The sequence below is a fragment of the Sylvia atricapilla genome, chromosome 6, assembly GCF_009819655.1.
Source record: "Sylvia atricapilla isolate bSylAtr1 chromosome 6, bSylAtr1.pri, whole genome shotgun sequence".
NCBI classification, from domain to species: Eukaryota; Metazoa; Chordata; class Aves; order Passeriformes; family Sylviidae; genus Sylvia; species Sylvia atricapilla.
In genome coordinates, this window is record NC_089145.1 from 52,051,129 (window position 1) to 52,123,217 (window position 72,089).

General features: G+C 39.0%; 1 protein-coding gene across 2 annotated transcripts; it reads left to right on the plus strand.

Annotated features, from left to right (window-relative positions):
• The first annotated feature begins 1,879 nt into the window (after positions 1 to 1,879).
• On the plus strand, positions 1,880 to 33,196 carry GALC (galactosylceramidase). Of its 2 annotated transcripts, none has more exons than XM_066321945.1 (17): positions 1,880 to 2,055; positions 2,943 to 3,011; positions 4,815 to 4,878; positions 6,840 to 6,953; positions 8,321 to 8,460; positions 10,639 to 10,677; positions 13,837 to 13,964; positions 18,254 to 18,409; positions 20,457 to 20,581; positions 21,740 to 21,867; positions 22,316 to 22,405; positions 23,686 to 23,775; positions 24,120 to 24,264; positions 24,652 to 24,832; positions 27,050 to 27,213; positions 28,753 to 28,829; positions 30,575 to 33,196. In XM_066321945.1, exons 1-17 carry the CDS (start codon positions 1,888 to 1,890, stop codon positions 30,716 to 30,718), a joined length of 2,022 nt encoding a protein of 673 aa, XP_066178042.1. In that variant the 5' UTR covers positions 1,880 to 1,887; the 3' UTR covers positions 30,719 to 33,196. The 2 variants fall into 2 exon arrangements, with proteins under 2 accessions (XP_066178042.1, XP_066178043.1); XM_066321946.1 differs by lacking the exon at positions 13,837 to 13,964 and adding an exon at positions 15,950 to 16,080 and having other exon boundaries at positions 1,882 to 2,055.
• Positions 33,197 to 72,089: the final 38,893 nt, after the last annotated feature.

Here is a 72,089-nt window from a genome sequence, read left to right on the forward strand (position 1 = left end):
TCTGTACCAACTGAAAAGGGCAGGCACTCAGCACATCACAGGATTGCAGATACAAGTTTTGAAATCTGACAATTTAAGGACCTTATGAGTGAATGAGACTGAATTTCACAGCTGAAGCCTTTTACATGAAATAAATTGATGCATGAATCAACGAAACTATCAAAATGAACCTATTAAAAACTCATAATGGTTTTGCAGACCTTCCAGGTGTGCAAAGCTGTACAGTCTGCTGGAATGAATGTGAAAACAATAAAATAGGAAAATAATAGGACCAGGAGCACAATGCTACTACCTTTGGCACTGACTCACAGTAGCCCTGAGGAAGTCACTCTGACCATCTGCACATAATAATGGTATCATATAGCTAATTTGGGTGTGAGCAGGTTCATTAGTTAATACTTGATATTGCTGTAAAGCGCAAAATGTTTTGTGAGTGCTTGGTATTGTTATTTAAAAAGAAATAAACAGGAAACGTCAGTCAGGCCATGTCATCACTGAGACATTAGATCCCTCAATGACAGTGGTAGAGACACAATGAGAGTGACCGAGGCCCGAGTAACAGCATTCTTTATGGTTGGAAACGTGCAAAACCAGGGCTTTTCCACAGCCCTTACACAACGCAGGGCTTTAACCACTGCCATCTCCTCATGCCTCTTTCCTCTTCTAGGCACACGAAGCATCTCTATGAAATACTGATGTCAACACCCAAGACAGCTCCCCATTACAAACTTTTATAGGATAATCAAGCTGATCGCCGATCTCCGGGTTACTTTTTCTCCGAGCCAAATGCTCTATGAGCTGCAGTCCGAGGGAACACCCCGGCAATGCAGACGGAAATTCCTGGCGTGCGGCTCAGCACCACCTCGGGGTGCTCTCATTTTGACGCGGCTGCTCTACAGCGCGCCCCTGAAGGCGTAAACACGCTCGTTCAGCCCATGGTAATATAAACCTTACTTTCCAGCATCCCTGTCTCGGGCCCTAACTGGATCTAACCGGGGCCAGCTGGGATTCCCCGGGAAGGACTGCCAGCAAGCTCCGCGGGCAGGGCCCCGCTCCCCGCACCTGCCCCTGCGGCGATAAAGCTCCTGCTCAGGGAGCGCTGGAATGTGCTCCTTCAAAGCGCCGCTTCCTGCCGCCTCTTCAGGGGATCGGGTGGCAGCCTGGGAGCGGCGCAAAACCAGGAAACTGGCCGCGAGGTGCTGGGAGGGCCTGGAAATAAATGAAAGACGCAGTAGGAAGCGCCGTTCTTCGCCCGGGAGAAGTATCGTGCCTTGCTAGAGGCCCCGAAAAGGGGAGTCAAAGGCCTCGAAAAAGACACTCAGCTTGACTCGGCCCCTACGCTGCCCTGAACGCCATTCCCGTCGCGCTCCCACACAAACCCCTCCTCGCCTCACAGCCGTGCGGCTTTCCCACTCTCGGGACGGCCCCGCAGCAGCTTCACTCTCCGCTCAGTGCCCAACCCCAGCATGGCCACACGCGCCTCAGCAGCCGGCCGTGCCCTTTCTCAAGATGGCAGCTGTTGACTTGGGCCGGGCGGGGCTGTCTGGGGCTGACTGAGCCGCCTCCTGCCCTCTGTCAGCCCGGGCTCAGTGAGCCGCCTCCTGCCCGCTGTCCGCCCGGGCTCACTAAGGCACCTCCCGCTCTCTGCCCGCCCGGGCTCAGTGCGGCGCCTCCCGCCCTCTCTGCCCCCCCCGGGCTCAGTGCGGCGCCTCCCGCCCTCTGCCCGCCCGGGCTCAGTGCGGCGCCTCCCGCGCTCTTTCCCCGCCCCGGGGCCGGCGGCCGCGGTCACGTGCGGCGTTGCCGGGCAGTGCCGAGGCGCCGCAGGAACGGGGCGGCCGCGGGACGCGGCGGGAGCGGAGCTGGACCGGGATCGGGACCGGGATCGGGATGGGCTGCGCGGCTCTGCTCTGGGGCACTGTCCTGCTTGCCTGCAGCTGCGGCCCGGGGCCCCTCAGGGTCGGTGCCGCTCCGCTCTTGGCGGCCACCTACGTGCTGGACGATGCCAACGGACTGGGCAGGGAGTTCGACGGGATCGGGGCTGTCAGCGGCGGCGGGGTGAGCGGCTCCTCCGGGGCTGCGGTGCTGATACCCTCCTCGGCGCGGCAGGGGCCTCCTGGGCTGGGCATCCCGTCAGTAGGAGCGTGTGGTGGCTCCGGCGGGGCCTGGGCCGGGGGTGTCCCTGAGGGGAGCCCTGAGGGGAGCCCTGAGGGCTGGCGCGGCGTGGGGGCACGGGCACGGTGTGAGCGGGGCGGGGAGGCCTGGGGGCGCTGCGGGGAGCGGGCGGGCAGTGCCGGGGGCACGGAGCCGGGCTCCGCTCTGCGCCACCCCGCCGGCCGCCTGCGCTGGGCTCCTCGGGCTGCCCGGGGCCAGCCTGTCCTGCGTGCTGGTGGAGCTAAGCCACGGGGGGGTTTACCTAGAGGGTCTTAATAGTCTCTGCGTTTTAAAATGCTGGACGAGCCAGAGCCGTTCATTGTGTTTCGTGTGGTCAGGCAGCAGAGCCGTGAGATTCCCAGAGCTTTTACCCCCTCTTCGACCTGCTGAGATGCTTTGGCCTCCTGCCTGTGTGCCCTGTGAGCTCCCCTTGTTTTGGCGTATGCAGAGCCAAAGCGGGGAGAATTGAATAGAGCAGAAGTGGTGCGAGGAGGCAGCTGTCTTTTGCTTGTCATAAAGCCGTGTGAGCTCTTTGTCTCTCTGTTCTCTGGACTCTGCAGTAAATTCCAGGTAACTGGAGGACAGGGCACTTGCAACCTGTGAAACGAGAAACGTACAGCTGAAGGTTTATAGAAACAAGTTACGTAGAGGCTTAGCTTATGAGTTCCTGGTGCTATAATTATTTTTGTAGGTTTATTAGCTCTATGAAAAGCATGGACTGAAAAGCTGGGATGTAGTTAAACGTTTGAAAGTTGTGTTTTACACATTTTCATATTTTCTTTCCATTTTAGGCTACATCTAGACTCCTAGTGAACTACCAAGAACCTTATCGTTCCCAGATTTTAGATTACCTGTTCAAGGTAAAGTTGGTCTCACTGCTACAATAACATTTAAATTCATGCAGAATTTCTTACTGTGTAATATTGGAACTTCTATAGTATATTCAATGCTGCTTAAAATTAGACAAAATCCCATCTTGCACAACATCTGCTTTAATGTTGATTGTTATCAGAACCTAAAATTTTAGGTGTTGTTTTTGTTCAGGAGACTGTTTCTTCATATTGTTACGAAAATTCCTTTTGTGTTTTAACAATGTGTTTTGAAGATATGTTTTCAAAGATGTGTTTAACCGTATATTTGATCATCTGCGTGGGCTAAAGCATAGGTCATTTCTGTAGCTAAAATAGGGGGTTTAGCTGTTTATAGTGATTGAAGCAAGGGGGTCTTAGAGGCAGTTTAGGTTTTTTTGGACTACAAATAGATTAGGAGTATAAAAATGACTGTGCAGACTGCAGGTTTGTAACAGCGTATCTGTTCCAAATTATTCTCGAGTACAACTGCAGTGACTCTAGAAGGTGTAGGAAGTTCATTGGTTTGTAAGCTGTGTTAGTGAACAAGTGTAACCCATGGAGTTACCCAACTTAATATATGGTAAGATTATAGCACTGGACATTAATGGCTTGTTTTGCTTTTGGCACTGTAAATTACTCTGCTGGAAGAGGATGTCATGTCACTTTCAAGTAATGCAATCCAGATGGCTGGAGGGGAGTAATTTACCATGCAGTTTAAAGAATTAATTTTCAAGGGTAGAGTAAGGTGTAATATGTGCCTGGAGACTAAAGCTGTTTGTTACTAATATGAATGTTCTGATTAGGCATGTGGTAAAAGAAAATCTCAAGAGCTCATGATTTTTGAAGAATTTTTGATCTGGGAGGGATGTACCTTGCCTTATTCTCCTTGTCTTTTAGTGTCAGTTAACTTTCATGATAGGAATGGGAGAACAAATGTGTCAGAAGTTTAAAACAAAAAATGTCAAAAAGAGAAATAGTAATTGGAAATGCTTACTTTGCTGTTAAAAGCAAACAAAAATCCCAGACTTGTAGGCCGAAAGATGTGTCATATATGTAACACTTTTTTAAAAATCAAATTGTGTTCTTATGTGTTAAAACATTTTTGAGTACCAAATTATACTTGGGTCATTCCATGGAGGAGGCCAGCTTATTAGTGGTTGTTAAAGTAATGATTAATTGTAACTTCTGACTTGAGCAACTCTTAAGCCACTAATGGCTGGAAGAACATATTGGCAGTAGAATCACCTGTAAGAGCTTGAGTTTTATATTTGGCTTCACCAGTCAGATGCCAGGGGAGGGGGATAGTGGACTAACCAAATGTTTTCCACTGTGGTTTTTTCCACTCTTGTCTATCTGTCTGTAGTTTCCAGATTATTCCTGACCTGTATGGATGCTCTTCCACATAAACACTTTACAAAAAAAGAATAAAAAATACTGACTTAAGAATAAAACAAGTTCAACTTCTAATAAATTAAAATACTGCTGTGTTCTTCATATATTCTGTGTTCTGCTTTAATAGTGCTTTAGTATTTTCTTGAGCATAACCTGTTTAAAATCTGCACGGTTATGGAGAGGTGGTGTTAATGGTGCAAGAGTCAAACTCTTAAAACTGCCTAAAGATCAATGTACTATTTATCCTGGTGGATTTTCTTTTGTAAAGCAGAAGTTTATGTAATCTCTCACTACTTTATAATGGGTGTTTAATAAAGTAAAATAAAAATTGCGTTTTCAGCATGCTCAAAATTGTACAATTACTTATTATTCTTGTTAACAGCAGATTTCTGTCTGTTTTTCTGTCACTTTTTTCCACAGCCAAATTTTGGTGCTTCTTTACATATGCTCAAGGTAGAGATTGGAGGTGATGCACAGTCAACAGGTATGGATTTTGCATGAGCAGCATTTAACTTCTCGTTTCAGTGACCTGTAGGTAAAATGTGCTGCACATGGAGCTCAGGCATGGAGATAGCTGAACTGAGTAATTGCAATAAACCTGCAATAAACTTGCAAGAATGGCTTGTACAAGAGTGATTAACACCAACATTCTGGAAGCAGTTTCACTATCGTATGGTTAATAGGTTGCATTCTACAGCAAATGAGTTCTTTTTTCCCCCCCCAATGTAGGTTTCTGAGTTGCAGAGCATTTCTCACACATGAGTTTTGTAATACAAGCTAGTTTATGTCTTAAAAGTATGAAATGCAAAGGCATCTGATCAGAAGCAGTTATGTTACTTTGGTTTAATTAGCTGCAATGTTTCACTGGAACGGCATTTGCTGGCAGTAGGCAGTATTTTTTTTTCCTGAGAAGAGTTGCGGATGAAAATGTCTTGATGTAATTTGCCTGCCCTACCAACTACATTTACATACATGAGAAACTGTTCAGTAACTGGTTTTGACCAAAATCTGAGAAGCAGAGACTGCAACTTTTTGTAAAAAATTATTATTTATTTATTTATTTTAAAATTAATTTTTCTCAAAATAAATCTGGCCGCATCAAGAGCAGACTTAGAACCAGACTCAGTTAATAAATAGAAGGCATAGAATCTGGTTTTGTGGTGTTAAAATGAGTGTGTGTATATATATATATTTGCATATATATGCTTTCTTCTGTAATGTCTTGTGTTTTGTATAATTAGACAATGTTTTTTATTCTTGCATTTACTTCACAAAAATTTAAATGCTGGAAAGTACTATACTGGATTTAAGAGCTCGGTAGTTAATTGCTGAGTGGGGGGAAAGGGAATCGTCTTCAGGCATGCACAGACCTTCTCTTCAAACACTTACTGCTGACTAAGAGAATGTCACATACTTGTCTGATGGTTTCCAGTTTTGAAAAGGGAAACAATAAGATGCATATTTCTCAGTGCTCAGTGCAGCTTTTCTTCTGGCCTCAGAGGTGTGATCAGGAGTTCATTTGAAATGTGATATGATGCCTAAATTTGGAACCGAATAGTTCTATGTGTTTGACAAACTTACATATAGCCAAGTGTTGTAAGGTAAAAAAATCAGTCCTATTTTCTGTGATGAAATGTACTGTTTCAGCAGACTTCATTTAAAACAAAGTCTCATTGGAGGAGGTCTCTGCATATGATTTAACATCATTTGCACAATTGTTGCAGTCATGTACGCGAGTTATTACTTTTGTATGTAATGACTTCCCATGCAACACTGATTCTTTTGCAGCTTTCTAGTTTGTTTGCTTTTGCCTGAGGAAATTCAGCACATAGCATTCAATTCCAAAAACTGTTCCTGCAGTCACAGATCACAATGAAAGTTACAAACTAGATATTTCACTGTAAAAATAAAAAACCCCACTGCCTATTTCCTGTAATTGAAAAAATTCATTATAGTTCTTTTCTTTTCTCTCCCTGAATTTGCCTGGTGCAGAAGAAATGAACTATAACCTTTTATTTGTTTTTTGGTTTAGAGATAACTTGCTTGTATAATGATCTTTTTCCTCTTAATCTTAATGCTGTAACATTCCTAGTGCTTGTTAATATCAAGATATGACACAACAGCAAATACAGATTTAGTGTTATCATAGCTAGGGATGGAAAATGCCCAATAGTTAACCACATCTGATGTTAAAAGCAGGCCAAAGCCCTTCAAAATAAAAATACTAAAATTATTCTAAGTTAACATGCTGAGAATGAAGGGTAGCAAATCTTGCACTTACTTCCCACTATTCCTTTGGCTTTGAAATACATACCAAGGAACTTGTGAGCCATGTTGGAGATATGTGCTTGCATACTATGTTAATGAGCAAAGCAGCAAACTTTGATGTGTAACAGCTTATGACACAGAAGATAATTGTGAACTACCTGTCTCTTTCCTTCCTAGATGGTACTGAACCCTCCCATATGCACTATGAAAATGATGAGAACTACTTCCGAGGCTATGAATGGTGGCTGATGAAAGAAGCTAAAAAGAGGAACCCCAAAATTAAACTGATTGGTAAATTGCTTTGAGCATTTAGATTTAAATGCCTTTTTATTCCTCTGACTAAAATATCTATCTGACACTTAATTAACATTTTAGTGGGGAGATGTTTTGATGTTGCTGTAGAAAAAGTAGAATCTCTAATATTTGTTAAGCTTGTCTTGATGCTTACAGTGTTTTACCTTGTTACAATAGCACAACATCCTGACAAGAAGCATAAAATTTCTAATAATTTGCTTGTATTAAGTAACTTAAGGCTTTTAGTGTATAGTAGCAATGAACATGATTAATTTATCATGAGGGATGAATCTCTGAATAATTGAGTAAAAAAAAATCAGGAGGGATAAAATAGAGTTACTGCAAGTATAAATATGTAAATCTTACACACACTGCATTTGACTGAATGTTCCTATTACAAACCAATCACACACCCCTTCTCCACTGTAGTGATTCTGGTCTTGATTTGACCTACATATGTAGTTGAGTTGCAAGAGGAGTTTTCTTTCTTCCTGTTTTGATTGTGTGTGTGCTGTGACAATACAAACATGGAATCCTAGGTTGTGTTTTTGTATTTGGGAAATACAAAATGTATTTCACATGAAACACGGGAAGAAATCTGTTGGTTAAAAGGTGTCCTAATTCCCCCACCTTCCGGGGGCTTTACCACATCCAGCTGTGAAGCAAGGCTTGGTGCAGTATTTACCAGATCAGCTTCTGTTATGCCTACTATTTATGACTAATTGTAATTATTAGTAATATCCCTCTTCCCTCACATCAAGCTCTCAACAAAGGAAGGTGGGTTTACTTTTAAATTAGCCTATGGTATCTTATACAAGTTGGCTGGACACTTAGCAGCATCTGGGTAGATTGATTTGTTTTTCTTGCTTACTGCAAGATCCAGTGAACAGATGAGACTTGGAAATGGTTTTTCATGTTCCTAATCTTCTTTCCTCTGTTTTGATCAGATCATCACGTCTTCGGAAATTCATGTTCAGGAGACAAACAATTTTTCATGTTCTGTATTGACCCTTTGTCTTTAGCTTTGTAAAATTTTATCCTATAATCTTTGGATTTTTAAACCTGTTAGAGCTAGTACCATAAAATTGCAGATTATATGTAGTCAGTTGTTCTCTACTAATGAATGCTTGCTAGCTCATTAAAAAAAACCCCAGCTATTAATTGCTTGATCATAATTTGTATTAGACTATGCTCTGCAGTTAGATAAATTACTTTTCATTGTCTTCACTGGAACCAAGCAAGTTTCAAGGGCATATCTCTTCCTTCATTTTAGGTAGAGGAAATTACAGCTTGCTCTTGAAGCTGATTGAGTAGTGCAGACCAACTACTTACCTTATTCATTTGTTTTTCTTCTCTCTTTCCAGGATTACCTTGGGCATTTCCAGGATGGATAGGGAAGGGTGAAAATTGGCCCTATGACTATCCAGATATCACTGCTTACTATATTGTTTCTTGGATATTGGGAGCAAAACAGTATCATGATTTGGACATTGATTATGTTGGGGTCAGTAAAGCAAAATCTCCTGTATATTTTATCTATTTTCACTTCTAAAATCTTGGTTCTGCCTCTCTTTTTTGATGACTGGAGGAGGAGGAGGATGGCAAGAGAAATTTTTTTTTTCTGTAATTGCAGTTTTGGCTTGTACTGTTGCCAGGGGAAAGGCAGTAGTTGTGTTAAAGTCTTCCTTGAAATGATGGCTGTTAAAGCAGAACAAGTGTCGAATGGTTCCTACCTTCCCAGTTCTAAAACAAAGTTACCAAAGGATTTGAGAGTTCCTTTTTCTTTTCTGCCTTGTTTGTTTCTGCTTGTGTTTCAGCAGTTACCAAAAAGCATCAGTTAACACAGTTTGAAAGTCAGCTAACATGACTTAGCATAAAATATGATTATTTTGCAGAGGAGCGATCCTCTACAACTTTTTCCATTTTTGCCTGCATTGTGTATAGTAGATAAATGTGCATGTTTTACAGTACAACTACTGTGTTGTCCTACCGTGCATTATATGGAACTAGTTAATGAATGTCTGAAAAAAAAAGTCATATATTGGAGATGAGAGAAGCAGACAATCTGAAAAAACCCTTCAGTTCACTATTTGAGCAAAAAAGTGTGTTTAGGATTCCTCTAAAATCAATCCTATACTTGCTGAACACTTATTTTGGACTTTTAAGTGTTTTGATATGAGAAGTTTACCTGCAGAAAAGCTGAAAATCACTTTAGCAGTCCAGAACAAAGCTAAATCTGTGGTTCCCATCCCTCAGAAGTCTGACCTTTCTGCTGCAATGTGGGAAGGTGTTAATCTCCTGCAAATTTCCTTGGGAATGAATCCCCCTTGATGTTGCTGGCTTATTTCAGTTGGGTCAGTTTTGCACTGTAGGTAACATAGTGATACTTCAGCAATTCATTTGAGGGGACAGGGAGAACCATTGCTGTTACGTTTTTCTCTGCTCTGTGTTCTTGGAGTAGAAAGTAAGTTCTGCACTTTATATATTTGAGTAATATTGATGTTTTTACTTCACAACCTTATAAATTCTCTCCTTCTATGAAAAGAAAAACTTTGGTGTTTTTACTTCACAGCCTTATAAATTCTTTCCTATGAAAAGAGAATTTCTGCTTACCCAGGCATTGTGGTGATGTTGCATTTTGTCTCATTTCTTTGTGGGTATAATCTGGAATACAGGGAATCAGTGAGAAGTCTGTGAAGGCTCAGAAACAATTTCAAAAATTGTCAAAAATTGTCAAAACAATTTCAGTGCTATTATGGTTGTACATGATTAGCCTTTACCACTCTTTTTATTGTAAGTACATGTTCTGTATCTTTATGTGCTTTATGCTGAGATGAGCCTTTCAGTAAGTAATGGCTTTGGTTGGCTCATTTCTGAAGTTTCATGTTAGCATTTCTAGAAAGATATAGAAACATCAAAATCAATTGTACTTACCCTGTCTGCAGGAATGTGCTTGTACATCTCTGGGTAATCTAAACCTTTACTGGTGAATGTCAGTCACAGTGTTCATTTTGTGGTTAGAAAAGGAAGAAACAAGGTTTCTGCCTATGTATTTTACAGGCCAGGGGGTTTGGTGGAAAGGAAGACCAATGTTCCTGCTTTTGAATTTTGAGCCATGTTTAGCTTAAACTCCCTTTCCATAAAAGATGGAAAATTTGGAAAATAGCTCATTTTGTGTCTATTCACTTAAAATAATGCTGGATCTCTTTTGTGTTGAAGCTTGGGTGTAGTCCTGTGTAAATTAGAACAGTAAGCTTCATTGATTTATTCAATATGTGAGTTATTCTTGCTCTCCTTTCTCCATGTATTGCGACAGGGGCCTATTCATTAGGCCACACCTTGAAGCCACAAGGTGTTTCTCAACTGTGATTCCTAACAAACTGTAGAGCCATTGGTACTGTAACACTGCTGCCATTGTAGAGCTCAAGCAGCTCTAGCATTCTTCTCAGTGAGAAGGCAATCAGGGGACCTTAGAGAAAGATAAACAAATGGCTTCTAGGAACTTTCATACAGAATTTTCATCAGAAAAGCTGATAACAAAACCAACCAGCACTTCCCTCTAGCACACGGAAGCCATGGAGTTGGTTAATGGATTCTATTATCTTACATATATAAATAAAATCTTTAATTCTCCATTGACATATCCTGATTTTTCTAAATGGGTTTTACTTTCTCTTTATAGATATGGAATGAAAGGGCATTTAGTAGCAAATACATTAAGGTATGTATTCTTTTCTTATTTCTGTGAAGTGCTTGTCATATTGTCATACATAAACAATTAGCTTTTCTGAATTCATGTAGGAAAAGGATCTTAAATTTGCAGCTATATCACTTACTGAACTCTGTTTCTTGTAGTTGCATGTGTGGAAAGATAACATGTTCAGATATCTAGATTATTTATTTTGTGTGTCTGAAACTGTTATTTTGAACTTTGGGCATGTCAGTGTGCATTCTAAATTTTAATGGAAGCTTCAGTTGATGCTACTTTCATACAAACTTAAATCATATTTATGCCAGCTTAGATATCGCTAGAAGTCTGAGATCTAAAATTGCTTGAAATTCTGTAGCTAAATTCTGTGACTACAGTACCCTTAAACATTGCTATTAAATCACAGTAAAGGCTCTGCATTTTTAACTTTGCAAAATTCAGTACCTTTTGTTCTAAAAAGCTGGAGGAACACAACCTTGAGAGAGCTCTAATATTTCTCACTATTGAATGCTCCTGCAGCCCCCCTGCTTTTAAAACTCTTCTGTTTGTTATATTGTCTTGCAATGAAATCTTAAGCGCAAGCTCCTGCTTTGTTCCTTTCCTTGTTGCTTTAAGGCTAAGACACAATGACATTACCTCTTCTTCAAAGCAAACAGGACTCAGAGAATCATAGAATGGCTTGAATTGGAAGGGACCTTAAAGATCATCCAGTTCCAGTCCTCCTGCCATGGTCAGGCACACCTTTGACTAGACCACGTTACTCAAAATCATCCAGCCTGGCTGTGAACACTTCCAGGGATGGGGCATTCCCATCCATTCCCCACTGTCCTATCACTACATGCTTTTGTAAAAAGTCCCTTCCCATCTTTTCTTGTAGGCTCCTTCCAGGTACTGGAAGGCAGCAATTAGGTCACCTCAAACCTTTCTCTATTTCAGGCTGGACAATCCCAAATCTGTGTCATGTCACCTTGAGGCTTTCTCATCTGCTTGTCCTGGCTTCCTCATGTGGGGAGAAAGAATATGGAGAACAAACTGTTGAGTCTAGGGGCAGTCTTTGTACTGTATAGCTTTTTGAATACTGTTGAGTTGGGACTGAGCATTTGGCTTCTAGAGCTGAATATTTAGCTTAAAATTTGACCTTAAAGTCACCCAGATATTTACTGAAAAGTTTTGTCCTTCCTTCTACTGCTGATAGGAGGTTTTTAATTAAACACCTATTTTACCATTCATTCTCTTACACTTGGCACCACTTTTCTCATCAGCATGATAGTTCTATTTGCAGTCTGCCATTTCACAAGAGGTCAAGATACTGAAATGTACTGCTGCACACCAAGCATTTTCTGTAATTGCTGTTAAATGCATCACAGATAAGGTCTTAGATATCTGGCTAAATTTTTACTTGTAAGATGTTATTCTAGATACTTCATCCACTAAGGCACTAGTTCTGTTTCTTAATAAGTGGGAAAAAAAAGAAGGAAGAAATGGAGACTCTAATGCTTTTAAATTCTTGTTCAAGAAGACCCTGTTCTTTCAGTTACATGAATACTGGGTGTGAAGTAGCTGCTCTGCAGATGTTATTGTGGAGTGCATTTTGGGTGCCTGCAGTTCTGTGCTTTTGGGTACTTCTCCTTCAGCATGGAAATTCTGCAATCATTCATTTTTGTTCTTCTGAGCTGTCTCGGTGGTCAGGCAATTTTTCTGAGTATCTAGGTAGCTAGAATGCTTGAAGTTCAAAGGACCTTCTAGTATTATTAAATTTTCTTTTGGTAGACTTTGTGTTTCAAAGATTTCAAACAGCTGAATAGAACTTCATTGCTACTTTTCTTCTTAGTAAGTTCTACGTCTTAATTAGTTTTGGATGTAGGCTTTGATTGTCATCAACACTTAGACTTTGATTTCTGTCCTTATTTGACTACATGAAAAGTAGAAATGCTCCCTGTTGTTTTTCACATTGCCAGAGGGCTATTACAAGCAGTTATTTAAGGGTTCATGCCTAATGATCTTTGAATCAAGTTGCAAAATCTTTCTTATGCATGCATGCACGCACACAGTACATCATTCTTTTATATCTAAAATGGAAGAAAGCATTTTAGAATGTGCACTGGGTTTTTTCAGATGGAGCTGTATGGCTGTATGTGCATGCTGCTGAAAATATGTTTTTAATTTTTTTTTTTTTTTTAAATTTCTGGTTTGATTTTCTGGATAGTACCAACCCTCTATAAGTATGGTTAATTCTTAATTATTAAGGCTGAGTATGTTTTATGTGGGTATATTTTACCTAAGAAGTTCCACAGACAAATATGAGCTGTTTATCATGTGAGCTGTTTATCATCTTTAACAGTGAAATAGTAAAGAGAAGCTGGAAAGACAGAATAGGAATTATTTTCTGTTGGCATGTTTGAATTCAAAGTTTGTTGCCCTCAGTTTTGTTGTAAATATGCAATTCTAGGTTTATTCATTGCTTTCCCTGAAAGTTAGTAAAACTAGTCAGAATCAAGTAGTGGGTAAACTTAGACATTATACACTTAAAACATCAAGGATTTTTTTTTTTTTTCAGTGAACTGAGCAATGAAAAAAATGTTTAGGTGCTCTTCACTTGAACAAGTGTTCAGCAGAAATTTCTGTTCTTGTAGAGAGCTGCATGGATAGGTCTTTTCTATTTAAAACTTCAATCCCTGTTATTTTAATACATTTTTTTGGGGGGGATCAGGTTAACTTTTGCTTCTGATCACTTGGGGAAGTACGTCCACTTCCACATTTCAGCCAACTGTCATTTTTAGATTAGCTTAACAAGACTTAGTTGTGATAAATCAATTACTTTCGTGTAATCAATGACATACATGACAGAGAGTCAGTAGGTTGAGAGTGTCCAGGTGGAGTATATGTGTGCCCGTGTGGTGTCAAAAGTTATCCAAGTGATGAGAAGCCCATTTTTATGTAATGACTATCTCAGTGTCAATGATGACCTTTCAGTTTTAAAAATACTTACCATTAACTTTGTCTTAGTTGCCACCATAGCTCTTTTTTGAGAAGTGAGAACTTCTCTTATCCATCCTGGTCTGTAAATAGAGGCTTCCACTGACTCCTTCGAAGTTTTTGTTTTCAGTCTTAAGTTTCATGTTGCCTCATTGATGAAGGCTGTACTTTTAAGTGGTGTTATCTGTTACTAAGGTGCTTCGACATTATTTGGACAGACTGGGTCTGTGGAACGTTGGTATCATCGCTGCGGATGGAGATTGGAACATCTCCAATGAGATGATAGTTGATCCCTATCTTAATGATGCTATTGAGGTAGTCGGGTAAGTGTGGGAGAAGGGAGGCATTTTAAACATTGCTATTGCTTCCTATCTGAAAGTCTTCATCTCCTTTTTCAAGAGTCATAAATCCTTATTTCATACTTCCTAGCTGTTTCCATTTTTCCCATCATTGTGTAGAGTGGTGATGGATTATTCTTTCTTGTCTTTCTCTCTTCTTTGAGTTTAGTACATACATAAAGCTGACCTTGTCATTCTTCCATCATTTCTTTCAAGTGTCCATTTAGGAGCTGTGTTTTAGGCTTATTAGCACTAGCAAGTCACAGGAAACTTCTAACTAATCTGCATGTGCATGTTCCAAGTCAAAAAAAAAAAAAGTAGGATTGAAGTCTTGCTCTGCAACTGCTTTTCATTTTGGGTAAACTTGAACTTTCAGAGTGAAACTTTGCACCCTGGGAATTTCTGTGGCTTCAGCTGAGATTTTTCTAGTCATATCCTAGAGGTAGAAGTTTCTGTTTCTTGCTTATATGTGATAACAGATAATATTAGAAATGCACGCACTGACAGTAACGTAGAAGTAAAAACAAGCACCCAAAGTTTGTCAACTAATACAGCCTATCTCAGTTTTGGCACCTTCTCTTGGTGTTTCAGCAAATGTCAACTTAACTGTTTGCCTTCGCTCTTTTCCATAAGACACTTCCTTACTTGCTTCTGGCAACTAATTCTGCTGCCCTTGCTCTCTTTGTAATCTCTGGTTTCTCAAAATTATACATAGTTTTTAAAAAAATCACATGTTCCTAGTGGAAATTACCTATACAGATACAAATTGCTCACTTGTGTTTACATTTGTTAACTTGTTTATCTCTGTTGTTAACCTTACTGTGATAAGAACATTCTTGTGGTCACTCATGTACCGTTTATCCTCTGTGTGTAAGGAAGTATGATATGCTCATCATAGTTTAAATGAATGCTTGGTTCAAGGGTTATAACAGGTCAGTTAAGCAGGGATTTTATAAAGAAACTGCTGTCGTATATGTTGAGCTTGTAAACACCAATCACCTGAAAGTGGCTGCCTGAGAAATACCAATTAATAGTGTCAGCATTGAGTAACTCATTTGGTTTAAAATAAACTTAAAAAAAACTTTCTTAGGTTAGGCAAGAGTTGCAGCTCAGCAGGTGCATTAGGAAATGTTTTAGTAATGATTTCCGTGACAATACAGCTTGAAGAATGAATGCACTGATCGTGTACAGCTCTTGTTTCTTTAAAAGCTTGGCAGAATCAAGGATAGGAGTACTTGTTTTTGTTTGTGCCTTTAGGACCACAGACATGTTTTAGTTGTTTGAAATGCAAGTTCTTTTTGTCAGAAGTTTCTCTTGAATGTCATACAGATTTTTCCCTAATTCCCCCACCACTGCTGATCACAAAAAATGAAGAGTTAGTTTTTCCTGTGCAGTGGTTTTGTTATCTGTCAAGAAATGAAGGTAAGTACAAAATGAGAACATGTTTCTCAACCAGTGCTGACTTTAAGGTGCTAAGTACCATAGATCGTTCTTGCTGACCTAGTGAAAGATAATAGTATTTAGGTGTCTGTCCTTCAAATGCTCAGTTTCAGAAAGTTCATACATATCTTGTAGTTTACCCATCAGCACTGTAACATCTGATCTGCAAATAGAGTATCTTGCATGAAATGTGATATTGTGATAAAGACAAAATGTGTTTTGTCTTTATCTGTCCTTTTGTGTCTGTAAAAACAAAAAAGCATTTTTAATTTTCCCTTCAATCATGGAAGGAATTCAGCATGGTAGAAGAGGAAGGTGTCCTTTGAAGTCACTTTGTGCTTGACAATCTTGTACATTTTGTTTGGTGTAATAGTTGTCCAAGTTGCAAAAACAGGAATTAAGTGTCATAGTTTTTTCAGCTAGTGCTGAAGAAGGTGCTGCCTTTCCCAGTATAAAGTACTGACAATTTGAAAACCAATTTTTTTATTTGTCCCTTCTCTCTGTTCTTTGCTCTCCTTCTTTTTTCCAAGCTGTTGAGGTACACATTGGATAAGCATGGTCTGGAGCAGGTGAGGATCATAGCCAGCGATAGACTGTGGGAGCCCATTTCCTTTGTCATGATGATTGACTCTGAGCTCCACGGAGTGGTCGATGTGATTGGGTAGGGGGTTCTCTCCGTTCTTCTTTCTTGGTGGTTTGTTTATGGTTTGTCTTCATCTTATTTATAACTAAGACAGCCAAAGCTTTACCTCTCTGTACTCCTACCTGCAAGGAAAGGATTGATACTATAAAACTTTCTTACTAACCCGCATCAAATCGCACAGCTCTTGTCCCAGTAAGAGCCTCAACCTTTGATTGAATCAGGAGCCTTCTATCATGTTGAAGATTCCTGTTGGGTGTGGTTGCACTTTGATGGATTGAAGGTTTTTTGGACAACACTGTTTATCCTGAGGATTTTGGTTACTTGAACTGGTATGCAAAAAGAGCTTTAGCTTTACAACTTAGTATACAGCCTTGTAATTTACACTGGTTTGTTACTGAAATGTTTGTAATCCAGAAATTAATATGGGCTGTGGTTCTTCTTTGAGTCACAATGGTTTGATTCTTTGTTCCTGTTTTGTTTTGATGACAAATTTATATTTGGAAATCATGTTTTACTAGTTCTGTCGTAATAATATTTTAGTACTAGATTAAATTTGAGATTGATTTCTGACTCGATGGCTGAATGGAAATGTGTGTACAAAATTTTAATTAATTTTTCATTTTACAGTAGCTCTAAACTTTACTTCCTAGGTGCCATAAACTTGCCTGACCCAATCACATGCTTCGAATGTGTCAGTTCCTTGCTTCGGTTTGATTTTTTTCCATCCATTTTTATATATCTGAACCACAGGAGGTGTAGAAATGAAGGCTTTTTCTGCAAATACAGATAGGCAGTGTCATCAGCCCTTGCCATCAGTCCCTCCCCCTGTTCTGAACATGAGCAGTATCCTGGCAGTTTTTCATAGGTGAAGCCTTGGATCATGTCTGAAAGAAGCTCAACAGTTTTTGCACTGTCTAAGTAAGCTGTATTTGCTTAACTCTTTATAAATGTAAGTTTTACATCCCTACCCTGGTTCAGTCTTATCAGGGAAATTAAATACTCTATTGTATATCTCAGCTTTTATTGGGCAGGGATATTGACACTTAAGAAAAACCTTTTCAGGGGTGTAGAAAGACAAATTATTCTTTCTTTGCTTTGTTTTTGCAAGCTATGCACTTTATGCCATTAGAAAACCCTTTTGCTTGGTACTAAGGCAATACTTAGGTTTCCAAGCCAAAGGGGAAATGCACAGTAATGTGTACAGCAGAATGTAGCTAAAATCCCTACTATCTGTCACATTACCATTAGTGAAGCTACATGTGAAGGACTACAACACTGGGAAATGGCTCATTGTCCACTAGAGGGAAAATAGTGAAAGAAACCCAACAGTCAACCTAGAAAAATTGGTGTTTCTTGTATTCTTGCCACAAATGTATCATTTTGTCAAGTTGCAGGCTAATAGTAAAGGAAATAGTTTCATTTTAGTATATATACTGTGCTCAATGAGTGTGCTAAGTGAGGAAAATCACAACCCTGTTTTCTGCAAGTAGTTTAAAAGGTTTTATTTCAGTCAGCAAATGTTGCATGGTGGGTCAGTGTTGTAATTAGTATAATCAAAGTCTCCATTGGTGATTTCTCCTTATACTAAGGAAGATCTTGAAAATTAGCTATCATTATATGTTTCAACTATTGTCAGTTTATACCTCTGTAATTTCTCTAGTCCAACTACCATGTGTTTTTTTTAAACCTGAGTTTATTAAAAAAGATGTAGAAAATCAATTAAGTTCATGTTTAGTTATAAGACATTCATGCAGCTAAATTCTTAGGATAATGCTTAGTGCTGTATCTTACTGTTGGTTTTACATTATTTATGGTTTTGTTTAAGGTAGTATGAGTTAGCATGTATTTTCTTTATTCATTACATTATGGTAATGACCATCTTCAAGCTCAATTTTCAGGACAGAGATTTGCTTTAGCAAGCTGTGAAAATTGCATGGTATCTGTAAATCTAAGTTTATCTATTTGCTATATCATATAGCAGAAGAAATAACCTACTGATGTAAATACAAAAAACTCTGGAACATTGCAGCTCCCCCTTGTTCAATTTTCTTGTATTCTACTTCTGGTATTCCAAAACAATTTTATTTTTAATTTTCAGCTTGAAGGAAGTGAATCATTGCTGCTATATGTTCTCCCAAACGCTGATTTTCTCTTTGTACTAAGTGCTCTTTCTTTTCAAAATACTGTGTAGGGCTCACTATCCCGGGACAAAAACAGTGCCAAATGCTGTATTAACTGGGAAGAAGCTGTGGTCCTCAGAAGATTACAGTACTTTCAATGATGATGTTGGTGCAGGCTGCTGGGCTCGGATCCTGAACCAAAACTACGTGAATGGGAACATGACCTCGTAAGTGTTGGGCCCTGCTGCTCACTTTGCAACCTGGGGTGTAAGAATTGTTTAAGGTGCTGTATAACACATCCACCTGCTCTGGTGACAAAACAGGTAAGCTGAAAGTCACCCCAGTGTGGTCTGAATTCACATATAGGAAGTCTGCTGCTCTGCTCTCTTTCTGAAGTAGAAGTCCCGTAAGTTTCAATGTATTCTTGTTCCCCAGCACTCAATGCTCTGTGCAGTTACTTTCAGATGCCTTTGAGACTGATGATAATTATTAAAAAGAGAATGTTCTTTAGAAGAGCAAACAGTCAAAAACATTGGGAGAAAATAATAATAAAACTAATTTATCATATTTTTCTTAAAAGGTCTTTGTCAGATTGTTTGTCTTCAGTTAAACAGATAATTACAGATGTAATTATCTAGTTCTTCTATACAATTTCTTCCTCGAAATCCATTCTTAAACATGCTGTAGTCTTTTGATAAATTTACTTTTCTCTGCACATTTTCTTTCTAAACTGAAAACTGTAAAAAGAATGTTCTCTTTACTGGGAAGTTACATAACTCAGTTTTAGAAAAGAATAGAAAATACGGTTTGATGTTTCTGGTGCAACAGCTGGTAATCTGAAAGAAAATGTTTGAGTGAAGAAAATGTAGGCATCAAGATGTAAGCAAAATTGTTCAAAGCTTTTAGATTCTTTGTAACTTCATTTTGGAAAAACAAAGGGAAATCTTCTTATCTGTTGCTTCAAGTGGAGTGCAGGAAAAAGTCACTGATACTTGTAAAGAGAAATTCCTTCAGTTATCTGGTTTCTACAAATCTTTTGTCTTCTCTGCAAGCTGAAATTTTTGAACAGATGAATATTTCCTACATGAATTCCTGATCATTCTGCTTATATCTTAATCCTCATATAATGTAATATCTTAATTTGGGGTCTTTCTCTTCCCATTATTTTTCTATTTTTCCAAGCCCTTTCAAATTATATATGCCCCATTTCTTTCACAGCCTAACAGCCAGGCATATGTGTTGCATTTACAAGTTATTGTAAAATAGTTCCAAGTCCAGATGTCCAGCAGTGAAGTTATATCTTGGCTTCTATACTGAAAACAAAATCTTTCTGACAAAAGGCAGCTTATCTTTCTGCTAAGTTTGTTTCTTTTGAAGTTGAGTTTCCTACTTTGCTTTCTAAGTTTGAAATCAACAGAACAAGTTTGATGTGAGCACGTTGAGTTTACAATTCAAGAGTTGTTTATTTTATGGTCACGTTTTTGTACAACTCCAGGATCTCTTCTGTATGTATGTATAGTGTGATAAGTCTGTGGCAGTGACTTTAGAATGAGGCCTTTGTACTCACCTGTATGCAGCAGCAAAACAGATTGACAATTTTTGCCTTCTGCTTAACTGCTCTGTTAAGCTGTATTTTCATACTTAAGGCCCAGAGGTATTAAGTTTAAAGTCCTTGCAAAACATTTTCAGTGAAGGCCAAATCAAAGTTTGTGAAGTTATTATCCTTGTCAGGATAGAGCAACAGCTCCTCGAGGATGTCTGGTTAAAATCGTTTTCTGTCTGTTACTTATATGGATAAAGATAAGATTTTTTTTAAATTATTTTTGTAGTACTTAACTGCTTCACTAAAAAACTCCATCCAAAACAACTACCACCATGCACAGAAATAATCAAGCTATCACAAAATCCTCAAACAACACCTAGCAAAAAGCTGTAGACTTTGCTAACAAATTTTTTTTTCGCTTCAGAACAGGAAAAAAACCCAAACAAATGGAGTCTTTACTTTCAATACAAGTTTCTTTTAATATACAACTTTTTGTGGTGGTATAGCCAGAGAATTTATTACCAGTTTTTGAAGAAGTTCTCAACAGTGGAAGCTGATTTGCTTTATTTTCCTCTCCTGTGAGTTTTATTTTTCCTTTTAGCTAGAAAGATGTTCCCTCCACTCCCTAAATTGTTTTCATTGTAAGCTCATTCCAAGGAGGAATGGATTCTTGTACTAAGTTAACCTAATACTATCCATATAAATGGAGAAAACACCTGTTTTTCTTCCAGAACAATTGCATGGAACCTGGTGGCTAGTTATTATGAAGAGTTGCCCTTTGGTAGATGTGGGTTAATGACAGCACAGGAGCCGTGGAGTGGCCACTATAAAGTTGAATCTCCTATCTGGATTACAGGTGAAAATTTTGCAGTTGTAAGTTGGTGATCTCACACCAAACATCACTTGATTTTCTGAGTGCTTGATTTATTTAATGGTTTTATGTGTATTAGTTTTTGTACCAAATTGAGGTAGATTTGTGGAATGTTTTGTGAACACATTAGGAAAGAAAAAAATAATCTCATTTCAATAGAAAACAGGAAGATTTAATAGTAAGGGAAATATTTATACTTGGCCTTTAGCTGTATCAGAAATGAATAAGCTACTAACTTTACAGGTGTTACTATTAAAATATTTTGTTCTGAAGTGCCCATAAAAGTTCATGTGTTTTCCTGTTTCCTTTCCCTTTATGTTTAATCTTTGAGTATCAATCAATTCCTTTTAGTACTTCTCAATTTGTGAAAATGGAACAAAGAACCTCTGTATTTTTTTCCTGCTTGACGTTCTTGGCTTTTGTAAATCAGCATTTCCTTGTGCTCGGGGAGAGGGAAGCATGTTCATGGACACATGGATTCACTGGCCACTCTGTAATAATTTACTGTCTTTGCTGCAGTTCTGTAGAGCAACTATGGAATGCCGTAGGAGGAACAAGACAAATGCTTCAGTTTTTGTTCTGCTAGATACCTGTGTATGTAAAAGCATTAAAGGAAAAATGGTCACAGTTTCCCATGAACAGAATGGCAGAGCAGTTGTTCCTGTGTCCTTGTTACTCAGGATTTTCGTGATCTGGGTCATAGTCTTCTTTGATGGTTTCACTTACTTTCTGAAAACCCTGCTTATTTAGTTTTTCCTCATGGAGCTGCCCATCTGTGCTTTCTCTGTCTCAAATGTTTAGTTTTTTTAAAGAAAAAAAAAAAGATTTGGGAAAAATCTAAACTGTGATGAATATTCAAATTGAATGGACATGGTTACCATATATAATTTGTACTTAATGTCTAAATAATTGCTACAATTTTAACTATTTTGGTTGCCATAGTGTTGATATTTTTAATTTTGCTGTAGTGTAAGTCTTTAATCTTTCCTTTTATATAGGTAAATCTTGTTTTGGAAATTCTGTTACTTTCTTCCCCAAATCAGGTTCCAGTTTTGTCAGCACATATGAGAGAGAAATTTAATTAAGCCTACAAATGGTGCCATTTTTATTGTCTTAATTATTGTATTCTGATTTTTGTCTCAGCACACACCACACAATTTACTCAGCCAGGCTGGTCGTACTTGCAAGTGGATGGACACTTAGAAGGAGGTGGAAGTTTTGTAGCTCTGACAGATGGCCTGGGGAACCTTACCATCATCATTGAAACTATGGTATGTGCATCAGCAATTCCAGTGGAAGAGTTACAGGAAGTGTTTTGTTATGAAGAACCTGTCTTGATTTATGTAGCTCCCTGTCTGTGAATGTCCTTTGATACTTGTAGCTTTATTAGTGAGTTCACTAGAGGTCATTTTTTCTGTCTGAACTTTAAATACCTAGTTGAGACTTCCTGGAGGCCAATTTATATGCCATCTTTATCTTTTTGTTACACATTAGCTTTGATTGGATGACGTACTGAGAGGAAGTTATATCAAGTATTTTCTTAAAATCTGTAATCAAAATAAAATTATTAAACTATTGTAATTGCAGCTATAAAGATAACAGTGAAATAAATTATTGCTCTTTTAATTTCAATTCTGTGCTGTAGGTTTTTCATGAATATTGCCTTGTGTTGCATTCCAGTAATATGTGTCTCTTCTGTTATATTTTTTTTTTCTTCAGAGTCATAATCACTCTAAATGTATCAGGCCTCCATTGCCAAATTTCAATGTCAAACCTCAGAGAGCAACTTTCTACCTCAGAGGGTCCTTTGTAAGTAGATCTTTAATACATTTGATCAGCCTTGTACAATGAATTGCCATTCATAATCAAATACATGCAAGTTAATATCACAGGTTAGCAAGAAATTAACAGTCTCCAGTATTGGAGGCTGTTTCACACCTAGCAAAGTTTTAAGCATTCTGGTTCTGTTTTACCATCAGATCAATGTCAGAACTGAAACTGTAGAATTGTTGCCTCCTGGTCTAATTGTCTGTATACTGAAGAAGAAATTTCACAGGATAGAAATGCAACTAAATTTTTCTTTAGAATTTATTCCAAGGCTGGGTGCTCTGACATAGTTTTTCAGGCCAGCACAACCATGACCTTTCTAGTTATCAGTTCATTTTCAGGGAAATAGCTGTAGGTTTTGTTGCATCAAAAAGATGTGAAGAGATATTGAGAATCCTCCAGTTGTTGTTTATTTTCTTTTTTAATCTTGCTAGAGTAAGTTTCCCTCTGAAATGTGAACAGTACTTTCACAGTGTAAACTGAAGGGAGTCATTGTTAGTTGATTTGGATGATTCCTTCTCAGACAGTTACTTATTTGGAATTTGATTTTGATTTTTTGACAGCAGTAATTTCCTTTAGGAGGAGATAGTTTGAATGATACTTTTGGAAATAAAATGATTCACTTAGGAAAAGTAGCTGAGTATCAATCTGGATACACAGCTCCCTTTTGGGGAAGTATCAGATGGCTTGTGCAAACCAAGCTCTAGGTTGCTTGCTTTACTGTTGATGTTGGTAACTGAAAAGCAGTTATGGGGGTTAGATGTAGTTAAAATCTGATAACTAATAATAGTTGATACGCTGTAGTATTGCAGAAGGCTGGAGGCATGTAAGTTAAATACTTTGCTCAAAAACCAAAATCAAAGAACTAGCAACTAGACTGAAGGTGTCATCAAAGTGAAACTAGCAGGATATTATTTCAGTCTAGTTATTTCTTGGAAGAGAGCTTGTATCCAAGTGTATTGTTGGTGATACAGAAGCTAAAGGTTGTGTCTGTGTTTGCAGTGCTTTCTGTCTTTATAAGCAGCATTAGGGCATGTTAGGACAATGCCTTATTGATGAATAAGCTATGAAAATGTAAGGCATATATAATGAGTAGCCAAATGGAGTTGTGGCCTCTAATGTGATCAACAGCTTTAAAATAACAAAAATTAGACAGCCATTAGATTAAATACCAATTAGACTGGTATTTCTCAAGTTGAATATTCAAGGTTTTTTATTTTGCTGTTGTTGTGTTTTAAATTGTATGGTGTGTTCCGTTGTAGTATATGGTGGAAACCCTTCAAGTGTGGCATTCTAGACTTGATTTTGAATCTGGAAAGTCCAGTCTTTTCCAGCAACTCCGCCCTATAAATGTAAGTTGATCAGTTTTAAATTACAGTCACTGCACTGTCAGATGTATCTTCTCTCTTTGGTGAAACTCCTCAACATTCATTCTTAAGCTGCATATTTAGGGCATGTTTTAAGGCTGTTAGACTGGATTTTTACTGGCTGTATAGAAGCTTACCAGGAGATAATAAAGACTTTGGGGAAAAGGGGTTTTAAAAATTCCTGAGTGATATTTAAATAAATGCTGAGGCAATAAGAGGGGATTTTTTGCCTCAAATCAGGACTTCAGAGGGTCTTCTTTACTTCTGGAACTTGGGTGTTTTGTCATTAAGTTGTCAACATTTGCAGCTTGATCTCTCTTCAATTCCAGGTATGGGGGGGAAGATTTTCCTTAGATCTAAATGTGGATGAAGTGTACACTTTAACCACACTCAAGACAGGACGGAAATGTGCTTACCCAGAGCCACCTCCTCCTCAGCCCTTTCCTTCCATTTACAAAGATGATTTCAATATAGGTAAGCCAGAATTCTCTTATCCAAAAATTCAGTCACACGCAGATAAAATTGTAATGTAGGAAGGCAGTAAGTTACGTTATTTGAATCCTCTACATGAGGTAGCCTGAAGATTTATTTTGTTTTTGTTTATTTATACCTGTTTTTCCAGCAACTTGTATGAGTGTGCACCTTACACTTGCAACGAGGTGTGTTTAATTTAACACACCTCAAGAACCTAGTGTTCTTGTGTTTGCAAAACTGGTGTCTGCTTAAAAACCTGAGTTTTGGGGACTGCTTTGAGATAGCAAGTCAAAAATCTGGAGCAAATTTTCAGGGGAAATTTCTGAAAACATGTACACTGCAGAAAAAAATATTTTAGAGTTGATGTGTATTTTATTTTCTGAACAGGTAATCCACCTTTCAGTGAAGCCCCGAATTTTGCAGATCAGACAGGTGTATTTGAATACTTTATAAATGCTTCTGACCCAGGAGATCATGTGTTCACACTCCGCCAGGTGGTGGTTCAGCGGCCCATCACTTGGGTTTCTGATGCAGACCAGACCATCAGTGTCATAGGAAATTTTAAGTGGTATGTAAATACTATTTTGTAGTGGCATTTGGGGAAATGTCCTCCTCACCAGTGCAAATAATGATCAGTTAATCTGTCTCAAGCCTCATTTCTTTTGGACAGAGGGCCTTTGCTTTTGCCTTCAGATTCTCTGTAGACATATAGGAATAATGATTCAGGCACGTCTAAAAGTCATTGAGCCCTGCTCAGGGCTGAAGATAACTGTCTGTCTAAGTGACTCTTAAAGGGTGGGGAGTCCACCACATTTCTTGGTTGTTTAGGCTGATGCTACTTTGTCTTAGATTTTTTTTTGCTTATGTTCTGCTAACGTATTTATTCAACTAATTTTTTACACTAAGGGATCTGAGTTGGCATGCTAGAAACAGCATCGTGTTCCCTGAATTTCTTATTTTTTAAATTGGACCAAGAAAAAAGATTGATTTTGAATTACATAATTTTAAGTTATTTTTTAGCAGTTTGATCAGTCTCAACTCTCAGACTCTTTCATTGATAATTCAGTTGTATTTGTTGCAGACTGCCATCTTCTGAGCAGTTCCTAGAATTGTGTGGATTTGATGCCAATGCTATTTGAACCACTTTTATTTCTAGGTGAAAATAACTGAGGTTTACTGCTTTGATAAAAGTATGGTTACCATTGCAATTCTTTCAAGGAGCTAAAAAATTGCTAGAAGCTACAAGGATGGTAGTTCAGAATCAAGCAGCATGTTTTAGAATAATGTTTATTTAAAATTAACAAGCATTTGGGAAAGAGTCTGTTAACTAATTTTGCTTTTAATATAATAATATTCATACTTAAAACTTTCTCTTCTGCTTAGAAACTTACATTTTTTAACACATTCTTTAAAATAGCCATTTTGTCAGTTTTAATCTCTTTAATTAGATCACTGATCTGGAAAATGCTTTTTTATAACATGCTTCATACTTCTAATTTCAGGCCTGGAGAAGTGATTGAATCACTTTGATCCAAAGCCTGAAAGCATACCACCCTCTTGTACTTGGAGGTTGTTCTTCAGTTATCTGATGTTTTCTTTTGCAGCCCACTGTAAAGAAAAATCTCATATTACCTCTATAATCAAGTTTCCCTCATTGAGTAAATCATACTCAGTGATTCCTATAACAGCTACATGGGACACATTCTTAAATTACAGTGGTGAGATTCCTAAAAACTCCCTATTATTTTATTTTTGTTCCCTTTTTTTCTGAGTCCTCATCTTGCTTTCAAAACCAAGCTTGCTTTCTGAACACAGTTTATTATTCAAGTTTTACTGGTCTGTAACTTTTCACAATGCTAGTCCTCAATTTCAGGCCCTCAAGTTTGTTTGTTTCATCCTCAGTTTAAGACTCAACTTGTCCCTGGCACATATTTTCAACAATGAGCACCTGCTATTGGAATTCTGAGCCAATCTTGCATTCATTTTCTCAGTGGGATGATACTTCAGCTGTCAATGGCAATTTATCATGATTGTTTAGTTGGTTTTAGTTTGGATTTTAAACTTGTTCATGTGAAAACTTTTTGCTCTCTTATCCTGAATTTCTTAGTGCTTTTCTTGGATGGTTTTATTGAACTTAAGTAGATTCTGAAGGTATTACTATGTAATCATTTCTGTATTGCTTTGAGTCTCTTTATAATGTCTTAAGGAAAATGTGTGTGTGGGGGTGTCTCTTTTTTGATTAATGGGGAGGCAAGAAAAATCTTTTTTGTGTAATGACTATATATTCAGGAATCTGGAGCATTACATTAGAATGAAAACCCAGATTGTTCTTACTACTATGTTAGAGGTGAGAAGAAAAGTTGCTACAATAGATATTCTCTGATTCAGTTATCAGCTGAGCTGCTGTCACACAGAGTCTTTTCTTTATCATTCCGTAAATAGTGATGGATAATTATTACTTCTTATGTAAGTGACCTTGTAGCTGAATCTGTGTTACAAGTGCTTTCAGCCATGGGATGTAGATCCGTTAATAAAGGGAAAGAAGTTCTATGGTTAAGAGCCTTGTAGTGCAACCCTGGGGAGGAGGAAGTTGTGTAAATTTCCTAGGTGCTATTTGATGGTTCTGGTAGTATTTTGCTTTGTTCTTTTTTACAGCTCTCATTGCATGCATAACACAGTGCTTTACTGTTGAGCTGGAGTATAATCTCAGGAAATCAATTTCTACATGCTGCCTACTCAAAAAAATGGATTTCTTCCTTGTTAAAACACTAAACTTCTCTTACAGGGTAAACATGACAGTCACTTGTGACATCTACATAGAAAAGCCTCGTGATGGAGGCGTGTTTATTGCAGGGAGAGTTGACAATGGTGGGATATATGTGCGACGTACCAAAGGAATTTTCTTCTGGGTTTTTGCAGATGGCACCTACAGAGTCACTGGTGACCTAGGTAAGCAGCTCTTTGCCAAAGTGCATGCTGGCATGTGGGCATGTCATTTTGATAACTTTGATAAAAATGGGTAACACTCAGATTTTATAGTTCATTTGTTATTACTATGAATTTAACCTGTTGTGTTCTAATGATGGCCACTTTTCATATGTGGAGAAAGCATCTGAAGGCTACTGCCTGGCCCATTTCTGGAGTTTTAATTTTTCCGCTGACAAAGTCTGTTTTACACTAGCAAATATAAACTATTTTACTTTTCATAAATACTCTGATACAATATTAACTGCAGAAAGATTTGCTCTGTATTCTTAAACTACACACACACAAAAAAATCCTGATTGAGATGAAATGGCTTTTCTTAGGGAGCAGTTCAAGTCACTCTACTTATATCTGGCTTAAGTGATGCTCATAAGTGGCCTCCTGTTTCCTCACATTATGCATTCTCCTGTTAGTGTAGCTCACTAGCCTTGGCAGGCAAGTGAGGAAGAGTGTATGATAATACTTCATCAGCAGTTGAAAGTTCTTTCCATTTTGCTTTGTCATAGTAGCATATTTAGTTGTTTAAATGCATTTCCTATCACTTCATGAGTATAAATTAAAATTTTGTATAGAAGCTTCTAGATCTACAGTATATCTGATAAGATATATTTTTGTGTGTATGTCTGTGTCCCTTTCCACTTTACCATGGACAGGTAGCATAAAGAAGGTTTTACATAGCTTCTCTTAACACCCCAGTGCCCCCTAGGGAAACTTTGCAATGAGTAATTTCATAAGAACTTAAGTTTCAGCTGTATGGAAATACATACTTATCTTTAGAATCAATTAAATTTGTATTTCTAATAAGACCTAGAAATATTACCTGATTAGTTTCTCAGGCTGTCAGAAATAATTTTTCCTAGATGAAATGAGTGGATTTTGATCAACCACCCCACTATTTCTGGCTGAGACTCTTGTTACACAATATGATAAATTTTTCTGTACAGCTCTTTTCAGTCATCTTTATATTTTTCTAGAAGAGAGCCTGAATGTTAAATTATCTTGCAGCAAAAGCTGTCTACTGGATAAATGAAGACTTGTAGCACTTAATTTTTTTCAGGTCTTCGGCTTCCCTCCAGGTGTCATTCACATCCCATTTTTGCTTAGCTTAAATTTTGGGTAGAACTAAGCAACAGGACAGTGTGGCAGCTCAAACCCTGTGATTTAAAATAGTTACAAACAATACATACACAAGAAGATCTGTAGAATGAGCAGAGCACCTTTGTGAACCTGTACTCTCCGTAGAGGGACTCCTCATCTCATGCCAAATTGCCAAGAGCATTGAGATTTCAGTGAGGAAACAGTTCTGGCAAAACAGGAGAATGTACTGATAATGCAGAGTCCAGGTTTGCATATTAAGCCTTCCATGCTACAACTGAAATTGGTAAAAGGTCAGTCCAGAACACCTCTGAAAAAGAAATATTGTTATCCTTTCACTAGCTTGGTATTTATCAGTTTCAGCAAAGGACTGAAGTAAAACTTTGCTAACTTAAGCATGTTTTGCAGCGGGAGAGAAAATATTAATGAAAGGACTTGCTGGTGTCCGGGATAATGCATGGCACACACTTACTCTCAGCATTCAGGTAAGGACACTGGCAAAAAGCAAGAAAAACAGTTATGAAACTTCCAGTCCTAAATGGTTTAGACAAAACTGTGCTATAGTGCTGATGGTGTACTTCATTAGTTTACCATATCAAAACCATAAATAGCTGTTGTATTAAACCAGTACTAAAATACCATACCAAGTTTGACTACCTGTATTTTAAAAGAGATCTTGAGAATCTGTAGAAGATACATAAAATAACTGGAAAGCTGAATCGAAAGCTTTCAAGGTAGAGGTAGAAGGGTCAGAGAGGCAAGTCTCTTATTTAATCTGATGGAAAGATGATGGCCTGGCTTCCTGTGCTTAAGACAGTCAGCAAAATACTAAGGTAGCCTGTGTTTTCAAATCTGCCTCCCACCAGTTCCCTTTACAGGCTAAGGCTTTGTATGTGGAGCTAGTAAAGGACTGGGAAGCTCAGGTAAGCTGAGTTCCTTCTCTACTGTGGTGGAAGAGCGCAGACATTGTGTTACTGTATAAACGGGCTGCAGTTAATGAGAGGCCTGTCTGCTTTTTTTTCCTCCTCTCCCCCTCCACCCTTTTTGCCCATAGTGACTTGGGGAGGAAAGTAGCTCCAAACTGTACTTTAAATATCTGTGTGCACTTTGATGGGTGTGACATTGGTGCAACTACCTAAAAGGCTTTAAGTTCCTCTTCTGAATGCCTAATCCCCTTTGTCTAATGTAACATTTACAACTGCAACTGGCTTGAAATGTGGGGGAGCTTGAATCCTAGCTGAGGAGATTTACTAATGAAGGTAACTCTTAAAATTATACACTGAGTCCCTCATGGTGAAATGCTTCTGAGTATTAGAAGCTGGTTTTTGTCTCTTGTACCATCACATTTGGAGACAAAGGGACACTTAGACCTAAGGCATTCACTGAAATGGATGTTTAGTTTTGGCTTTGGTACACCTACATTGATGAGAGTGCTTGCCATCTGTAAAATGGGCCAAGACTGAAGATGAACATTAATCACTTAAAATTCAAAACAGTGCTGGTAATTTTAAAATTACAATGCTTCAAACTTCCATCTGTGTTGCTAAAGTATTCTGTAGTTACTATGCCTTTGATGTAATGATGGAAGTACAGAGCCATCTTTAAATAATTCTCACACTGACTCCTTGAAAGACATTCTTCGCTTTCACCAGTGTCTATAATTGTCTTATGAAGAAATATAAGTAAACTGAAGTACTTTTTTCTAAATACTGTTTTGTAGAGTACACAAAAGATAAACTGTAATTTTTTCCTGAAACTTCTTTTAATTTCAACGTCTTGAAGTAGCTTGAATGATACTTGAAAGTTCTGCTGTCTCCTCTTTCTTTCTGCTTAATGGCTACAGTACATCTTTCTTTACTTTTGACTTCTGCCTAATTCTGCAGAATCAGTGCCAACTTAAGAAAGTTGGGCTGTTTTGAAAGAGTCTGATACAAGGGAGAGAAAAACCAGTTTACTCTTCAGGTTCTACACTGAGTTAGCAAAGCTGTAAGTAGGAGAAGAGGAGCCTTTAATGTATTCACTGTAAAGGCATTAGATCTATTTCACAGAACTGGTAGACACCAGAGGATTCTGTGCAATATTTAGACGCATCTCTGCATGAAAAATGTGTGAGATATAGTTGAAAGTTGACTTGACATCCTTGTGCTTTGTCTTGTCTCCCATGTGAGCAGGCTCAGTGTCTAACAGACCCTAGATTTTCCAAAGCTAACATTTTCCTTTTTTTTGACAGGGCAACTCTGCCTCAGGACTGTTAAATGGTTATCTGCTCTGGGAGAACGTCACCGTTTCCAACCCGGGGAATGGCTGGGCTGCTCTGGGGACTCGCTCCTTTGAGTTGGCACAGTTTGACAACTTCCACGTTGAAGCTTACTGAGGTGGCTTTGGCATTTGAAGAACCCGGTTCTCATGTTACTTTGAATCAGAGCCAAGTCAAACTTGGAGGAGAGCTGAGTGCTAAACTGTGATTGATCTCTTGGCAAAGAGTCTGGATTCGGTCCGTGTTATTAGTTAAAGGTTTACTTGAGTAGATATCAACATGATTGTAGCTTTAACCCCTATTGCTGTGGGATTTTTGCCCTTCAGTTTTTGGGGGTAGATTTTAGTTCAGGGTAATGATGAAAACAAATTCTTGGATTTAAATATCTTTTAATAACAGTGACTTATCAACTCACTTCTAAGATAACTTTAGAAGTTAACAGAAGACAGATGCATCTTAAGCTGCATTTTTTAACACTTCCACTATTATGTCCATTGCTTTCACTGTGAAAAAAAGAATTAAATGCCAGTAAGCCTTATGAGCCAGTGGGCCCCATACTTTTGTAGGTCTATCATTCTCAAATTTCATTTGGATAAAGTACCTAGATTTTCTGTAGTAAAAAAAAAGATGTTTTGTCTGGTTTTTTTTGCTATAGTCTGTGAGTAGACATTACAGTACTCCAAGTGCATTTGATTACTTCTTTCAACTTTCATTGCCAGCCCTAAAATATATCCTATTTTCAGTGGAATGGAAATGTGCCTTATGACTGATCAAGGAGTGCAGGATGTGACTTATTTCTAATCTACCTCCTCTTTCCACTGAAAGAGTTGAAATGGATAAAAGAAACCATAACATACAGTTTGTTGATGATAATATTGCGGGGTTTTTTGCGTAGTGCAAAGAGTAAAAACATTGCATTATAGATATTTTCATGTCCGGTCACATGTGGAAACTGGCCTTTTGTTCCTGGAAACTTAAGCAAACATCTCTCTCTTTCGATCGATTTAGAACTTTGAATAGAAAATAATTAAAGCCTAACAATGATATTTAGTTTACTATATTACTGTGGAACATAGGAGATAATGTATACTATCACTTCCTGGTACAAAAGAAATTTTAAAAAAATCATTCTTTGCCTTTAAGAGTTTGCAGTCTGATCATAAGGTAAGTGACAGTAGGTGGACACAGAGAATTGTTTAGTGTGCCAAGCACTAAATGACACAAGAGTGTCTGTTTTTAGACTTTTCCCGGCTATCATAGAGTGACATTCAGAGGGTAATTCAGATCCTTGGGAGTGGAGGGATTCTGTTTAGCTGTTGCTTAATTTTATTTTTTTCCCCCAAGTTACTGTTACAAAAAAAGCAATTAAATGAGAATATGAGGTACTGAATAGGTTTTCCCTCACACACATTTGCAGTTCAACTGGCTCCAGAATTTTTCTTGTTTGTTGTTGGTCAGTTTGAATGAAGATGATGTCTATTCCCATACTGAAACTAGCCTCCTGTGTCCATCTAGTTTTCTCATTCACATCCTGTTTAATTGACAAGGAAGTCCTTCTACATACTTGATAGGGCTCTAATAGCTGTATTAGGCCATTTGTAGCAGACAACATCTGGAGAAAAATATTTGTGGTGTATTTTGATTTATAGAGATTATTCTTCTGATCCCTTTTATTTTGAAGGTTGATTACAGTAATTGTTAATGTCAGTCTTTGAAGTTGTCATCTAATATAAAGTTAATGTTATACAGATAATTCCTGAAAAATTTTTATAACGTTGATCTTTCATTTTCATTTTTGGAGAAGAGTTCTTAAAATTCCATCTCCAGTAAGTAAAAATGTTGTGTCTTTTAGCTGTTAGATTGATACTACTTATTCTTACATGGAAATTTCATACGTACCAGTAACCTTGAAAATTGCTTTAAACCACTAAACTTTACAACTCTAGTAGGAGACTTCCAAATGTTAAGTAACTGCTTACTTAAGTGGGTGAAAAATGAAAGGCAATTTTCCGTGTCATTTTCAAGTCTGGATGCAGATCTGTTCATTGCTTGCTTGGTTTCCTAAGGAATGTCACTGGTCACTCCACATGCGAAGCAATCTAATTTTAGGTCCTCATATTCAAGTAATATGAGTATAAGAATCTCAAATTTATTTTATCTGTGATGGATTTTTATAGTTGGATGCTTCTTGGAGACTTCCTGGTAGCTTCTGTGGCTACAAGCAGAGAGAGAGCAGCAATGATGCAGTTATTCCAAAGGAGCTGTCCATTTTTTTAACCTTCAAATGCACTAGTGTAATAAGCTGTACTGTTATATTGTGTACTAAACACAATGTATTTTATCACTGGAAATGTTGATTATTTTTTCCTAATCTTAATTTAAAATGTTTGAGGATTAAAGTGTTATGAACAAAGTAAGTGATTTAATGGTGACATAATGTTATTCGTCTTTATATGTCTGTAATTCTTCACCCTTCAGTAGACTGTAATATGTTTGGCAATAACAAGCTGTCAGGTTTTTCACTGAGGGGTGGATTTATGTTGTTGATTATAAATGCTAATCATTCCAAATGGACAAATAAAACACTTTAAAACACTTTATTTGTGTGGAATGCTTCTGTAAAATGGGTCTTGGTTTTCTCCAGCAAGAAAGCTGACAATTTTTCCATTGTGATTTCTGATAAATATGTTTGGCATTAACTTAATTGGATTGGAAGAGTATAGCCAACCAGTCCTTATTAAAAATATCTAAAAATCCATATGCATTAGGACTTGTGCTATTGATTAAATTATTTTCTTTTAGCACTCAATATACATTTTGCGTCTTTCTGGTTTTTTGATTTGGATTTTTTTTTCATTTGGTGAAGGGAATTAAATTGTATTTGAGGACCAGTGATGCAAAACTGCTGAGTACTAAGGTCTTGTGAGATTTAGCTCTAAGTCAGTTTCTACGTTTGGAAACAGACAGTGTTGTAAGGATGTACTTCTATGATTTAAAGGCTTCTTTATTTCAAATATCCTTATGAATCTTATCTTCAAACACACTATTTTTATTAAGCAAAACTTTAGGGTTTGATTTTACAAGGAAGGGAGAAATTCCATAGAGCTAGTTATGTCTCCCAGTCCATCATGCCTGTAGATATGACTTACCCTGGAATTGCTGCCTTCCAAGTAGCCAGGTATGTACTACCAGCTACACAAACACTGCATCAAAATCAATTCTGCATTTTTTTCCTTCTCTGCCACCCCACCTTTGAGGTTAGACATGAGCAGTTCTTGGGATTTTCAAACTCCTGCAAAACACTAAGACTCCTCTGCTTTAAAATTACAGGAGACTATTACTTTAAGCTCCTTTTGCAGCTGCCTCCTTGTATCTCTGTATCAAAAATAAATTTCTACTTCCATATTTGATTTGGAGTGGTAGTGGTTTGCCTTTTCCTTATCAGTGTTACTGTGCTGTAGCAGCAGGTTGTTTGTTTTCACCCTAAATTTTTATTGCTTTACCTGAAGTTTCTATCCAGAGTCCGTTTTCTGGAGAGGAGGCTTCTTTGATGATTTCAACAGTATGGACAAAGAGGTACAGTGCTTGGAGATTTTATTATCCTCATTTTGATGTTTTTGTTTTGTTTTGTTTGTATGTGTGTGGTTTGTTTAGGGTTTTGTGTTTTTGTTTTTTATTTGTTTTTGAACCCTTTGTAACTACTACATACAAGCCTAGCACATGCTGGGAGTGGCAGACAGGCAGGTTGTAAAAACCCTCTAATTTCGAAGACTTCCCAGGCTGGTGGTGGAATCATCAGGTAGCTTTTTTAGAATTCTGAGGGTAATGTGCATTGAAAAGTCAGCATGAGCAAATTTCTGTTGCTGTGCTCCTTCCATTTAAGCCCAAGTGTTGCTGAAACAATAAGGGTGTGTTTCTAGAACTTACATTCTAAAAAAAGACCAAAACGCCTACTAGTAATTGAACAGAGGAAAATGTGTGCTGCAGCAGGGTTGCCAAGCTTTTGCTGTGTGCCAAGATACTTCTCTGTGGTTTTCACAGTGGCTAAGACAAACAACTGTGAGACTGTGTTTTTCCCCTCAAGGAACTATGTTTGGATAAGGTTAGAAACAGACACACAACCCAACACGGGTTTTGTCAGGGGCTCCTGGTAACTGTGCAATGAGTGCATTAAACCTGTCTCTTTTGTGTACCCCAGGCTAAGCCTAGACGTGTCTTTGGAAAGCAGAGATGAAAGTATCCTAATGTACTGGAGTGTTGACTTTTTATTTTTTTCAATGCCTTTTCTGTTGGTATCAAGTGTACCTGACTGAGTTTGATTTCACTTAGTGCAGGAAAACAGTAATTTTTGGTTTTACTGTGCTCACAGATTCATTTCAAAGACAGTAGTGTAGTAGAGGGTGGCTCAGTGCAGCATTAACTTGAGGGTATGTAAGAGGAAACTGAACATAGTGTGTAATATTATTCCAGTGTTATGCAGCCATGGTCTGGGAATCTTCATGGTCTAAAACAGAGGTAACACCAAAATGACTATTAAAAAACCCCAAACCAGTGTCAACAACAACAACAACCAACCAAACAAAAAACAAAAACCCAAAACAAAACCCAAACTGCTCATATGTTCCCAAATAGTACAGGGAAAAGCAAAGAACAATCTGTATTTAACTTGGCTTCCTTTGTTCAGTTTCTGCTGGAAAACACAGCCATGTTCCTCACTGTTTTCCATGGACAATGATTCAGTTAAAATGCCTATAGAGAACAGAAGACTTCGTTGTTGCTAAAAAAGCAAATGTTTAGCTAATGATAGGCACTGCTATTTCCCCAAAACAGTAGAATCAGAAAAGGATAGAAAACATGAGAATGGGTTATGCAGCTGAAAGGCACCTCTGTGATGTGTGAATCAGTCCTGCTCCTGGTTGCAGAAGATTCCTTCCCTGTGAGCACAGCAGCAGAGCTTTATGGAAAGGGCAAATATTTCTCTGTTACTGCTACCCCTCTTCCAAGTTTTTGGGAAGTTTTCTGTTGACCTATCTGATATCATACAGGAGTGACTCTCTAGCCTCTTAGCTTGATTATGTAATGTTAACGGAGTAATTTGAAAGAGCAGCTGGCAATGGCTAGCAGCAAATCCTCTTAAGGGTGTCCATATTCCCTTCTGATGTGACTGCTCTTGTAGTGGGAGCAATGAATGGTAGTGTCCACTGGCAAGAGATCAGGCAGGTTTTGTGCTGAACAGAGGTGCACACAAATGACTTGGTGCAGAGATGTACAAAGCTTCATGGGGATGCACAATGTCTCTGGCATACGATGCTTATTTCCTGTTCAGTCGAAGATTGCTGTTTATGGTACAGCCTAATTTTTTTCTTGCAGTTCAGCTGATACTTTGTCCTAAATGAATTGCTTTGCCAGCATTAGATGAAACATGCTCAGTGCAGCAGGGCAAGCCTGTACCAGGAGGAGAAGCCTGAGAATGTCCTGTTGATCATTCCGCCCATCTCCTTGCTAGATAGACTCTTCATTTTTAGGGTCTGCCTTAGTAGAGTGCTGAGACCAAAGGGTGAGAGCTTCCACTTCTCTTTTGTAGGTGGCTGTTCTATGGATTTTGAAACAAACAGCATCATTACTTTTGTTTATGATCTGTGTAAGGAATGAAGGGAGATCATTCAACTTTTCTTTCCAATTGATGTAAAAGCAAGGCTGGCACTGCAGAATGTAACTTGCATGCACTGAGCTCTAGTATTTACTTGTGGGATGGATTGAGTCCTTTATGAAACCTTGTGATTCTACCATGAGAGACAAAATACTTTAATTAGATGAATGCTTTCATACAGATGAATGCTTTCAGCTGTGAACACCCACTGCCCAAGCCAATGGGAGTTTCTCTTACGGTGTTACTTCATGTGGGAGACTCATTTCAAATACCATAGTATGACATAAATATTTATTTTCTAAATATTAGTTCTTGCAGATCTCCACAACAAAAATTCCAGCATCCCCATGTGTAAATACATTCAGTACATACCTTGGTTTCAGTCTCCTTTTCTGTTTGCACTTTCAAAATGGTGAATACTTAGAGATACCTGTCACCCTTCTCAAACAAATACTTAGGCATGTGAAAATGCAACAATCTTCATCTTTGGAACAATTGAATCTTTTTACCTCTGTATTGCAGCTAATTATATTTTTCTTGTGCTGAATCTGAATATTTTCACTTTACTTGGTTTTTATAATAAATAAAATTCATCTATACCAGGCTCTGCAATGGCATCAGAAGGGCCATGTAGGCATCTAAAATTTCCTGTGGTGTTTTAGCCCCCAAGTCACAAGTCACCTTATCTGTATTTTTCTTTCTCCCACATGCTCTCCAGTGCCATGTAGGATGGATAACATCCTCAAGGAAGGATGTTGAAGTTGGGTGTTTTTCTTGTGTGTGACATGGTGATTTGGGAATGATCGATGTCAATCTTCTGTACCTTCTCTGTGGAATGCTACCTCCTGAAAGGCAGGCAGGTTTTTGATGGCTTTTATTGTACAATCAGTCACTGGAATATAATAGTCTGGAGGATTTTCTTTCTTTTCCTTTGAACCATTTTTGTTTGTTTGTTTTTCCTGTATTTTTGTTTTGTCTTCAAGACGCCTGATGCAGAAAGGGTGTTGCGTTGCTTTTATTACACAAAAACTTGATTACAGCAGTTCTGTGTTCAGCAGCCTCCCTGATGGGCATATACTGCATCCTCAGGTGCTTTTGAAAACTTCTGCTGGAGTTAGTTATCTCTACTAAGTAATTTCAGAAGGCAGGTTCTCTGAAAAAGTAGCAATTCTGATATGCTGATTTTAAGTGTGATGCTGTTTTATGCCCTTTGATTTTTAGCCTTGCATTTTGTAACTGAAATGTCTTTTTCTGCCCATTTCTACCACTTCAAAAGATGGTGGGCCACATGGTGCTTTAATCTGCAAGGACCTTAGCACCATTCAAATATTACCAGTGTCCTCTACTGCACATGAGAGAAATGTGTGCTGTGTCCTGCATTTTTCTGATGCTCTGGAGACTCTCTGTTTAGGTTTCCCTCTGTTCGAACAGTGCTCTGAAATCAAAATATAATGAATTTGCATATGAACCCGTACTGAGCTTTCAAAATGTGCTCTTCTGGTTTTAAGTGATTATGGAGCACTGTGTATAGTCCTGGAATTTTTATAACTTTTAAATTCACAACAGTTACCAGAGCTTTAAATGAGTGGTAGATGGAGGTCTGGAGTACATCCTAACGTTGTTCCTGGGTTCACTTCACATGCTTCAGTTTCCCCATGAAACACACCGAGATGCCACGGCATTGAGCATCCTTGCTTAGTAGACCTGAAACAGAGCTGCTGCTTTAACTTCTTACCTACAAAGACTTAATGCATTAGTGGGAACAACTTTGATTGAAAGCTCAGTGTCACCTCCTGTTGAAATAGTGAGGAAATGACTGCCCTGAGGACAAGCCACTGCGGGTGTGCCTCAGCTCTTTGTCAGAGGTGGTGGGGAACTGGAAGAGATGACTTTATTTTCATTCGAATCTGCCACTGAACATTCTGCCTTTTTTATTCTTCATGTCTGAATAGAACAGGGATTATGGTCTACTTCTAATAATATTTAGACTATGAGTGAGAGTCTCTTCACAAAGTTTTGGAAAGAACTCCGTTGATTCTGTGTACATTGGAATCCAGTGGGTTCACAGTGTGACTGTCTCACTGTAGAGAAAGAATGATGGAATCAGTGAGCTGAAACATAACATCTGTAAGAGCTGCCCACTACCTGCAAAGAAATCTTATGGAAAAGGTAAGGGAACATGCTGTGCTTCACAGAGTTGCCTTTCTAGTGGAGACAGTAGAATGGATATGAGCTGGATAGGTTGGAAATGGCTTTGTTTGATACAGAAACACATAGTGGAATGACATAAAACTTTCATAGTGTCTTCTCAGAATTGGATCAGTCCCTGTGTGTTTAACATGACTTAAAAAAGGGGGGAGGAATGTTACTGCATCTGTAAAAACCTGAGTCCATAATATGCTCCCATGTCCAGGCTCTCTCCTTTTTTTTTTTTTACTGAAAAAGAATGATGTAAGTCATACCCAGCAAAAGAGCAGAACGGTAGGAGAGAAAAACAAGTCCAAGTCCACTTCTCTATCTGCAGTCACCTTTCCTCAGTGTTGTTTTCCTGAAGCTAATGAGCACTGCTCATATTATTGTGTCATTATAGCGACTTCTCTTCTGGAGACCCAAGTCCCCGTGAAAAGTCTCTCAGTCCTAACCAAAACCAGATAAACAGCAATGCTATTCCAGTTCACTGAGTGTGACTGACATGCTATTTGAAATCACCACTCAGCCCAGACATTCAGGAGGGGTAGCTCATACTTCAGGCTTCAAAAAAACCCCACCTCATTACAGCAAGTCTGATCTGTTCCCAGAAAAAAAAAATCTATAGTGGTATCACAAAGATTGGTTTCCGAATGAAAAATTGAGGTTTGACATGAACCTTAGGACTTTTTATCTTTTGTGCCAAGTTCGTAAAGCAAAAGAGCCCCTTGCAGTCTGTGCTGGCGGCACTAGATGGCAGTGGAAGCATGGCTAAGAAAATAGCTGTCTTTCTGGCTTTGAGGCCAGCTTCTCTAAGCCATGAAAAACAAGGAATGAAGGCAGCTTTACTTGAGAAGAAAGATAAGGCTGAGACTACAGGCGGCCTTCTGTGCACAAAACTCAAGGCTTCCCTTACTAATTCCTCCTTTAAGAATTTTGCATCTTCTTAAAGCAGATTAACCTATAAAACCCCACATACTTTGAAAGCATCTATTACCTACAGTAGTTTATCTGGATCAAAACAAATTTCTCATCATTAAACGAAGAAAAAAAGCCAATTTCCAGTTGCTGCCAGTGGCACAGCTTTTGTGTGAGTCTTTGTAATTTTTAACTCGTGTTCAAGCTAAGAAAGGATCAGCAGTGATTATTTTTAGAGTACAATGAGTTTGCTCTTCACTGCTACAGCCTATATCCTAAAAGCTTCTGACATGCCACAGCCCCACTATCAGAAGGTCTCCCTAGAGCAGTGTGTGTGCTCAGAGACTGTCTGGGAGAGCTGTGCTCGTGCACAGGTGGGATCACAGGCTGAAACCCCAGACTCGAGCAAAGGAGAGTGCTGTGCAGGAGCTTTTTAGAGTGTACAGCTGCAAGATGGTAATTTCCTAGCACTTTGAGGTTTTTCTGAGGTGTGGGGCTCATGTTTTCTGCTGAAGTTTTAAAATACGAAATTGATAGCTTGGGCAGCTGCAAGGGATGGAGACACTGTGAGAATGAAGTGACGTATTTGTACTGAGAGGAATTTTCATCCAGCTTGGATTTGAGCAAGGCAGTTATTTGCTCAAAGGGATCTGGAGACAAGAGAACACAGTAGCCCCGTAAACATGTGAAACGGAGACACAAAGGTCACATGTGAAATTGGAACTGGCTGACTTTGGGGTGATCAAGAGACTTACGAAAAGAAAGAGGTCAACAGTGTGAAAGCAAGGGAGGATGGGTTTGTCCATTATCAAGTGTCTCAGAACATCATAATCTGAAATATGGGAGAGGTAAATGAGCAGTGATTACTGGGAAAGCAATTCACTCCCTCATGCCAGGTTTTCAAAAGCTTTATGTGCTGTAGGTTAATAGCCAGCTATTTGCTTTCACTCTGGATTAAGCCCCAGGCTTCCTGAGGTGATGTCCTTCCCTGTCCCTCACAGACCCCCATGGTCAGGCAGCTCAACTCTGCCTATCAGTATGGTCTATCTCTGCTCAGCCTCTCCAGCAACACATTGCTCAAAGAAATCCTTAGTTATGGGTTTCCCGTGTTTCTTTCTGTACCTTTTGCATTGTCCTAGAAAGAGCCTACCTGGATGTATGCTGGGACTAGGAAGCACCAGGTCTTTGTGTAAATTAAAGCAAAGATACAAGATCCTGACATAAAAAAGTGTTGCTATGCCTTGTCTTCTGGAAAAGAAAGTGAGAAATGTTTCTGATTTTGACAGAGATTATTGCAATACCTAGAGGATGTGTGAAACTGAAGTGGGGACTGACTGTAGTCCTGCTTTTATGTAAGGCATCCATGAGGTTTGTTTCTTTGAAGGGTGGATATATTATTTGTGGGGTGGGGAGAATTCACGAGGCAAGGAACTTGATGCTTATTTGTCTTATGTGGCTGCTAAGACCAGTATTTCATGTGAGTTTCTGTGGGAGAAGAAGATAGTTTTCTGTGGGAGTGTCACGGTAATGTCTTTTTTAAAAAACTGCAGAAATTTTGATTATTGGTTTATAATCTTAATAATATCTCTGTATTTTTTGTGTGTTTTCTTTATGAAATTCTTCTTAGTGCTAATTATTTTTACAGGCCTTTAGGTGCTCAGTGCTTCTGGGTCATGGCTCTTTTCCTTGTTTGCTCTGACAGAAAGAGATCTTCAGGAGCATCTCATGTTTTCATTTTGCTTTTCCTTGCTATAACTTTAGTCTCTTGTGCAAAAGTGAGAAAGAAATGTGGTTACTGAACTTTGACAGGTTTTCCATTTCACCCACAGTGTTTTGAAGGCAATTTGCTTACCAAAAACGTGCTTGGATAAGTGAGAATATGCAAGAAACTGAGAAAGAGATCCCAAGATATCATGTGGCCTGTTAAGGACAGTGGTTATTTGCAAGTATCTTTGGAGCAGGTGAGTAATAGGGCCCTGTGTCAGCCAGCAGGGTAACACCAGAATGACTGTGCTTTGTATAACCAGTGCAGGCATGCAGCTTGGCAGCCTGTTAGCAATATTCTGAGCAATTTTGAAAAGCTCCTTCTGCATTATTTAGTGAGTGATTTTTTTAAGACAGAGCCTTTAGCTGCTGGGAGAGAAGGAAGAGCCTGGGCGAGATGCTGTTGTAAATCTGTTCTTGCCAGTTGCTGGTGAGAGCTCCTTTTGCTGGACTCCCCATCAGGAATGAAAATCCAGCTGTCTGGGCATGATGCTGTGGCACTGGTGGGTGCCGTAATTCAGAGCAGGGAGCAGGGAGGGTGAGCAGGAAGAGCTCTGGGGAGAGAACAGATGCCAATGCCAATGAGGGCTGTATGCAATAAGGGCTGTAATGTGAAAAACACCACACCAAGGGCAGGGCTTGTGTCAGCCCCTGGGCCAAGGGGGTGAGGTGGGGCTCCTGGGAGCAGCTGGCTGAGGAGCAGCCCTCTGCTAGCTGTAGGATGTTTTAAGTGAGGCGATGGAATTTACTCCCAGGGGGAGAAGACAGGGGTGACCTTCAGCAGGAGCTGAGCGTAGTGAGCCTTCTGCAGATCAGTTCCATGATTTCTGTATTGAGGGAAAACTGTAGGTTTCAAACTATTCTGGTTAGGCTTCATTTGTGTCATCTGTCCCTGCAAACTCACTCAGTGAAGAATTCAGACTGAGGAGCCACAGTAGTTGGCAAAAAGTGTGCAAAAGTGAGATAAAAGGTCTAATAATTTTTCCCTGAATTTTTTATGCTTGAGGAGCATAAGAACTTAAAAAGAGGAACCTTTTTCAGTGTGATTCTTTGTTGAATCCACTGGGTGCATCTGGCACATCTCCCTGTCTTAGGTTTAACCAAAAGCACCAAAACAAGTGAATTCAGGCATGACCTCCTATGAGTATTTCATGGTAGACATGGGCAGCCCTTTATAATGCTGATTTTAAAAGTCCATGTTACCATTCCAAAGCAGAGCAGGATTTTTCAGCTAGAGGAAAGAAAAACTCACACCAGAGCAACACACAGCCTGGCTGTCAAGTCTGTGGGTCTGGATCTGGACCCTTGTTCTCTGTGCTTTAGTCCTGGAAATTAAACTGACAGTCTGTTTTTCCATAATGTTGAAGCTGATTGCTATTTTGGGGGGGATACATGAGGCTTGACTCAGGACTCAGCCTCATCTTATGCTAGTTTACAACTGTTGTCAGATGAGTTATGATATTTGAGATGAGCTGTTGTAAAAACATATGTATGTTCTTAGCTGGCAACAAATTTCAGTATTTTAATGATGCTTAAGACAGCTCCAGCATAGAGAAGACACCCTATTAAAAACAGTAAATCAAGCTCTGCAAGCATGATAGCTGAATTAGAGTTTGAGCTATTCCAATGTCTTTGCATTCTGCTTTGTTGCTGATGTGTACACACACAGACATATAAACTATTTGCAGTTATAGTTTTGCAATTCAGTGTGTTGCTTACAGCAACAATACATTTTAAGCAAACAGCACAATATTGGATCAGCTATCACCAATAAAGCTAGTTTTGCTTCATAAAATCCTCCTCAGTATATTCCTTCATTTCCAAACTGAGTATCTTATAAGCCACAATTGTAAAAAGCATCTTGTAGAAAGACTAAGTACCTGAATAAAGGCACAATATGTTTCCCATTTATCACTGTCTGATATGGATGAGGGGCTGGGGAGGGAGGTCGAGTAGTAGGGGGTAAAAACTCTTTTTCCTGGTTCTGCACTGAATGTTTGTGGCAGTATCCATATCTTAATAGTCTGGACAAAGGAGAAATCTTGTGTACTCTGACACGAGAAGGCATCTTGAAGAGTGCTCAACCTTAAACTCTTCTTTTTATGGAATATTAATGTTAAACATCAACCTTAGCTTAGTCTGACCGATGAGGTTTAACTTATGAGCTCTCTGCTCTCTGTGTCAGAGATCTAAACCCATCTTATCTCTGGCTTCAGAAGAAGCTCAGTAGCTACTTCTCCTCCACTTTCAGCTTCTCATATTCTCTCTGTATCTCAGACTACAGGTAAACAAAGTCCTTCCATCTTTTGCCTTTCAACTACACAAGGCAATGCTGCTTAAAATTCTGGTCTTTCATATTCTGTGAGCCCCTGGGAAGTCAATAAATGTCAAAGAAATGTTGGATTATTTATGTATTTATTAGGTCTATGCTACATTTCTGAGAAGGCCTTGTGGCATTTGGTCATCACACTCTTAGAAGACATATCACAGGGTAACAGCACAGTACATATATCAAAAAAATTTAGACGTTTCCCACACTACAATGAATCTGTATTGTTCTTGAGACATTACTGTTGGAAAAGCACTTGCTGCTTCATTATATCTGTTGCCAAATGACTTGATAATTTCTCCTCTATTTTTTTGTGTGCTTTTTAAAAAGACTCATAAGCAAATTTTAGTGCAAGAAGGAAACCCACTGGTCTTAGAATTTGTGCGTTTCACACAATAAATTTTCTCTGAACCAGTTTCAGGTCATGAGAGCTCTCTCATAGCAGAGGCAGAAAAGAAGAATCTCATCAGGATGATGCTTAAACCTTTTGGTAAGATTCAGGTAAAGATTTATGGCTCTAGCATTGGTGATAGCATCTTTTTGGCTGCATGGTTGGTACCCTGTGATTAATTGAAGTCCTCACTTATACAGTTTGACCAGGCATAATCTGGCACTCAGCTTTGGCTAGTTACAGATAGGGTCAGCACTGCCTGCCCCACTGAGTTTGAATCAAATGGTGCAGAGAGTAGCTTTCTCTTAAATCTGGATGTCCCACCCGCAGATGTGATAAGCACTCTGTTGTCATACACTTCTGTAGTCTCTGAAAATCACACAGCATCAACAGCCTTTGAAATCAAAGTTATTTCTAGAGACTAGAGACTCCACCCATGGTGGCAGACTCCTAGGGGGTCCCCTCTCCCCCTCCCACTGCACCCCAAAATTTCTGTGTCCCTTCCTTTGACTGTGGGATGTATTTTAGAATTCAGCTGAATTTGTGGTATGTGTCATCTTTTGATTTGGATGGCAATAGCAAACTAACTCTGTCTCCATTAGTGATCTGACTAATGGGAAGTCAGAACCTGTAGCTTCTAATGGGCTGCACTAAGCTTTCAGAGGAGTGTTACAAGGCAAGGGACTACACAGAAACAGAAATGTGTGCTTTGTGTACAATAAAAAGCCACTCTCCAAAGATTTGCAGTGAGCAGAAAGATGTGGGTCACACACAGCCTGCTTGTGCTGGACTTGAGAAGATTTGCCATGGACACTGTTGAATAATTATTTTCCTTTAATGAAAAGCTAATATGTGATTGCTATTATCCAAGCAGTAGAGACTGCTTTCTAAGTCTTATCTACATTCAGTAAACACCCAATATGTGGCTTGTCATCCGTAAAGGGACAAAATGTTATGCCTTATGCCTGGATTCAAACCAGTAGTTCGTGGGCATTTGAATACTTCAAATACATTGTGCTCAGACTACCGAGCTGTGTCTTCTGAAATCCATCATCTGCTGCTGCCTGATAGGTAAAGCTGGTAAACTGGTAATTCTTATTTAATGATTTCTAATAACTTGTTTTTATGAGTAATCTGTCAGGAGGCCCCATTCTCTTTATGCATGTGTCCATTGATCTGTTTACGTGAACAGCTTTCGCTCTGTTATTTACAAATTACCCTCAGATTGTGTTGTGCTCCATTTAGAAAGTGCTGACAGTTGTGTGGACAAGATGATGTTTTTGATCAGATAATCAGTGTCCAGATCATTTATGACTAACAGGAAGTAAATCAGAGGCCTTTCAAAATGGTCCCATGGATATTACTGGCCATTCACACATGTTTTTTCTCCCAAGTCACCCATGGACACAAATACATAATTTATGACTATTTTTAAAATAATAGGAAAATATGTCACTATGATAAAAGTAGAGTAAATATCAGCTAATGGTTTATTGTTGTTTGGTGTTGTTTTTAAGCCTTCTCTATGTGTGTTGGTTACTTTGTAGGCCAGTAAGGGATAAAAGAACAGATTGTCCAGGTGATTCTGCATAAGACATAGTGTAAGTTACATCTGAGGCAGCAAGGAAGAGAAATGTAAAAATTAATAAAGGTTACCTCCAAGATATTAAATACAGGCAGATCCACATCTTGATGGCATACTCACTTAGATGGAAACATGTTCACTTAAGTGTGCATAAAATATTATTACTTTTTTAATGGGTCAATTTAGCAAAAAGCCCAAGAATTCCAAGGTCAATTATTTGTATTTTTCATTACTGTAGATAATAAATAATATGGCTGCCAATGTCATTGGGGTACCATTTTACTGAGTATGAAGGTGGAGTGCTATAGGAGCTGCAAGGAGGTGATAATTTCTGGCAACACAAGACTGCAGTCAACTGGGAAAGGAGTTTATTACTGACAGAATTTTTACTATGCTGGCTGTAAGTTTATTAAGCAGTATACTGCATAATTTCTGTCAGCATATTGTGTCATTTTCTGAGCTATATAATAATATTGCTTTGAACTTCTAAGTGCCTTCCATTTCTGTAGCTTCCTAAAAAGTTATACCCATCTTAATTGCCACAGCACCTCAGAGAGGCAAAGAAATACTTTCTTCCTCCTGGGAGATCAATACTACTTTTAGCAGTGAAAGTGAAGTGAAATGAAATGCTCGAAATCCAGCTAAAGGTTTGTCAGGACTAGGCATGCAAAGAAAGCAGCATCTTGTGTCTTAGCTTTTGGATTGACAGGTCTCAAAGCAGCTGATCTTGGCCACAGATTTTCTGCACAACACTTAAGGAAATTAATTTTGCTTCACTTCTGCAGATGTGACTGTATTTCCTGCCCCTAGTCTTGGCTTTTGGAGGAATGGGTTCTTTGGGGCAGTATGCTTTCTGGAGTGTGCTTTGCTCAGTGAAATGGCTGGGTTCTTTGAGCACTAGTCACCAAAACACTCCTCCCCAGAATAACAATATATTTACAGGAGTGCCATTTTTTCCTTAGACAGTGATAGAATGGCTTTCCTTGTGCAGTGCAGCACAACCAGAGTTTCTCCTGTGACAGCTGGTTGAGTCATCTGAGGGAGAAAGCAGGTGCCTTTGGCTATCTCAGAACATGCCCAGAGCACCATCACTTGGGCACCCTCAAGTCGTCAGTGTTCATAAACTAGCCAGAACTTGGACAGGAAGCCTCTGAGGGAAACCCAGGATCCTGTGGTGGGAGATTTCTCTCACTGGCCCATGTACCAGACAAAGGTGCACTGGGATGTTAGAATGCAAGGTACCTCCTCAATACATGTCTGTCAGATTTGGTATTAGATAAGTCCTCATGATTTGTAGGACTTGATTAGTCAGTGTCAGGCTTTGCAATACCCAGGCTCTGAGCCCTGTAACCTGTAATAATGTTCACAGTGCTCTGTTTACCTGCTCTGATTCTTGATCATGGGTACACAATCTTCTTCTTCATTGTTACTTTGTGGTGTGGTTGTGTTCCAGCAATGGGTGTGATGAGCAGGGCCTCTTTCACACCAGCTACTGGGATTACAAGTTTGATATGCACTAAATTCTTTGTGAAGCTTCATTCCAGACTGCTGAAACAACCCATGCACTTTAGAGTGAAACAATCTCACTTTCTCTCCATGACAGAGCAGGTGACTCAGGACAGAGGGAGAAAAATAATGTCCACCTTCTCTACCCTTCTTATCCTTTTGTTATAGAAACTTTAAGTCTATTATTTAGTCAGGACAGATCAAATTTGATTTAGGAGATATTTGTAGGACAAATTAAATGTATAGATTGAGCATCCACGACTCATGGCTTTGAGGAAGAGGTTTAGGATGAACAGCACCTCAGTCCTTGTCAAGCTGCTTTTTACAGAAGACAGAATTCAGCAGCCTTGCAAAGGGGGAAATACTCTTGGCTGATCACAAGTGAAAAAAGTGAGGGAAGGAGATTAAACTTGAGGATAAGACACCTACATTGATGGGAAATAGGTTAAGTAATGCTCTTTTCAATTATGTTAGAGCAGTGACTACTGAAGCCTGCTCATTAGCTGAGGCTATAAAATGCCGATTTATTGTGTCATTTTTCTTTCAAATATATACCCGATGGGCTTGTGAAATGTTTAGCTCCCACTGTCTGAAATTCTCACTGCCTGAAATTTGGTTGTCCCAAAGAAAGCTTCTCTTCTACTCAGAAATGTCAAATCCACACCTGCTAGCTCTCCCTCTGTTTAAACAGTGCTCAGTACTGACCCTTTTCACATACTCCTTGTGAAGAGAAACATCACGTCCTACTCACCCTCCTGCTGACCATCAAACCTGAGCTGACTCTGTGGGTTCATTGCCAGACAGCCCTCTGGGTCAGTCTGTCCTTGTGTCTCTCCTCAGTGAACTCTCTCCAGACCCCCAGGCTATTATTGACTCAGTTTTTCTCCACAAAATGAGCATGTGACAGCTCGGTTTTATTTCAGGGCATGAGCTGTTGCTTTATTAATCAAACAGTAACTGTTTGCCTTATATGTAGTACTCGTCTCAGTCAATCACCATCAGCCTTCCATCACCTTTCTTATCTCAAATTATCCTCAAATTGTCACATTATGCTTTGCTAGAACTTCATGTTCTGATGCTTGGGGGCCTCAAACAAAAGCAAATCTCCTTACTGGTCTCTCCCCCTTTTACAGGTGTGCATCCTTTCTTTGATGTCAAAAGCTGTCTTGGGGGATTCATGATTAATTCAGCTCTTGAGATGTAAGAATATAACTGTTGTTGCTTTTTGCAAACAATCCCTTGCACTTTCTGAGAGTTTCCATGAAAATGAGAATGTGTTTCCACAACAATCTGCATGACACACTAACTGCTCTACAGGATATGTGCTCTGCGTCTTCAATATATTCCCAGTTCTATTAAGAACTGGTAATCAGTTTCACAGTAAAGATACATATTCTTTCTGCTGATATTTTGAATTGTTATGGGCTATAGACTGGCAGAATATTATCCTTTAGCCTGTAACTGGTGACTTCTGTTTGCCATATAATAACTGACTGAATTCAGGCAACCCAATGAAGTAAAAGGCAAAGAGCTGTGAGCCTTGCATTGCCTCCTTTGTGTGCTGCTTGATGGGTTTCCTGGTCTGATAATTATCTAATGTAGTAATAGAGAAAAGGTCAGAGTTATTGTGAGGCTGCTTCTGAGCGTAATTTTTCAGCTCATTTTTGGCATGTCATGTATATAATCTCCCAGTGATGAATATTTGCATTTTATTGCCATGATTTAGGAGAGGGTTTTTTTTTTGCCTGTGCTTCAAATTGCTTTCAGTGCTCTCTGCAAAATGTGCTTTGCAGCAATGCAATGTATTTTCTGAGCTCATTTTAGAAATTCTATTTTGTTCTTCCCCTTCACTTCTGGTGTCAGTCTGGTGTAGGGGCAGCACGAAGGAGGTTGGAGAGTAGGAAAGGAGTATGCAGAAGATTTGTAACTTAATAAGAATACAGAATGTAGTTCAGTTTATAATATCATCCAAAAAAATTTACTTCTCTGCAGAGATTAAGGTTCAGAGGTTTTTTAACCCGTGTGCTTTTACATGCTTACAGTGAATTACAATTATTATTAAATCTAAAGAGAAGAGGGAAGCACTGGTGGGGAGACACAGTGTTTCCCTGACCTCTCCAGATCCCTGCAAATACAAAGAAGCTTGTAGGACAGCACATGGCATGAGAGGTGCTCAGAGGTGTTTGTTTTGATAGTGCTTGCAGTGTTTTTGTTTCAGAAGCAGTGTTAGTATGCAGGGCAAACCATACATCTGGTTTCACTCATCTTGCAGGAGAGCCAGTTCAGTGCCATGTGGGGAAAGGTTTAGAATAATGGATGTGGTAACAGTTAAGATAAAGATAGAGTTTAAATGTATCTTCAGGGACATCTGTATGCCAGGCCTGTGCCACTTTGGATTCAGGCAATGGACCCATTTCCAGAGTGGTGAGCACACACACAGGGCTGTGAACTCAGGAAGTGCTTTAGGGGGTTGCATCTTCTTGCAGACAGATCTTATATCATCTGTCTAAAGTGTGGGCACTATTGGTCCCACAATTCAGGGGTTTGGAGCCTTAAGCCTGACAGTATTTTAGAGGCATTTGGACAATACTGTAAATAATTTAACTTTTTATCAGGCCCTGAATTGGTCAGAGAGTTGGACTAGATGATTATTGTAGGTAGCTTCCAAATGAAATATTCTATTATAATCTGAGGCCCCTTCCAACTAAAACATTCTATTCTATTCTATTCTATTCTATTCTATTCTATTCTATTCTATTCTATTCTATTCTATTCTATTCTATTCTATTCTATTCTCTCTCTATGGCTCTAAGCAAAATATCTCATTGCTTTTTCTTATTCAGAGAGTTCTCATGTGGCTCTCCTTCGAATGAATTTTTTTATGTAATAGTTCAAGAAAAGAGTCCAGAGAGGGTTTTTTTATGTATTATCATATCTATCGACAGTAAAAACAGTTCCTACCCTTAAAATCTGTAGTCTAAGTAGCAAATTTACTATTTTTTGAGAGCTGTTCTCTTTCTTCAGTTTGGAGTGTTTGGTCATCCCAATCCTAACTGAAGAGGTAAGAGATCTTCTGCTTATTATTAGTGTAAATTTTATGTTTGCAAATAAATGAGTGAATTGAAATCAACTTTATTGGAAAACTGAACTAGAATTCAGATATTTGCACTGATAAGGTGGTCTACTCCATACTGCTTACAAGACTTGTAATTAGAGCTGTCTAGATAATACTGATAACAGTTTAAGTTTTGAGGACCTTGTCAGTGTGACAGACTACCTGTTGATTTCTGTACATCTGCCAAATCTGCAGTTCTGATTTTGAATATTTTTCTTTTCCACTCAAAAAGGTGGAATTCATTTTGGTTGTGTATTTAGTGGTCCTGCCTGGGGCTACTTCACATTCATCTGGTAACCTTTAGCAACAAAAGCAATGAAGCAAAGGGAACTAAAAATATGTGATGGCTTCTTTTAGCAATGTCATCCCTAAAACACAGCATCTTCCATAACAATTATTCCATCTGCTGTATGGAAAATAACCTCTTAGGCTGCATTTCCCTCATAAGAATGATGCAGATGTAGGTAGCACTTCCTTGGCTGAGGATTTGGCTCACATTGCATTTCCTCTCCATTCCAGTCCCTGGATCTATCCCCATATGGATCACATTCTGGCATGTCTGGCACTGGTGAGTGTCTGCTGCTCTCTCCTTTCTCAGTCAAAGGATTAGGAGAAGAGGAATGTCTGTTCTAAATTACAATTCTTTTTGCTTTATCCTTGGTCTAAATAGGAGGCCGTATTTGTTCAGAACCCAGCAGGAACTGAAGACTCTTTTTGAGAAGGAGAAGAATATCCAGGAAGACTTTAAAGTGTAAGGAACTAGGCAGGAGTCTCAGCTCCTTTGTCACACAGTGAGTAGTCAAATTTTTGAACTCCCCGTTAGCACTCAGAAACTGTGTTTGATCTTTCTAAGCTGTTATACAGATTATGCAGCTCACCAAACTGTGATTGCTGTTGGTTTTTGCTGTGAGTAACCAAAAGCAGCCCCATTGCCCACAGCCTTTAGGCCAACTTGTCTTAGTGCAGTCACCAGTGAGGTAGAAGAGAGCAAGGCTGAAGGTCCTGAAAAAGAGCCCAGTGGAGCTGCAGGCTGAGATTGACTACAGGCCAGTGCTCTGCAGCTTGTGATTCAACTGGAGCCTCTCTCTGAGGGATCAGGCTCTGGGCTCAGCTGGAGCAGATCCGAGTTCTGCATGCAGGGACTAGAGAAAGCAGATGGGCAGTAATTATGTCCATGGAATGTAACAAACCCAGCTTTTCCAGGATTTGCACAGAGCTGATGGGGGATTTGAAGATAAACCCAGAAGGATCATGGGGAAAAACCCCCTACTTACATACAACAATATCTTTCCAACCCTACAGCTTCTAGCACAACTGCTTCCCTGCTCTATCCTGCCTCTGTGGTGGTTTTTTTTTTTTTTTTTTTTTTTTTTTTTTTTTTTTTTTGTTGTTTTGTTTTGTTTTGTTTTGTTTAGTTTTTTTTATGATTTATTTTGAAGGTGAAGGGCTCATTTTGCAGTTTGGTGGTAAACAGAACTGATGACTGAAGCCAGGAAGTTTTTAGCCAGAGTAACAACACAGTAAGAAGAATGATCCACACAAACAACTTTGGTTACTGGAATTCAGAGTCCTGCAGCATGTAAAGAATTTAATTTTGGGAATTCCTTTACAAACAGACAGACCTTCCACAAGCCTAATCTGGAATCTGCACCAGCTCTACTAGCTTTTTTTCAAGATTTGCAACAGTTTATCTTTCTTCTGATTCATCTTTTCATGTTTTGCATTTGGAATTAGTCTGTGCTGATGCAGAAAGCACTGAACTGCTGCAAATGGATCCTGATATTTTCATTCTGAGCAGAGGCAGTGAAAGGGGAAATCTCGTGTAACTGTTCCCTGAAGATGCAGAAAATGCCTCAGAGCCCAGAGACAGACATGAGCAGCCATACATACTCACACCTGGCACGAAGGAAAGCCCTGCAAAGAATTACTGTGGTGCTTTTGCCACAGTTAGAAGGACTGCAAAACTTTCATCAGAGACTTTGTGGTGCTTTTCAGTCACAGCTCTAGGTATTGAAGAAGCATTGTAGGGTTTCTGTAGTAATGCACCCCACACAGCCAGCAGGTGTTTCCTGTTTTAGGGCAAATTTAAAGTTCACCCCTTAAGGTAAAGAACCCAGAAAGTTCATTTTCCTTCTGACAAGGATTGGCTCAGGGCCAAGAGAGAAGCATCAGTTGCATCTTCTCACTGTTCTTCAAGCCCTGGATCCCTCCCTGTTGGCTGTTAGCCAGGTTGTCCCTCCTAAAACATCTAGTATTTAAGAAAGAGCCCAAAAGAAAGAAAAAGCTTTTCAAGATGTCTTAGCAAGGTGTCTGAGGTTTCTCAGGCGCCTGTGCACAGCTTTATTATTTGTTTTCTGCTATGTTTTGTTATTTTGTTATTTTTTCATTATTAAACCTTTTGATTTACAAAATGTCCTCAAAGAGCAGTCTCGCTAATTATTATTGCCATTTTTCTGCAATGCTGGACCCTCAGAGTGTGGAATTTAACCCACAGGTCTCTGCTTGTTGTAGGGCTTTAGGAGGTTTGGTGGTTGTGAAGCCGTGAGAAACAGCACCTTGGCTCTGTGTGCTGCTCTTCCCTCCCTCTATGCTCCGCTTAAACTGGAAAGCAACTGACAAGCAAACCTTACAATTCCCACACGGATACTGAAAGAAAGAGAGCCTCTGGTTTGCATCCCTGTCTAAAGCAGCCTTAGAGGATCACTGTGTAGTTTAGTATTCAGTTTACTCTTATCCCATCAGTAAAATTGTCCTTGATTATTTTGCATTTGGGAGTACTGAGTCTGAATGAGGATGAACTCTTGGCAATACAGATGAGTAACTACCTTAATTGCATTTCATATATTTACTTCAGGCCAGCTTCAGTGAAATAAATGCACAAACAAACCCTTCTGACACGATCATGAGCACAGACACCTTTGTGATCAGAAAACACCTGCACACAGAGAGCTAGTGCTCCTTTACACTTACCTGGAGCCTGGAAGCTGTATCTAAGGGGCCTAATCATGTTAGACTTTTGGAGTGGTAGAAATATCCTGTTAAGTTTCACCTCTGCTCCATCTAATTTTCCTGGTCTTCTGCAACCTGTATTATTTTTGTAAGTAAGAGGAAACAATTTGCTTGCTAACATTATGCTGTTTTAAATAGACTTTCAGGTATAGATTTTCCATAAACATAGAAAGCAGCTGAGCCTATCTGTTGGCTTTTAATTCTGAAATTTATTAGCTCTCCACATCCATTTCAGATACAAGCACAGTCTTAATTGCTCCATTTTTATTTTCACAGAAGATTCAGTAAATCTTAATGGTTGCGCTCCTAACATTAAGAAGCAATGTAGTGGTTGTAGGAGAAAAGTATTCAAAACACATTAAATTAGTAAGTACTTAATAACATTTCATTTTCAAGCTGTTCATCAGAATTTGTTTTGAGTTTGAAAGAGTAAATGTCACAAGAATTCTTTAAAGAGAAATCCAAATGGTATACTTTTTTCCCCCCAAATTTAAGATTTCCTTATAACATTTTCCTAACTCTTCCTCTCCTTCTGAGATTTTCAGGACTATGAAAACAATATTTTTTTTCTTTAATTATAATGCTAGTTGAGAATGTGTTATTTTGGCTACATTACCAGCTCACATACAGTTTGTTTATAGCTCTCTGCAAAGCCATTTTAATAAGGTCAGATTTGCAATTTAAATTAACTTTAATATTTCTTGCAAACTCCAGTTCTGTTTGTTTATGCAAGGGGTAAACAGACTGGAAATTTATTGTTTTAAAAATACATTCCTTTGTTTCATTTTCAAATTGGTACATCAGGTAGTAAACAATCTTGACTTTATACATTTTCTCGTGTGAAAGGAAGAAACCTATTTCTTTTTTGCAGGAAGAGAAGAAAAGAATGTGGAAAAGTGAGAAAGAATGAAACCAGTTATTCAAAATGGAAATTTCATCTGAAGAAACAATACGCAATGAACGATTTATTTTACAAGTGAAGACCTTTATCCACTTGTATTTTTTTTCTAGGGATTGCTGCTTTAAATATTTGTTAAATCATGTGTAAATACAAATATCTACATATGAATATCTTAGGACTCTTAACTGTTAATTTTTGTTCCCATACTAAAACAAAGATGAATCTTAAAATTGGGCAGCCAGTCATGACACTATGGTACCATTTTTTTTCTTTCATTTTGATGACCTTTTTCTTTCATGAGAAAATTTTCTTTCATCCCTATTTATACCAGCTACAGATAGTTTCAAAGCCTAGCATTTAGCAGCTAATGCTACACTCCTCACAGAAGACAGTGCTATGAAGCCTGTACATGAAACACATTCAGTTTTGCATTTTAAAAGATTTGAAAATGAAGAACATTTTTTTTTTCCCAGACATTGATTTCAATATATAACACCCATCATGTGGTAGCCTACCAACAGGAATGTGAACCTTATCAGATGAATTTCTGATAAAAGGTTCCTGAAACAGTGTGAAATAATTGTATTCATTTTCCACTACATTTGTTGACCAGTTAATGTTTGATATTGTCTTATTTCTAAAAAAAAATTATGTTTCATAGATCATATGCATGGCTTGATTCCTACCACTTTGAGCTAATGGAATAATTCTATTATCTCACTAGTTGCAAGTTATTTTATTTTCTGAGTGCTAGAAAAATATGTGAAACACTCTTGGCTGGAAGAGTTTGCAAGGAGACCCCTAGGTCTTCTGTTATAGTGTGTTGGTGCTTCACACCTGACTAATACATCCAAGATCCGGTTCCTGAAGCCTAGAGCCAAAGTAGCTGCAGAATAACTCGTTTACAGATCTGAAATATATTGTGGATAGATTTGAAGGGATGGGTCTCAGTACCCTGGCAATGGCAGGCAGGTGTGATAAATGTACTTGTGCTTAGAGGAGTCCCTGCCATTGCTGCAGTCTGTTGGATGCAGGGTCACTGTGGTTTTCTCAGCTCTTTGCATCCCTGCACAGACACATAAGGTCCTCCCTCCTTTTCTGCATCCTCCCTGAAGGAAGGTAGGAGGGGCAGTCGGGTCTGTGGGCTCAGAAGCATTTTGATCTTCAGAGACAGCCAGTGGAGAGGCCAGGGAGTGTGAGTTTGTGCCTGTGGACAGGGATTAGCTGAGGAGAGAGACTGAAAATCAGCCTAGCTATGAAAGATGTTGTGTTGCTTGGATATTTCAGAAATTCTAGCTTTATGCTGTGGTGGTTTTTTTTTTTTTTTTTTTTTTTTTTTTTTTTTTTTTTTTTTTTTTTTTTTTGCCAGCCTGCTAGCCATTTTTTAAAACAGAGATAAACATAACCTTGTGAGGCTAAATGCATAGGAGTGTGAAAAACACAGCAATTTTTCAGGCAGGAGTAGAAAAAAGAGGGTAAAGCTCAGGAAGCTCAAAGGAAGAAATTGGAAGATGCTAAAGGAGGTGACTCAGAGGTTATGTTCAAGATTTATTTCCCTTAAAAGTTATTCTGTCTTGTTGTTTTTAAGAAGATAATTTCACCCTGCTTTGAAAAAATACAGCTCTTGAGATCATTTGTCTAGCAGCAACAGCCAGAAGAAATAAAGGCATGGATTCAGGTTTTCCAGGCAGTGATAGCCTTTGCCCTGCTTTGTTCTGATTTTCCTGAAAATGGCTTGGCAGAAACATGGATATTGGTGAGGGCAGAGATTTATCTTGTAGGTATTAAAAAGGAAGAATTTTGGTTCATGACAAGACTGAGCAAGAAATTTTCATCACATTATCTTTTCTTAAAATGAACTCAGTGAAAAACTGAAGTTCATAAAAATATGTATTTCGACCAACTTCTTTTCTCAAGAAACTTTCTGATGTGAAGTTTCTGTCAGACCTCCACACAACAGAGAATGACCAATTCTTGACAAAGTAGCCAGTAGCTTGATCCTTGGAACATTGAACTGAGCCCTGAAGTTTGCACAAATCCGTGGTGCTGACCTGTCCTACAAACAGATCTTCTGACGAAGTACACCATTTTCCATCAAAAAAATAAAGAAAATGTAGAATGCAGACCCTTCTCCCCTCCTAAAAAAATTAAAACCCCACATCTTCTCTTGATGTACAATGAAAATTTCTTTAAAAACCCTAGCTTTAAATGTTTGACATAGAAGAAATATTGTTTTCTGACCAATCTTAAATATTAGCTGCCTCCAAAAAGTTTCCTTCTACTGTTGCAAGAGAGAAAAATCAGATGCATAGGAAAGATTAATTTTCCATCAGACTGTCTGTGTTTCTTACACAAGTTTATGGAAAAAGCTTACTCCTTCCCTGGGGCTTCTTCTCTTGAAGAAATATCACTCTTCTGGTTTTCCCATGCTACACCTGGAGCATCAGAGCTTGCCATGTGTCATTGCATCTTCTTAGGGCAGCATGGCAATTTTGTTTCTGGTTGTGTCTATTAATTAATTTCATAATTATGCATGCTGTTTTTCTTCTCTGCTCCCTGTCTAGCTGTGCACTGCCTAAGGCTACAGCACTGAAGTTTTCACCTGGTGGATTCTAACTGTTTGTTGTTGATAGCATTGTAGGATATATTTAATAATTTGTTCAGACTTTGGAGATTGAAGAGAGAGGTTAATCCCATTTAAAATGTAACATCTGTCAAAGCATTTTAAATCCAATTTAGCAGCTCCAAACCCTGACTCTTACTGGGTACACAATAAGAAAAAAGCTATGCTGCACAAGATGTCTTGATGAAACATGACCTACACTCCTCTCCACCCTTAATAAGTCAGTGGGAAGAGATAGGTTTGTCCCTGGGATACTGTTACAGTGTAGACATCATTAAGGAGGTAAAATTGCTTCAAACATTGCTACTGAAGGTTTCTGAAATGTGGAGAAATAAGAAATGATTGAAATTACTTCTTGGTCAGGTTAAAAATCAAAAAACCCACAGCACAGAATTTCAATTCAGATCCAAACCCTTGAAAAACCTTAGGGCAAAAATGTCCATTGGGAGCAGTGTGTTTCTGGGTGTGAGTTAACATTTAAGAATACTTCCCCCATTCTGGTTTTTTTAAATTTTATTTTTAATGAAAACAGTTTTTCTTTTCTGGATTTCATATTCCTACAGCCTGACCTTCACATAATCACAGGATGTTCAGGGTTGGAAGTGACCTCTGGATATCATCCCCTCCAGCCCCCATGCTAAAGCAGGTTCACCTATAGCAGATTGCACAGAATTGTGCCCAGACAGGGTTTGAATGTGCCTACAGAAGGAGACTCCACAGCCTCTCTGGGCTTCCTGCCCCAGTGCTCAGTCACCAACACACTAAAGATGCTTTTCCTCGTATTCAGAAAGGACATCCTGTACTCCTGCCTGTGCCCATCGCTCCTTGACTGGGCAATCACTGAAGGGAGTGTGACCCACGGGCTGGACATCTCCCTCTGAGATATTTGCAAACATTCCTGAGGTCCCCTCTCAGGCATCTCTCAATGCGAACAGACTCAGCTCTCTCACCTGCTCCTCATAAGGGAGGAACTCCAGTCCCTTAGTCATGTTTGTGCCCTTCTGCAGGACCTTCTTCTGTGGTTCCTTGTCTTGTACTGAGGAGCCCAGGGCTGGACACAGTACTGCAGATGTGGCCTCACCAATGCAGGGTAGGGGGCAGGATCACTTCTCTTACCCAGCCACACTTTTCCTAATGCATCCCAGGATAACTTTGGGTTCTTGGCCACAGGGGCACACTGCTGGCTCATGGTTATCTTGTCCAACAGCAAGTTGTCTTTGCCTGTCTCTCATCTGTGCTGTCAAGAAGGAGAACTGAGGCTGATTGGAAACAAAATTATCTTGTAGGATTCCCCTGGGAAACTCATGCTGTAGATATACAGTACATATATGGTACATTTCTTCCTTCTGGATTATTAGTTGAGAACCAAGATTTTCATGATTTTCTCTGCATCTACCCTGTTAATATTTTAATGCTTTGTTTAAATTAAAATCTCTGATTTATATCAACTTCTGAGTCTGTTGATGACTTTAATCTGAACTTGGACTTAAAATTAGTTTCAAGGGTCGTATTTTCAAAATGAAATGTGCTGGAAAAATTTCAAGAGTGTGTTCCTCCCTTGACTCAGAGAGATGAACTATCCTCACATGCCAGTGAGAATTCTCAGTGGCAATGTGCATTACATCTTCTTTTCTTTTGCTAATAAATTGAGCACTCAGGAATGGCTACTGTTGAGGGCAAAGTGCCAATCTTGATCAACCAGTAAAGCCATTCACCTGAGGGAGTGTTGTATTTCAATGAAGATAATAACCCATCTGTTCAGTTATCCATTATTGCTCATATTTTTTCATCTCACTTTTCACAAAGGGTGAGGGACGTAGGCTTTTCAATCCATTTGCTGCTGCTTCTTCTCCCCTTTCACTAATATATTACTAGTGCTAATTCTTTTTTATGTGATTCTTGTGCCTTGCAATGTAGGAAGACTGAGTGATACTGGTTGGCTATATAACAGGAGTAGAGGTTACATGGAGAAAATATCTTTGTTGTTTGACTGTACAAAGTCCCAGGGAAAAAAAACATTTTTGTTTTTTTCACATTTTGAAAATGTGGAGTTTTGCACATTTTGAAATGTATAGTACAACCATATTTAACAATCCCTGAAGAGATAATTATCAGGCTGAAGAATGAAAGGAGAGGAAACAAGTGGACATGACCTCTGCAATAGCTGTGGAGCAGGATTAGGGGTTGATGAGAACCACCTCTTCTTGCACAGAAATGCACACTCCAAACCCAGCTTGCAAGTAGAATTTGTGGGATGTTTTAATTCCTATCAGGTGGGAGCCTCTTATTATCTTAGGCCTGTGTCCCAGTGATAAGAGCACTACTGTAGAGTAAGGAATCTGGTATTGTATTCTTGGCTCTGCCACTGACTTGCTACATCCCCTTACTTGATTTATTTAACCTCAATGTCTTAAATTGTTTCCAAAACGAAGATAGTTTTACCCGCTTCACATGGATTGAGATTTGAGATTTATGTCTTTTTTAAAAAAATGACAGTACTGTGTGATCTCTAATGACCAGGCTGCTTGTCATTATGCTCTTGGAGTCTATTTCATGAGTCTTTAGTGATAAAAACTATTGTATTTAGTCTTAAACTGTTGGGTATTCTGGCCTTCCCTTCCCAGAGACATTTATTCATCTGCTATTCATCCCCCTGTCACAGTGCTGCAGCAGTACCCAGTGATCAGTCACTGCAATGTAACTTATGCCAGCTCCAAAAGGACTTGAGCCAACAGCACTCAGAATAAGTGAGTTTTGTAATGTAACACACAGCTGATAAAAAAGAGAAAGATAAATGAAGCCCATAATTCATTCACTGTTTGCACTTTCTGGTAGTGAGACATATAAGGTTGCTGAGTAGGATTTTAAATGCAACCCCCTTACTATTTGTCATTAAAACAACCCCAACTAGTTATATAAAATGAAGTGAAAGCAACCTTTAAAAATGAAGTGTAACCAAGCACTACAGTTAAATGAGATCACTTTCCTTTTAGGTTTGTTATTTTCAATCAGATCTTATATAATGAGAATTGAAATTAAATTAAAAAATTCTTTGGTGCAGTAAAAATATAAATGTAAAATGCTGTTAATGCTCTTCCACTACATAGTGGCTATCATCATAGCTGTCATTGGGGTTGTTAAAAAACTGATTAGATGAAGCATTGTATCCAGAAGGTCTATGCACACTTTAATGGATTTTTGTGCATTCTGTGGTTAACCAATTAAATTTCACCTAAGTACTGTGGGTTTGAAAGTCTGATAGAAGCACAAAATTTATTGATTTCCTGTTTCACCCTAGGTTGTCTACCATGAGGCAGAGCAGAGGGAAAAGCTGAGTTACAGGTGACATGGAAAACTGGTGATGAGACAGAAAGTGCAAATAATTGAGTAAGGTGCAACCATGCATAAAGAAAGATGGGTGGGGAAAAGGGCAATATGCTGAGCTCTTTCCACTATCTTCTACAAACTGTTCTTGAAAACCTTTGGCCTTATTTTCTGCTCTAACACAGAATGCAGACCTTGTGAAGGAAAAAAGACAGACACTGATCTGCTCTCTCTGGTGAGCAGTGATGAGACCCAAGGGAATGGCCTGAAGTTGTATCAGGGGAGATTTAGGTTGGATATCAGAAAAATGTTCTGCATCCAGAGGGTGGTTGGACACTGAAACAGGCTCCCCAGGTAAGTGATCACAGCCCCAGACCTGACAGAGTTCAGGAAGCATTTGAACAATGCTCTAAGACACATGGTGTGACTCTTGGGGCTGTCCTGTGCAAGGCTGGGTGTTGGACTCAATGGTCCTTGAGAGTGTCTTCCAGCTCAGCTGGTTCTCTGATTCTGTGACTTAATTTAATTTAAGAAATATGCTATTACTTCACAGATAAGAGATTTTGGGAAACTCGTGTTATTTAGTAAATCCATGAACTGTGTGAGAGATTTGCATGGCTTCAGAAGTGCTCTTTCTCTGCCTGTGACATTATCAGGTAGGAAAAAGCATTCTACATTGCCCAGTAAGATGCAAGTATCTGGGAAATTTCACGTGGCAGATTATTTTTCATTTACACTTTCTTGTATATAGTACAACATTAAGGGTACTGATTGTGAATACTGAGGCTTAAGTTTGGAGGGAGAGATATTTTATAATGTCAACAAAATTAAAAAATGAAAGACATTTCTACTTCTGCCCATAGACATATTCTTTTATGGAGGTATTCTTTAAGATTGTGTTGAAGTATTTTGCATAACATAACCTGAAAATTGATCTTAATGCAGCACCATAAGTGAAAAGACAGAGTTTGATTAAACTTCATTTTTATTAAAAACTAGTAAGTTTTTAAGGCCAGGATCATCAAATCTTATTTATAGCAGGCCATCAAAATTTAGTCAGTAATTTCTATTTTAAAGCTGATACCTACATTTAACCTACAGGCCGTCCAAATTCAAAGCAAACATGTGATGGAGATGCTGATACTGAAGGTATTTCAGCATCACAGTTGAAGCAGTTCTGTTAACAACAGCGGGGTTTGATGGGGTCATGACTGATACAGCCAGTCTGGGGTTAGCAGTGGTCATCCTGACTGATGCATGGCTTACATTTACGTGTGTGTGTGTGACTCCACTTTGCTGCCAGCCAAGCATATTCTCCATTTACTGAACTCCTGGAGCCAAAGATGCTACAAACACTTAGTTCCAGAGCTGATGAACATGCATGTATGAATGCACTAAGCATGGTGGGTCAAAAAATGTTGAAGGTCTTACTAAAAGGTAAACTTCCTTTCTAGAACAGATTTCTATCAGCAAATCAGTGAATTTAGTGTCAATTTTGTGCTTAAATCTGTCTTCACAAGCTGTTTCCTTTAATGGTTAATACTTGTGTGTCACTGTGTGTAAGAGTCGTTTTCTTAGGAAAGTTGAGCTACTGTTGGCACAGTTCTGAAGGTGTCAGTGTCTATATCATTGTGTTATCCAAACCAAACTAAGGTAGAGATTGAAAGATTGCTTTGGGAAGAGGGATAATTTTTAATCAAAAGATCCCATAATATCCCATATCCCTCTGTAGCTCATACAAAGCCTTGCAGGTTAAGATGTAATTCAGGCCATGAGGTTTTTTTAATCATTTTTTATGACTGACTGCTGGTTTATCTCTGATATTTAGGATCTTCACATATCAGCCACTTTAGTTGAGATCTGCAGTAGTTCACTCTATTGAACACAGCTGCACATACCAAGCTGTATCAAAACACTTTTATTTATTATATTATCCATTATATGTGTTTGTTGGGAAGAAGGAACTCTTTCCTCTTGCTTTTTTCTTCTGAAGTATGGTGAACACACAGTTCTCCTAGCAACTGTTTCATTTCTCTCTTCTTTATTTCCTGGCAGGATTAACTTGTGCTTTGAGGACCAGGCTGACAAATAAGAGCATTAACTAGGAAGGCACTGAGGAAGTTCACTGTTGCCATTGTGACAGTAAGGATGTTGGAAAGCTCCTGGAGATACTTGGTGTAGAATTCTCACTTTCCATTTGCAAAAAATGAAACAGATTGTCAAATCTAGAAGAGATTGCCTGCTAGGAATTCAGAAAAATTAGAACTCCTAAATTTTCTCCTATTTAGTATAGGAAGCATCTGTGCACGTGTTCATATGCCAGGTTCGGTTTTGATGGCTTCATTATATGTGTAAGGGCCTTCTACCCTCTTCACTGCTTTGTTTTTCTTCATGAATTTGACTAGTATGGTCAAAGTAGAGTATAATTCTGAAATGTGGGTTTTTTTGTTTCCATCTGTTCAGATATTCCTATTCAGCTGATATGTGTTTTGATTATCTGAATTCCAAATTAAGGACCTAATTCAACTGTAATGTCTATTTTGTTGTAGACAAAAAGCTCTTTGCCTTCACAAACAGTGTATTTTACATAAGTGAAGGCGAGAAGACAGGTTTTCTAAATCTAGTCAGAAATGTTTGCTGTTTAGACACTGATTGGGTGCTTTCAGTGAGTGAAACACAAGGAATTAGAGTGTTGTAGCTGTGTGAAGAATCTGTGTTAATAAATTCAGTTGGTGTCACCCACCCACAGTTTGTGGAGATAAATCCAAGTTTCTAACTTTACAGAAACTTCCCAAGCAAGGCATATCTTTATAGCTAACCAAAGAAACCAAATGATTGAAGCAGGAGAGAATTATTTTCTATTTCTCTCTTCCCATCTCTCACAGAAGAGGTGCATTGCTCTGTAAGTCACTGAATTAGAGGATAACTGTCCTTGAGAGTTATACCAAAGAATGTCAGAGCAGTTCCACTAATGACAATGGCTATCAGAGGGAATATTGTAGCCAGGGCATCATCATGTCAATAATGAAGTAGTCTGAAGTACTTTTAAATGATATTTCTGCTGACTCTAGTTGAAAATCCATGTCATGTAATTGAGCTGTAAGTGCTATTCTAAAGGTTCTTGTCAAGACAGTATTCTCCGAAAGTGAGCAAATCATCCTGAAGGGTGCTCCACTAAATGGATTTATAATGTATTGTTGTCTTAATGTGCATGTCGTCTGACTAACACATTCTGATCTGATTAAGTGCTGATTTTCACTTGCTTTTAAATTTACAGGGCAATGATGGCTCTGTGGAATAAGATTTCTGCTACTCGTTCAACAGTGTCAGTGAAGGAGCACTACAATTTTAAAGATCTCTGTCTTGGTAGATCTTGTTGGCAGAAAGTTTTCTTCAATTAAAACACATTTTGCTAATTTTTCACTTATTACACTGCTTTCAAGGCTGGTCTTCTGAAGTCAATGAAAATTATTCTATTGATGATAATGGGTGAAGTCTCGAGTATGGCATATGGCAAAGAATTATCAGTACAAGAGGAAGTAAGATTGATTTACCTGTGAAGCTCTTTGTGAGATTTCCACTAGAATCAACTTCTTCACAAACTCCAGGTCTTACTCTACTCTGTAGTACCATCATGGATGTTTTTCTTTTCAGCATATTTAAACTCTTATCATACTTAGAAAAAATCTCCTTGATTTGGTTTTTGGCAAGCTATAGAGGGTTCTCATATACTGATTTAAAATTTTGTAATCAGAAAAAGGACACTCCAGATGGCACCTTTCTGTGTATAAAGAGTACAATATGCTTTTTTGATTATATGGAAGTGTGCTTTTCTGTCTTTATTTTCTTATAGCATTATGTGTCATTTTCTGCAGAATCCTGAAGTTCAAATGCTGCTCTACCAGTTCTAGCAACGGAATAACTATTTTTTGTTTGTTTTTTAACTGCAGGTCCTTTAAAAATTAACCATTCTTTTCATAGATAATCATTAATTTACTTCTAAAGGAGGATTAATTCGTTAATTAATTTCCTGAGAACCTACAACTAGTTTGCCTCACATCTGTGCCTGGCAAAATCATGGAACAGATCCTACCAGGAGCTGTTCTAAGGCAAAAGGAGGATGGGGACATGATTCAAGACAGTCAGCACAGCTTCACTGAAGGGAAATCCTGCCTGACTAAGGGTAACCCCTGATATCTGCACAGCCTGGGGATGAACAGATCAGAGCAGCCCTGCTCAGAAGGACTTGGGCTTGCTGATGGATGAGAGGCTGGACATGACACAGCCATGTGCACTCACAGCCCAGAGAGCCAAACGTGTCCTGAGCTGTATCCAAAGCAGTGTGGGCAGCAGGGAAGGGGAGGGGATTCTGCCCCTCTGCTCTGCTCTGATGAGACCCCACATGGAGTTCTGCATCCAGCTCTGGAGTTCCCAGCACAGGAAGGACATGGACCTGTTGGAATGAGTCCTGAGGAGGGACAGCCAGTGGATCAGAGGAACAGGGCAGCTCTCCTGTGAGGAAAGATTGACAGAACTGGGTCTGTTCATCCAGGAGAAGGCTTCTGGATGACCTAAGTATGGCCTTTGAGTAGCTGAAGGGAGCTTAGAGAATGATGGAGAGAGACTTTTTATGGGGCCATGTAGTGAGAGGACATAGGGCAATGACTTCAAACTGAAATAGTGTGGGTTTAGATTGGTTATTAGGAAGAAATTCTATCTTTGAGGGTGGTGAGGCACAGGAACAGGTTGCCCAGAGAAGCTGTGAATATCACATCCCTGGCAGTGATCAAGGCCAAGTTTGCTGGAGTCTGAGAAACCTGGTCTGCTGCCAGGAGGGTTGGAACTAGAGAATCTTTAAGGGCCCTTCCAACCCAAATCATTCTATGATTCTGTGATTTATAAATAATCCTGTAATGTGAAGTCTCATTTTTATCCCCCTTTCACAGACGAAGTGGTTCACAGTGAAGGAGAGATACACTGAAATTTTGGTCAAAGTACACATTAATATGTGTGTGATTTAAGAATTCAAGGCTTGTTTTCTCAAGGACAGAAGAGAGGTCAGGGTGACTTGTTGGCCAATGTGCCTCATCCACTTTCATAGGATGGAGTGGCAAATCCATGGCAGGCAGTGATGGGCTCTGCCAGAACAGCCTTGATTTCAAATGTCTTAGCAAGGAGACCAGATAACCTCTTCCAGCATTCCCTGCCTGATAGCACCTTCAGCTTCTGTCACAAGTTTGACAAGACCTCTTACACACCCCGCTCCACAGAGATCTTATTCCTTCATAGAATTTATTTTTGAGAAACAGATGAGGTCAGTACAATCCCGTAGAAAAAGGCCCTTCTACATGAAAGGCAATAGTAATAACAACAGAAACGCCGAGTTCAGATTCAAAAGGCAAATAAAAGTCTTCTGTTTGGCAGACAGAGTAGCTGTGAAGCAAAAGGTGTATGGCAATACTGTAACAAATCCTTTCTCATTCTTTCTACTGCTGCAAAGCTTATGTTTTGGGAAACTAGATTCAGCAGCATTTTCCATCTATGTATTGTGGTTTCAGGTACTGTTTTCCTTAGTGCTAATTCTGTTTCTTGTGCCAGCTGAGTTTGGTTTTACATTTAGCCTAAGCTGGGTGCAGTAGTGCATGTGGTCACTACCTCACTGGGAATGCAGGGGTCTGTCTGTCTGTGTGTGTGTGCAGGGGGAGCTGCTCTGCACTTGACCTCCTGGGTAAATCTGACCAGTGATTGTGTTGCTGGACTAATGATTGCCCAGTCATCTGAACTTTGACTGTGTTGCTAGTGCAATTACACTCCCTAAAACTAGAAACTGTTTGTGACTCCCTGCTTAGAAACACAGGGCAAACCAAGAGAAGGATCAAGAGGTGGACACTGTAATGCTGAGGGAGCTCTTCTGATCTGCAGTTTTGCCTTGCAGACCCAGCAATGTTTTTGTTCTCTTTTTACTTCCTCAGTCTGTGTCAAGAGAATACTCTAGTGTCTCAGCCTTAGAAAACACCCTCAAGGACACCTTCATCTAGATTTCCATAACTTACCAAAAGCAGGTGACCAGAAGTCCCAAAGCCACTTATTGCTTTCTTTAATGCTTTGGAAACATAACTGTAACTTTTTTGATCATTTATTTAAAATGTGCCTGTGAGTTAAATAGAGCAACATCCCAGAAAAAGAATAGAGAAACAGTTGTTAAACTTCCTTGAAATAATGTTTTGTGCCTGAGCTTGACAGGATGTCCTTTAGGGATGGAAGCTTAGAGAAGGAAAGGATTGATGTGATGAAAAGGGACTTGAATACACCCTGTGCTTGTGCAACATGTACAAAATGCCTCCCTAAGAAAGGCCTACAGTTGTAATAAGGAGACTGGAAATACTGAGACTATAATAAGGAGACTGGATTATCTCCTTTGATTATCTGCCATGGACAAAAGAACATGCTATTCCCATGGGGGTTGGCTGGCTCTGTAGATAGGCTTTTGTCTGCTGTCTCTGTGCATGTGTCTTGAGGCTCTTTGGGTTCTGTTAAACTGATGGAAATTAGGGACTTGATTACCAAATAGCTCTGAAGTCCTGGAGATTATCAGTAATTCTCTTTCATGTTGTGACTTGCACTACAGTCAGAGAGGACTCAGCAGAGGTGAGTCTGCACTGAGGGGTTTTAGGGTTTTGCCTGCCTTGACTCCATTTAAGTCCTGCAGCACATAGGACAAATCCTTTTAGGATTTTGTAGGGTGAAACCACGAGGATCATAATATGTTTTAGATTCAAGTCAGATGGGCAAATTCATATTTGCCCTGCAGGAAAAAACTCAGGTTCTAGTTTAATGGCAAAACAGGTTGAAGATTTAACTGGGAGTTTTTTGCTCCACAAAGGATATGTAAATAAGCCAAAGCCCAGATTTCACTTAAATTCATGTGATCAGGCTTGCATTTGAGCTATCATACCTTGCATATATCAAGGCTTACTGGCATGATATTGCCACCATTCAAATATGGTAAATGGCTTGAAGTCAGACCACAGATTCTTTTTGTTCATCCCAAAAGCCTCTTAAGGTGCTGAAGTCTCACTTCAATTAAATTTGCATCTTAAGCATGTTTATAGGATGCAGCAGTCTCACAGAAATATACTCTACAGATCCCATTGTCCTTGCTTTTGTCTTGTTGCCACCTTGCCATCTCCTACCACACAGTGATGTCTGACCCCTGAGCTAGGATGCAGATACAAATTTGTGGAGTGACATATTCTATGATCTGCCCTGGCCCTTGAAGCAAATTAAGTGCTGGGCACTCACTCCATTTTCACAGCAAAAGGTTTTGCAGACATAATGTTTTCTATTGAAAAATCATTTTGACAGCAATGTCCCAAAGAGCCTCACCAGCCAGCCTTAGGTGCAGGAAAATGAAGTTAATAACAGGGAAAAGCTTATCTAGCAAACAGGAGAAAGAACTGTAAGCAGTGTATTTAAGGACAGACTGCCAGGTATTGATTGTTTGGGATAAAAAACAAATAAAAATAATCTGCTAGCCACAAGTGGAATAGATAGAATGCTCTGTTTCTGTAAGCATGTCTCCTGGAGCTGAGACATAAAGCAGAGAAACTTTACAAGTGTCTGTCAAATCAGCTCAATTGAAATAAGATGTATCTCCTGATGGCAGCAGCAAGTTGTCAGCCGTGTGACATCTGAATAAAATGCTATTTTCCAAAGATTTCTTCAAGAACAAAAACATAAAAGCAAAAGAGAAGAATAAAAAGGAAAATTCTCCACACAGTCCTTTTATTACTAGTGTCTGAATTTTAAGTGAGAAACACTGCTACTGCTTCTGAACAGATATAGTTCTCTGTTTGATGTCTCCTAGAATCACTGAATTTGTCATCAGCTTCTTTGCAAGATGACCAAGCCCAACAGCAAAGGCTGGACACTATTCTCCACTGTTGGATAGGTGTCCTTTTTTCTGGGTCATCTGCAGCATGGGGGAAAGAATAAACTAGAAACAGCCTACACCCTGGAAGGAGTGCAAAACTGACCTCATTTCTGCAAAATTTATTTTTCACTAGACCTCCAAGGGGGTTAAGAGGATGCATAAATTACCAAGTTGTTGGCTCCCATGTGAGGAAATACTGGAAGAACAGCAACGTGTGGGATCATAACTCACATTTCCCGTGCTCTGTTTCTGTAACCAGGCTTTCTTAGACATTCCCTGTGATCTTTTCCCCTACCTCCTCCTCTAGTAGCTGTCTCTCTGCCTGTGGCCTAAGTTTCACTCTCCCCAATGACATTTCTCAGTCCCAAGCTTCAAACTGCTTGTGCAGTTCCCACCCGTTCCTCGAGCTTCTTGTCTTGAGATTGTCAATCACCTAACGTGTACCAGAAATCCAGGTTAAATATATAGTTTCTCTTCTTGTTGTCCCTCACGCTGACCTCCTCACCCAGTCTTTGCCAGGGTCTGCTCCCTCATGCACATTCCAGTCCCAGTCTGCTTGTCTTCTGCTCCATTCACTGGTTCCTGAATAATACTGGAATAATTCCTGAATATTCGCTGGGTGCTGAATAATACCACATGTGGATTATGAGTTGTAGCACTGGTCATGGAGAACCACTTCCAGAACTGCTGTCACACATGCTGCAAGTGAACAGGATGATCTTGTGCCACCTCCTCCATTTACAGTAACAGAGATGTGCAGATTTAGAGCTATTTCTGAGGAGCTCCTTTCGATATCAAATGCAGTTTGATTAGTTGAAAGAGCTTTTTTCACAGCTTTGTCAGCCTGCTTGTTAGTCTAGGTAGACTGTCAGGCCATAGAATAGGGCAATACTGCTTTCTACATCTGAGCTGGGCTGCTGAGGGCTAGCTCAGGTTTGCCCTCAAGGGGATTTTCAGACCACAATACCAACTCTGCCTTCTGGTCTGGGCAATGTGTATTCCATCCATTATAACTGAAAAGAGTATCTACAGCATGGCAGTGACTCCCTGGCTTAGTCTCTGTATCATCCCAGAGCAAGAGATGAAGGACCAATTTTCCTTATTTCAGCATTTCAGGAAGGCAAAAAATCCCTCCTCTTTTTTGGTCTTTTTCTCCAGAGCTTATTATATTAACCATGACCTGTGCTTTGCTCTGCAGTTGTTAAGTGCTGCTCATGGTGGTTGTAGGTAAATTTCTCAATGACCAGGTTAGTATCTCATCTGAATTCCATAGGGCACAAGCTGACTGACAATGCTGTGGCAATAATAATCATAAGTGCTTTAGGTTCCCTGCATTGAGTCACCAAGATGCTTTCAGATTTTGGGGTCTGGAACCATTTGTGACTTCAATTAGAAAAAGAAAGGAGGGAGAATAGGAAATAAAACGGTGAGGACTCTTAAAAACATTTATCTGACATCCTCTTAATCATTTACATGATAGCTTCCTGATTCTTTTCCAGCTTTTTAATATTAATTACAATAGTGAAAGTTGTTTTATTTTTCCTTTGTGCACAGACTCAAAAAGGACACAAGAACCTCCTAATGTGACTGTGAGATCAATGTCTTGTTCTTTTGGCTTTTGTGTGAATGTGTGTGTGCTGAAAACAAACAAAAGTATTTTAAAGACAAAACCCATCAGTTATGAGTGTATTACTATATTAGCTAATAGCATGTCTGGATTAAAGATATCTGATGAATTGTAGCATAAGCCTTTTTACTCTGATTGCTATTAGAGCTGTTATCCATCCTCAGCTTCCAAATAGTTTCACAACTTGTGTGCTTCCTAGGGTTCTGTCCAATTTTGGTTTTCAATGGTTTTTTTTGTAGGAGCTACTGCTTTATTGCCTTTTTTTTATGGGAAATAATGACAAGCTGGCCTAAACAGTGATCAGTGGCAAGACTCTTAGTGATTTCAAGTTGCAACAGAATTTAGCTTAATGCATTCAATAACTTTTAGCTTGTCTATTATTAATCAATCTGCTGCCAGCTGCTTGGACAATAGCTTCTTGTACTTCATAGCCTTGCTTAATCAAGAAAGTATTGTTGCCTGTGAACCTGGCAAGGACTTTAAGCCAGATTCATATTTCATTTACCTCTGTGAACTTTGAGAAATGGTGTGGACATCAGTGGTGTTTTTCTATTTTTGCCTCTGTATAAATGTAATCACAGTATATGGCTCTTTAGTTCTTAAATTTGTCTTAAGAGATTTATCACATTCACATGGAGCTTTTGAGGCAAGCTCTTTATCTGTGAAACCCCCTTTGCTATGGATTTGTGCATATGTGTGGATGTGTGTGTGTTTATTATGCATGTTGCATAGAGCATTAAATCTTACTCTTTTCATTTGCCTGGTCCCTGCAGGCCAGCACAATACTAATTACCTTGAAAAATGATTGATGTTTGTGTTAAAGCCAATATGCAGGTGGAATGTGTTATAATTTTCCATTCTTTCATTTATCTGCTTTTAACAGCTGATTGCTGCCTTGCACAGGGGCCTTTACCAAAGGAAATATTTGGATACATGCAAATTTAAATCACAATTGCATGATGGAAAGGTCTTTTATTTTTCAGCTTTTTGTTTTTTATTTTTTTTTCCCCATATGACTTGGTTGTATTCAGGCTGGCCAATCTGAAAGAGACCTTTCAGAGAGCTGACAAGTGGATGGGAAAAGGCTATGAAAGTTCAACCAAGCAAAGAGGTGAATCAAGCTTGTTCAAACATTTAAACAGACTATGGTGAAATAAAACAACTTTATATTTAATCCTTCATGCCAGTGAGCAGACATTGCAGGTCAAATAATATTAAAAATCAAAGTTCTATACACATACAGGAATATATTATTCCTATCTCTAGTATCCAGCATAACTAACTCTCTGTAAAATTTTGATTGTAAAGCTGTGATTGTGGAGATGGTCAATGTCATCAGCCCACTTTGTTCCTAGTTCCTTAGTTCCTAGAAAGAAGATGAAGAAAAGAGTTAATGGGACTCTATCACTTTGGATTTCCAAGAATTGCATGATCTTCCTTGCTTCCCAAGCCTACTACCTGTTTCCTGACCTGTCTGGACACTATTCTAGCACCTGTGGCTTCTCACAAGATGCTCCTTTTATTACACAGAAACAAAACGTAGGTTCACAGAAGAAATTTTACTTACCAGAAAATTTAGATGTATTCAAATTCATGCCTCTCTGACTATCAGAATCCATAACTTCTCAGACTATGTCTAGCATTAGAGTTTAGCTCTGATTTTACCAAGAAAGGCTGTAGTCAGACTTGGATGATAATACAGTGTCTTCCTAATGAAGTAAAGCCTCAAATATATTTTGGTCTCCACACAAAAGGAGATCTGGGTCGATCTGTTTGTTTACCAGTTATGTGTTATTTTGTTTGAAGGGTCAGAAGTCAAGGGCAGACGAAGTATTTTGCTTTTAGTGGTTTGCTCTGTTTCAAAGCATCAATGTAACACTCTCTTAGTTCTTGAACTCTATAATGAACAACACAGAACTCCTTTTATCATTCCTCTCCCTAGAGTAATTGGTCTGATATTATATTGGTTCACAGAAAAGAAGAATTAGAGATGAAAATAGTATGACTGAGTGATCCAATGGTAAAACTTCCAGCTTTATTCCCAGTTCAACTGTTTGTAAATGGATCATTTGAGCAGAGGAATCAAAGGTGTCCAAAATTCTGGATGTTGGAAACTGGATTCCAAAATTCAGCTCCAGTAGCTGATGTGGATAGCCACACATGTCCAGGGAGCCAGCTAGACTCAAACATATTTTGGATAAATAAGCAGATATTGCTCCCACATCAAATGCATCAATAATTACTTCATAGTACAACAATATTAAAGAAGAAATTTATTATTATTACTGACAGTGGTACATGCTATGCTTTGGCCACTGGACTGAAACCTGTAAATGTTCCACATGAGGAGATCTCATTAAAATTAATGACAGTCTTCTTGGTATTTAGCATATTTACTACTCTCTTGTGACTGAAATTTTAAAAAGTATTTTGCTTTGGTTTTCCTATTCTTACTGTAGTGCAGTAGCAAGGATCCTTTTCCAAAGCTGTTGGCATGAAGGGGATGGGGAGTTACCCAAATGTTTTAAATAAACCAGCTTTGCAACAGAGCAGTGTAGAATTAAAACCCCAAATGGTGGCTGCTTTGTGGATTTAACAGCTAATCTAATTCTTGTCTTTGCTCACT

What these genes read in the sequence shown, in the direction of transcription:
- GALC (XM_066321946.1), top strand. Translation starts at nt 1,888, where the DNA reads ATGGGCTGCGCGGCTCTGCTCTGGGGCACTGTCCTGCTTGCCTGCAGC. An exon ending in ATCTCCTATCTGGATTACAG is followed by an intron (nt 20,582 to 21,739) that starts GTGAAAATTTTG and finishes TTTTTGTCTCAG; the next exon opens with CACACACCACACAATTTACT. An exon ending in CAAAGATGATTTCAATATAG is followed by an intron (nt 24,265 to 24,651) that starts GTAAGCCAGAAT and finishes TTTTCTGAACAG; the next exon opens with GTAATCCACCTTTCAGTGAA.